Genomic DNA, 72,089 nt, shown 5'->3' with positions numbered 1-72,089 from the left:
TTAGATTTAAACACCTTTTTAAAACCATTTTGTTGTATAAGTCATACCGATTTAAAAAATCATATTTTATCAACATGCTTCTGATCATCCTGTAGCATTTAATATGTATAGATGTCTTGTGATGAGAAAATATATAGCGATTTCAACACATAGGTCTACTATATTTCGAAAACGAAATTATTGTAATTATTTCTTTTATTATTCATTTGTGTATACAAAACTGTACTTAAGACACACTATATAAGAGGTACATTATCATATTTTAACGACAATATGGAATCTTTTGGATGTCTTTTATAATACAAATTGTTTTCGAATACGAGGGATAATTTGCAATTTTATTCAATGGCTCCACAATGCTATCAGACTAATAGGGTGCAAAATTATAAGACATAATTTGCATAGATAAAAAGACAATACATAAGCTGATTAATTATTTTAGCCCAAGGAAAAATATGTAACCATGATCAGCAATATTTATTAACCAGTTAGCTTAGAACTAAAGCAGTTCCTGATATCCCTTAAACTGAATACGCAAATAAACTCAGAGGTTTTGAAACCCTACTTCATAAAAGCTGAGAAAGGAGTTAACTTTTTCTATATTGTGCATGGTGGCTGGTAAAATTCCAGGTGAATTTCAGTCATTATTGTAATCATTCTCGGGCAAATCGTGAAAGATAACCTTCATTTGGACGACGGAGGCAATGGTATATAATACAATTGTCATTGATATGCAAGTAATTGTTACTAATCGCGTTATGTGGACCGGGGGCCCGTGTGGGACTCGTGTCTTTTGTGAGTCCATGACCCTGACTCCACCTAGTCTTTGCTTTCGAACTTTATTCTCAAATTGATATCATTATGGTGAGGTACAAGATAACGCAACAGAAAAGATATGATGTTAGAAGTATTTTGTGGCAGTGGAATGATTTTTTTGAATGGTTCTGCTTTTAAGAAAATCTTCGTAAATAATTCAAATAAACTTAATCAATGTACAAAGAGGGTTGTACGATTTAGTTAAGACGATAAAAGTGTTTGACTTGGAAACTAGAAGGTTATTTCAGCGCACGTCGGGTAAAGTATCATAGCCCGATAAATGTCACTTTTTTGGCGCCTCCTGGTTCTGCCGTCTGTCTGAATCTCTCTCTCACTCTCTCCCTTCTCCTCTCTTTTCACCCCTCTTTCTCGCTTTCTCTCTCTCTCTCTCTCTCTCTCTCTCTCGCTCTCACACACACAAACACACACACACACACACACACACACACACACATACCTTCTCTCCTTATCCCTCTCCCTTTCCCTCCAGTTTTGTCCCCTCCTCTTACTCTCTCTTCACTTCTTTCTATCACAATCTTCCATTGCTTTCACTCTAGCTCTTACCTTGCTTGGCAGATTTTACAAATGCTTCTGAAACCAATTTTTGTGGTCAGGTAAATTTGTGCATGTTACGCTTTACTTCTATTATTGAATTCTAAATGAATGTGGTAGATAATTATGAGCGTTATACATGAAGCCATAATTATTGTGAATATTCAGCATTAATTTGCGTTCTAAAGAAATACATCACCGACAAAAAAAGAAATATTGCACACGTATTAAATGGGATATTTTTCAGCCAATACTGGTTCAGTCATGTGCTGTTAATGATCATGAAAATACCAGCAAGGTGACAGTGATAGAGAAGAAAAGAAATGCGGGAAAACGGATAGGTGATGAAGTTGGGAAAATAATCAGACAATTAATAATCAAAGGACCGATAATAAAACCATGAATAATAAATAAATATTATCAAAATATATACAATATTTATTTAGGAATGTGATCTTGTACAGTACAATATTCCCCTTCAAATTATAGTAAATGATAGTAAATAATTTCTTTATATCCCCTTAATTAAGACATGGCCATTTATAAGACAAAATGAATTCTGCGTTATTCCGCCTAACACATCATTCAACATCTTTTCTCTCCCCTTGAAGATAATTCCCACTGCATTCAAACCTATGCTATACACACAGCTTAGCGCAGTGTGTATAAAAGACGCGCACAAATTGACTGCAAACCAGTGTGTAAGCATGCAGCCGCGGCGCCTCCGCTGGAAATGTTGTACCAATGGAAACGGCGCAGCATGATCACGTGGTTTAGGCTGGCGGCGCTCGCGTGCGCCATAAATGACTTGTTGGACAAGCAAATTATCTACCTAATCCGCCCTGTTCACTGACGTCCTAACCTAGGACGAACGGGCGCCACTTACCAAAGCAAACAGATGGCCTGTACAACGCGCATTGCCTTGTTGAAATGGCGACAAAGGACACGAATTGTGGAACAATATTTGGACAGAATGGCCTATCTATTATCTTTCTCCATAAACAGCAATGCCCAGCCTATTCATGTCGTCTCACTTGATGTCATTTTCTTTTACCTGGAAATAAGATGAAAGTATTATTCTATCGCTTATTTGGCCTCTTGTTATATATAGTCTTCCTAAAGAGTGTCAACATTTAAAACTATGAACAATTATGTTAAACATTTGGATGCCAACGTGATTTAAAAGAAAATCAAGGATATTACTAATTTACAACATTGGCTATTGAAAGACAGATGACAAATTTTCTTTTGCAAAATGATAAGCTTTGAAAACTGATCGGTTTTCTTAATGATGTAGCCAGCATGTTTATATTCAAAATCTTAATTTGGAATAGGCCTATATAATGTTTTGATTTTGTTAAAAATAAACTCCAAATAGAAATTATTTCTATTCACTTAGGCCTATTCAAAGTTATGTTGAAGAAACACAATCTTAAAGTGAGTGCCATTTTCTGTACAATTGACATTCACATATCTTATAATAATTAGTCACTGCGAATTAATGACCGCATACTCATTCGCATTTATACATTCTATTTATATTGATGTTTCGTATGATCTTTTTTTAAATATTAAAAACAGCGTGTTATCCTTTTATAAATTCAGGTTGTAAGTGCATTTACGGGATTGCGACCTACGAACTCTTTCCCATCGGGCACAAATACAGAACAAACTCGCGTGGATGAAATGTCAAGTAGCACTCGAAAAGTGTGAAGAACCACTTACAAATCAATTAGATACAAAATATTCCATCTAAACGTACACAAGAGATCAACGTTCCAGCGGAGGTATTTTTTCCACGCTTAGCATTTTATCCCTTCTTTGCTTTTGAGGAGCGTTCTGCACCCCTAATTGTTGGAAAGGGAATAGGGACCTTTCCGAACGGGCGATGCGCGCTACGGGGGCGTAACCGCACGTACAATCTGGGTACTGTCAAAATACCATCTCTCCCTCCTTTGTTTATTCCATTCCAAAGTCATGAGGCAAGAATCAAACGCTTTGATGACTTTTTGTGCTGCATGTTGAGAGGTTCTTACTTTAATAACCCCCTTGCTGACTTGAGTTTTACCCCCAGGCTAAGGGGTTGTTGTAGTCGGATGTGTGAAGGGTGGATGGAACGCGCCGGAGAGCACTTAAACTCCGAGTCCTTCTGTGCATTATTATTTTTCTTTTGAAAGCTGAATGTATATAAAAGGGGACATTCTTATTTTGTAGTGTTAGTGGGTATTTCCCTTTTGAAAGAGGAAATATTTTCTTCCCCGTTGGGCGTAAATATCCAAAGCGGCATCCTGATTGAAGAAAAACTGTACCCTACAACTTACTTATGCTTCTGCGACCCTCCTCCCTACAAGATTACAAATCCAAGGTTCTCAGTACTTCAACTTTCCGATAAAATAATGTTCTGTGAAGATGCAGAGAGTAGGCGCATGCTTAACTTTATTGCGTTTGGTTGGAAGTAGTATATATCATAACAATATATTAAATGTTTAATTAAGAAAATAGCTTTACTATTCCAGCTTGGTATTTAAATATATCTGATTTTATAATGATTTGTATTGTTTTTTTTTATTTATAAAAGGAGAAGGGGGTTAGTGTTCAATTCGTTCCATCCCTCGACCTGGGCACGGTTCAGTACAGGCGTCGTGTTACAGTAGATCATTATGTTGACTCTCAATTGAAGGATTGAGGGTTCGAATCCCAATCAGGCACTAACGTCCTGTGGCAAGACATTAATCCACATTTGTCACTCTCCACCCAGGTGTTAGATGGGTACCCGGTAAGATGCGAAAGTCATTGTAGTTTGCTCAGCATTGTGACCGTCTTCGTCCTCTATCCTCATACCCATGTTATTTAGCTTCTTCGATCATCTCGACATCGATGAGATTTGCTGCCAACAATCATAGGGTTTTGATGGGAGCTTCTTCATCTTCTGCAGACACTGTCTCACGAGTCTCAATCCCCAACTAGTTTGTGATCTGGAACGAGATCAAAAGAAGTGAAAAAGAAAGTCGAGAAACATTAAAAGTCACATGACTTAAAAAGAAACCACACTGTTCAGAATCTGAAGAATTTTTCTTTTCTTAGATAAAGCAATAATGTTAACGCTAGACCTACTGTCATTAAGTGGATCTCACTGATGTTGATTATAGCAAACTCAGATAATCATCTTACAGCTCTTCTTCATTTTTCTTCACACATCTTTCTATCCATTTCTCACTTTGTTACCCTTTATTTTTAGTCTCTGTATATACCTTCATATTCTAGCTCTGTCTTCATTTCTATCTTTCATTGTTGGCATGTTCTCTTGGTTTCTGTATCCATGCAGAACATTTCCATGAACAAGTTATAACAATTTTAATATGATGATTTATGACATTGATCATATGGACATTTTATATGATTATCACAATGATAAGTACTTATAGAAATTTGAGACACAAAGAATCTACACCAATGATAATTATGTTCATTCCTATTTCTGTTCGTATTGTGACGCCAAGCACGACGTCATAATCCAACATATTTTTCCATCTCGCTATGCATGGCTACTCACACTGGCGGACAACTACCACAAAACACAAATAACACATACGCACACACACACAACAAACCAACCCACACACTCCCTCCAACGGCAACAACACAAATGTAATCCCACTTGCATCTCGAACAAAATAAATATGACGCCGACAAAAATATCAACATGGATGAACTCTGCGAACTTGACGAGGGAGGGAGGAGGAGGAGGAGTAGGTCTGGAGGAAAATGGGAGAATGGAGAAAAGTCGGCCAGATGGTAGGATTTGAGCGCATAATCCATCACGCGGTGGCCGGCGACTCTTCCCGCTTTACTCTTTCGTCTGTTCGGCATGTAACCCCGTTATAGATTAGCACCATTTCTGGCCCCCTTACAACAAACAAGAAAGAGTTATTAGGATTGTGTACAGTCGTCCTAATGTGTAATCAGTTTTCATTAAGCCGGTCGGGAAGCGAAAGACCGCATATTTAGAAGGCCGACATGCAATTAGCGAGTGTCAGCCTTAAAGTGAAATGTCAAATTGTCAAATTTACCTTGGCGATTACAGCTGATCATATTTAAAATTATTCAAAATTCATTGATATACATAATTATTATCTTTCAATATATTGCTTTGGGATGCACAGAACGTTAAATGGGTCATGCCTTCCTCTTCTCTACGTTTGGAATTGAGTCTGATCCATATATTTTTGTTGCATAAGTTTTATAGAAATATTATGTAGGCCTACCAATAAAATTTGTTTACTATAATGTACCATATTAAATCCTTCCAGATTCCATATGCTTAAGGTGTATAGGTGTTATCTCTAAACAGAAATGAATCAATTATAGTACGTAAAAATTTAGGGTGGCTTTAAAATGCAAAGAAAATGATATTGTGGACAAAGTAAAGAAAATGCTACTTTTCTAGAAAGTGGGATGTTTAAGAGAAGAAGATGTTTGTGAGGAGGAGGATGAGGTGAGAGAAAAGAGATGAGAGGGGTTTTGAGTAGAAAGAAAGGAGTAGAAAATACACATAGAGGGACAGAGAGATTAAAAAACACGAAAGTTGCAGAATGGGGGTTGTTTCAAACCCCCCCCCCCCCATGAGATGCACCTTTTTTGGCTTCGGATTTAACAGGGAAAACTGACCCTGTCCTAATTTCTTATCTATTTTGATAAAATATTCTATTCTATTTGTTCTCTAGGAAATGTAATATATTATGTTGAACTATTAAATACGACAGGTTTGAGTTTATGATATAAAACATTTTTTGTGTGTCTCCATTACATTAAATATAACTATGTGCTTCGAAGGATTAATGGCCTAGTTTGATCTCCTGTTGATGTGAAGACACTGTGAAGACAATATTTCTGCAAAGCAAACATGCGATGATTATACAGCTTTTTTCTGAATTTCTAACGACCTCTTTGACAGCTTTGCACCGATCATATCATCAGGTTTATCTTCAGTTAGCATAACTTCATGATTGTTTTAATGAAGGCGTTGAAGCGTCGGGCACTTAAAAGCATCGCATATTTTCTCCGTTCCTGCCTACATTACAAGATGTATCGTCCCATTTGTAATTCTCCACAGATTCTCCATAAGACAGTTAGTCACCCTAATTTCGTCATATTATTCCAGACTTTCAGCGGTTATCTTGGTTTGCTGGAGGATGCTTCGGGAAAGGGTGGAGGGATGCTTTTAAGAAGAAATATAGCGACATATGGTGAACGTTCGCTGGCACAGCCCCGATAACAGCAGGCCCGCGTGCGCACGCGTGTATAACACTGCGCGCTTTTTCATATTTCCCCTTCCCCTCTTGCATAGCTCCGTACACTTCCTACGAAGGATGACAATGCAGACGAACAGGCGATCTCGACCCGATGACAAAACAATACGAGATAGCGCGGAGCGATCGCGGCGTTACATAGCACTCTCATGCCGACTCGTCGGCGGAATACGATTAAAAGCATAAAATGTGATCTATATGTAAAAATATTACTGACAGAATGAGAGAGTCTTTTAGAATTTGACCCCGCCGCTGAAGGACAGATATTAATGGGTGTCAGTTGCAGGCGGTGAAAAGAAAAGGGAAATTTGTGTTCGTAATGACGGGGATTTCGAATACCAAACTAGGCGGTACAATAATATATACCCAAATATTATTAGTACAATTTCGGTATAGCGTAGTCTTGTATTTGGAATCTTCACGACTTCCCTATTTTCACAATTTGGCAAAGTTATTTTTGAAATAATGCTATTATTACAGATACACCTTCGAACTTAATCATTTTGTTATTAGTGTGATGTAACTTTATCACTTAATCAATGACCACAATTTCTGCTACATCAGATTGGATTTATATCGCTTATTGTGAACAAAATGTAGTATAGGCCTAGTACAACCTAGTTTAAATCAAACTCGCAAAAAGTGAAGTCTTAATAAGTCTTGTTCAACTTAATGAATAACAACTAATCATGGGAAACATAACATAATGTAATACGCCACGTCTGTCAAAATTTGACACTCCTTGTATAGTATTGTGGGAAAATGGTACAATATGAAGTGTATTTTTGTCACTACTGAATCGACACTACTCGTAAACCAGTTCCTATATAGCACTATAATTTCATTCATCTCATATTTCATAAGGGCAGTCGCCCTTTGGTCCCCCTGACAACCAAACATACATCACATAGCATCGGAATTATCTAAATGAGATGTTAACATAGAAATCGTATTATTGTTCATCATAATTATTATAAGCTTCACCGTCAAAGCAAATAATTTACTTGATTGAATAATGAAGTTGAAAGCAAGAAAGGTAAAAGAAAAACATGTTTACTTTCATCTTTAAGTCCTCAATTATCGTATTTTATATTATCAAATATACTGGACAAGACTGTAACCCCCTCCCCCAACGAAATGAGGAATGACGGCACAAGTCGAAAGTTTAACCACACATACGAATGGCTTACCCATTGCTTAACTAATAGACTGACCTAATTTCATCCTCACTACAGACTCTGAGTATACAAATATACCTATTTGATGAACACACACGGCTTCATTACAATGTCCTTAATTTCGAACAGGGAATCGAAATAACACCACAACCGATGTTAAAAAGGGAAGCGCTTCTTTCGCTCCAGAAATGAAATAAAAGTGTTCGTGATTGTGTTAACTTTCGCACCCCGCTTCAGTTTATTACTACACGCAACAGGCACGAAGCAACGAGCGCTGCAGCCATTCCGCTCTATGTGTGCATACCGCCTCGCAAGCATAGCGACTCATCAACGCTCTGTTCGACGCCAAAATCACGGCCGAAGCGAGCGGCTGGAATGTGTGCGTCCACAAAAATCCGCCATCGCATGGTAAGGTGGACTGGGTGGTAATGATGGTGGTGGTGATGGTGATGAAGATGACGATGCCAATATTGTTCGGTGGTGTACTATTGGGAGAGATTATGAAAGAGACTACATGTGAATCAATGCCGGTCCTATTTCCTGGTTTCAAGCGCCTGGACAAGTGCTTGCTTGAAAGGAAACGTGTAATGGTATCTGTGAATATCTTAAACATTGAGGGCAAAAGAAACCCGAAAAAGGTATATCGGTTATTAGAGCACGCGTAACTCTTGCGTTGCTTCACCCTAAACATAAAAGATGAGAGAGTTTTAGCTAGGGTACGAAACACGACGGAGGCACGTTTCTATGTATGGTGGTTTTAAACCTTTTTTTAGAAGGAAATCTTTGTTCGATATTGCAATTTGATTTGAGAGGAAACGACTGAATTGCGAGATGGACTCACACACGAAGGCATGTTTAACGGACATGACCGTGTTGAACAAATGATATTTCCTGTTATTGATTTTGCCTTATGAGTCGGGCTAGGGAGTAATCATATCTCCGATTTTGACGAGGAGGGAAAAATAAAAATCGACATCACTTTTTTAAATACCACACCAAATTGGAATCGAATGCGATATCAGGAGTCAGGGGCGGTTTATAATGAAACGGAAATGATTGAACAAAGAAGGCAGAATACACAAGATCTCACGAAATAAAGAGAAAATATAATCTGCAGATATTAGAATGGTGTAAAAATCAAACAAGAATCATAAGTATGGTTGTTTATAAAGTAAACATATAACTTGCACACTTGGACGAAGCTAATCAAACGCGTGTAATGTTGAAGTTGTTATATTGATTTGTATATCATTACTTGAAAAAGAACTGCAGTTTAAAATCATTCATCAAACTTTCAACATTATAAAAAGATTGGCATACATAATTCAAAGTCATTAATAGCTCCATGACATAATATTATTTCAAATATAGTCAGAATAACATAACATGCAAAAGACATTGCGTAATGGTTTGATTTGAGGTCAGGGCTATTGTCCCTCTCCCTCCCATCTTTTCTTTCTTTTCTTCTCTCTCTCTCTCTCTCTCTCTCTCTCTCTTTCTCTCTCTATCTCTCACTCACTCTCTCACCCCTTCTCTATCTCTTTTTGTTCGTTTCCCTCTCCCTCTTTCTTCTTTTTTAGGTAAGTCTTTTTTCCTGTAACCTTTTTTTAACTTACAGATACCATTGTCTCACCTTGTTCCACTCACGCTATTGTGTCATTATTCTTCTGCTACATTCACTCCGTCATGCCATGTATCTTTCCCCCTCTTCCACCTTGTTACATCCTCTACATTTCGTAACCTACTTTTCCGCGCCGGAGAGCGACATCGCTGGGAATACAATATTCAATATTCGACTCAGTGAAAAATTAAAGCTGAATTTCCCCCCAACAAAGTGCATCTCCAGACGCGAAACTCAATTTTTACTTTCGATGACCAGTGAAACATGTACTCTGTTTTGTCGACTTTCATACGTCCAATATATTGATTTCATCCTGCCCCTTTCCAAGACCCGAATTGTATTTAATTTTACCTTTTTGTGCACCCTTCGTAATTTCTGTGAGTGCTGGTATTGTCCCCGTTTAACACGTCTATTGATACAAACAATTGCCTTCATAACCCACTTCTTTTTTCGCGCCAAAATTAGTTAAAAATGTCAAGTCCAAAACAAGGACAATAAACGGTATTGGTTAACATCTTTCGACTCGGCAGTAATTATTTACAATCGTCACGTGACCAAGCTCGAAAATGTGACGACAACAATGGCTATAACGGGGATGAAACGTAGTTGAATGAACTAGAATGGAAAAAAGGGAATCGGAAAGTTCAGGAACCTTTTGAGATGGACGAAAGACTCCACCGTATTCCTGGTATTAGGTATCATATCACATGGACAATCTCTCTTTGTGACACCCACCGTACAAAGGTGTTCCCTTATTTGAGATGCTCGAATCGCATCTCGAATCTTAGATACTATCTTGTACCGTGTACTTTAACGAAAAAGGAACTCGATAAAACGTATGATTATGTAAAGTAAGAAAACTAAACTTCTATAAAGCACCAATGAACTTTCTTAAAAAGACTACTATTGTAAAGGTGGTACTTTTATCATTAATCTATTCATTTTCATATCTTTTGGATGTATAAAGTAAAGCGCATAATGCAACTTAATGCACATCCTACAAAAATAATACGCCTTTTCTGTTACAAATCAGCATTTTCTTGGCCTTCTTTCAATAGGCCTTATGAATCTGTAATTTGAATGCTATGAAGAAAAGGGGAAAAACATGAGGGAAATTGAAAAAGGAGGAACAGGCAAGAATAGAAGAAGAAGAAGGAGAAAAGGAAGAAAAAGAAGAAGAAGCAAAGAAGATAAAGAAGAAGCAGAAGAAGAAGAAGAAGAAGAAGAAGAAGAAGAAGAAGGAGGAGGAGAAGGATAACAAGAAGAAAAAGGAGAGGAAGAAGAAAAGGAGGAAGAGGAGGGAGAGGAAGAAAATTTAAATTAGAAGGGAAAAAGGGAAGGAACAAAAAAAAAGCCGGAAGGGAAAAAGTAGAAGAAAACAAAGGAACGGGAGGAAAATATGTGTAGTGATGGTGATGGTTATGACACTGCATAACAAACACTTGGTCATATCATAGGCTTTACGATCTATGTGTCACATCCTTCGTGAATGACCTGACAAATTGCTAACAATTAACGTTAATACTATCAGAATGCCAGCAACTTCTTCTATACGACCTCTCTATTCATCGGATGTGAACCGCAGACACTTCGTTTCCATGGAAACATCATATTCACAATTCATACTGAATCACCACCATTGACCATTACCTTTTCCATCGTTTAATCCGCCGCTAAAACTCGTCGTTAGGATCGGCCAAGCGAAAGAGTTTCTAGCATTAAGTATATGCTGGATGGAGATGAAATTCAAGAGAGGAAACAAATGTGTAAAGATTAGTTTGCGAGGGTGCATTAATTCCATGAAAAGAAAAGAGAGATTATTCTATTTGTATAATTTTGACGCTCCGACTTGAGTTTTTGACCGCCACCGCCGAAGTGATCTGTTTGTGTTGTAGTTTTAAATATTCTAACAGCGTAATGAAAACGTAGAAGGAGGAATATGGAAAGCTATAGGGATTGGATAAAGAGATAAGAAAAGAGAGAGAGAGAGAGAGAGAGAGAGAGAGAGAGAGAGAGAGAGAGAGAGAGGGGGGGAGGGGGAGTGGGAGGGAGAGAGGGAGAAATAAAGGTTACAGTTTATTGCTATAAACTTCTCTTCCTTATTTTGTCATTTAGCATTAATGTAAAACGTATTGAACAATATTTCATTGGATTTCGCGCTATATAAAAAACAATTGTATGTATGGTAGTACTTGTTCAAAGATGAAAGCTGTATCAAGGGATATATGGGGGCAGAATGGAGAGAGAAAGAGAGAGAGAGAGAGAGAGAGAGAGAGAGAGATGTAGAGTGAGAGGGGGAGGAAGAGAGTGAGAAGAAGAAGATAAAAGTGGTTATAGAAAAATGATAGATGAACATATATATAGAGTTGAGAGAATGAGAGAGAGGAAATGAGCTTGTATATGAAAGAGAGTGTGGGTGTGCGTGTGCGTGTATGAGAGTAAGAGAAATATATGTGTGTGTGTGTGTGTGTTTGATGGAGAGAGAGAGGGAGAGAGTAATAAAGATATACAAATAGAGGGAGATGCATGGGATAACCAGTTAAAAATTGAAACCCGCACAATCCTCTCACATACAATTTCTTTTTCGTTCATTTATTTGTTATTTCTTACCCCATCCTTCTCTCTCTCTCTCTCTCTCTCCGCAAATAATTATCCACTCCTATTCTTAACATTTTGACGAATGTAAAAAAAGGATAAAGCTTAGCAAATTTCCATTCGTTTTCCATTTACGAAATATTTTAGCCCAAAGGGCCCCCCGATAGCTTCTCAATCGGTGGTCGAATATTCCTCTGTTTGTGTCCCTCTCCTCACAGAGGGGTACATCAATCTACGAAATGAATTTCGCATCATGACTACCAAGTCAACAAGTAATCAAACGAGATTGTGATAATGAAAATTAGTGTATAGCTCGGAGAAATTTAGAGAGAGAGAGAGAATAGAGAGAGAAGTTCACGACTATAGTTTGAAGTTCTAAGAATACCACAAAACCCGGTGGTGTAAATACAAAAGAGTTTTACATTTTTAACACACAAATCCTCACGCATAGGCTTTGCTCGTATATGCATGCACGAGGAGCACAATGGCAGTTATAAGAGTTGGAACCAGAGGAAACGTTTTTTAATGTTACACTTATTTTGTTTGAAAAAGAAAGCTATGAATAGCGTTAATAAACTTCGTAGCGGATTGGAGCTGGAAGGCTTGATTTCCCCCCATCTCCCTCAAACTTGCTCTTTCCAGTTTTAATCCAATAAACATTGCATTAGAGTAATTACCCGTCTTGGGGAGAAATGGCGTACTATTGTTCGAGCCTTAGCAATTACTTGATATGCCACACGTATACAGGAGTCATGTCGTCTTCTCATCCCTCTCCCTCTCTCCTTCATCTCTCTTTCTGTCATCTTTATCCATCTTGATTTCTTTCTATATTTCTTCAGTTATATATCTCTTTATTAGACTATCTTTCTTTCACAGGATATATCTGACTTTTCTGTCTCTGTCTTTCTAGCCTTTTCTTTCCTGTCTCTCTCTGTACCTGAATGTCTTTCTCTAAACATCCCACTTTCACTTCTTTCACTCCATCTCGCATCTCACTCGTCTCCTCTCTCGAGCTCTCTCTGTCTCTATCTTTCTCTCTCTCTCTCTTCCCCCTCTCTCCTGTCATTTGAGTTATTTCTTTCTCTCTTTCTCTCCCTTTCTTTGTATATCCTATAAGTGTCAAATCGTTCTTGCCCTTCTTTTGGTGGTTTCAAATTAGTCCTTCATATGCTCTTTCCCCCATTCTCCTTTCTCCTAATCTTCTTTCTCTCCTTATACACTCCACCTTTCCTTCATTCTTTCATTTTTTATTCCTCAAGTTTTTAGCTTTTATCTGATATTGGTGTTTCTATTATCATCGAGCCAAACTGTTCTAAAATCTCCCCAACGTTACCCGGCTAAATCGCTCTGCTTCTCGCTCCAACCTTTCGTTTTGCGTTTAATCGGTAACAAAGTGTTTATAAAGATGACAGTAATGGAGAATGAAAGTGTTATGCCGCGCGCAAATTCGCGCTAATCTCTCTTTTGCCTCGCCGTGTACTGCTGCGAGGCACTGGAGAACTTCAGTTAGCTCTCCTCTCCATTTCTGATTTGATTCTAGGGACCCCCTAGCACGAAGCGCCTACTTAACTCTCAATTACTTAATATGTATCGAATTGGATACACACGTTTGCGGGCAAAATAGACAGAAAATAAGGAGATTTTCCATCGTTTTTCAGCAATATTCGTACTGCTTTCATCGAAACCTAAAACGAACATAAATATTGTATATCACACGGCCGCTTCAGAACGCTTTCCCATAAAATGGCACAATAACGGCAACGAATTATATCCCTCTTAACAGCTAAATATTTTTATAGTTATCATATACGACGGTAAAGAAGGCATGCTGTGTTAGAAGGCCATTAGATGAAGTACCACTCACCTCTGCAATTATTCATATTCCTATCCTAATCCAAGCCGATGTATTTATTTTAATATGATATTCGAAGTGAACACTTTTATTGATGTCCATTGTAAAAAGAATTTTACTTTAAGTAAATGAAAAATGAAAAGTTCACAGATTCAAACCAATTTCAACAGAATGACCAAGATACAAACATTATGTCACATGACTGGGCTTTCATGTAAAATATATGACAACTCGGTTATCAACAAAAAAAAAGACAAGATATTCGAAAGCGTTTTTCAAAGAATGCAATATAGACTTCAAAATTAATTTTCAAGGCCCTTATTAAGTTGCGTACCAAATTCCTACCAGTATGGGGTGAAAGTAACGCCCCCTCCCCCAAATTAAAACATTGTTACTTGCAGGTGGTGGTGGCATGCAAACATGCACATTTTACCCCTGTCAATGGAAGACCACCCCCTCCCTGTTTATTTTTTATTTTTTGAAACGATGCTGGTTTAAGTATTTAGTTGCACTTGTTAGCACATCATAATTATGAATAAATCAATATTCACAGAGATACTGCTTTAAGATTTTCGCCTTCTCTAAGTCTGTTAACAGGCAGAACATTGTTGAGGATGTGAGTTAACCCCCTTCTGGCTCTCAGTAAACGTTCTTATAGCATGTCATTTCGATGTAATTTTGAACCATCACAAAGTATTAAAAGCCAAATGTACGAGATATTGCTAGAATAAACTTGAAAATAATCAGTCGAATTTGTTTGTGCTGCAGTTCGTTGATCTTTACTAGTACAAATCTAAAGCATACATTTGCAAGTAAATCGAAAACATATTGCATACCAAATTTTAATTAGATTGTGTAATCATGATTTAGGGAATTCATTTTCAAGCTTCCAACGAATTAAAGATTTGGTCTTTGATGCATTTATCGTATATTTTGTGGACTAAGTATATGAATATGACCGTTGTAATGCTTAATTAGCTTGTGTAAGTGTGTTATTTGAATCTGAAATAGATATAGAATAAAGATATAGAAATCTAACCTTGATAGAGGAAAGAAGTAGACTAGTGAAAGTTTGAATGAAATCGGACAACAACAAAAAAGTAATGAGTTTTTGAAAGTTGGCTAAAGCGGTAATGTCTCTGCAATGTGTAGTGGCGGACAGCTTTCCCATTCGTTCCGACACACAAAATGACTAAAAATTAAAAACTAGCTTATTATTGGCCCGATTTATTTCAAACTTCCGCCATTCTGTTTCTCTTATTTTTCTACTTCCATACCACTGAAGTTATTACAATTAGTGCTGGATTGCTCTTTAAATCTGAAATTGAGATAAACAAAACTTAAATAAATAGATGTAATGTAATAATAGGTCTATATACCCTTAACTCTATATAATGTATCTTTTGTATTAGCTGCTTCGGTAAACCTTTGTTGTAGGCCTATGCCTTCAAATAAATTTTTCCTTAACCGTGAATATAATAATCTTAAAAGTCCCGTGATGGCGACCCCCATCACAAGACATTAATATGCAAAATCAAAATAAAGCAATGATATTATGTTAATTTCATTTCAATTTTTATTTCATTTAATAATTCAGTTCTGAATTCACAATAAAGATCAGTAGGACTAGATTAACAAATATTTGAAGAAATATAAGCATGTTTCAAACTAACCGACCAGGGCTCGAAGATAAGCGAAGCTTGGTGCCTTGTTAACCCTGACAATTAGATAGAATCCAAACAGAATGTTCCTGTTGATAAGATACTATTAGACTATACAAAGAAAGGAATTGAAGGTGTTTTGAATTATAAAAATTGAACCTATATATAGCTTGAATCATAGGTCGATATTTTGCCGACTCTAGCGTGAAATTGTGATAAAAGAAGAAAATCTCTATAAAACCAAAAACCAAAACCAAAACCGAAATAACTATCGAAATTTGGGGGAATCAAAGCTATGATAATTCAGACATTCATAGTTTTACCTTCTTTAAAGTGGGCTCAATGCAATAAATGCTCATTGGGGAAAACTTGATAAAATGGGATAAAAGCTTGCCACATGCCTTTCACCACATAAATATATTAACATTTAGATGCCCAAACCGCATGAATGTCTCACCTGACCCCCCCCCCCTCCTCCCCCTCCACATCCCAAATGATTCATGAAAAATGTCACTCTGAATTCTGAAATAAAATCCTGCTCAATTTTCGCTTATTCACATTCGCCACCTTTTCATACTACAAAATTGAATGCTGTTACGCTGTATACCGCGTTCGACTGTCTCCCTGCCTTGCCTACTCGATCGCACACACTCTAGCTCGACTCGACGACTCTCGATCACAAACCCAGCTGCTTAGCATAGGCCTTCTACACCATGCATCGCGGCCCGAGCCTCCCGCGGGACGAAAACCCGATCCTCGTTCGACGCGACTCAGCGCATTCCCTCTGCGCTCTCAGAACGCCGTGATGTTATTATTATTGCTCAACTCTGCATCTTTTCGTCAAGAATGCTCACATATTTTACCAGCTTTTTTTCCTTTTCTGTGCCATTGGAACTGGGGTGCCATTAAATGCTTCAGATGAGGGCAATGAGTCGCTTAAACACAGTGCACTCGCATTAAAAGGGGCACGCATAATTTTCTTTTAAAACAGTAAAACATAGTAAATAAAAATTATTTAGTTTTTCCATTTTTAACAACAAAATGTTCTACTTATAGGACGAGATATTAGAAAGGAATTTATGACTTCATAAATTCGTTATTTAAACCCAAAGTAATAGAAAAGAGGATCGAGAGGGAAATAGATTGGGAAAAAAAACAAGCAAATAAATATAAATGTGAAGGAGAAAAGTTCATGAAATAAATGAGATTGAGAAGAGAGTTTACTACCATAAATCAAATATGAAGATGAAAAGGTTTAACAGCATAAATTATTAGCTTTACAAGTAATTTCATTATGAAATACATGTACATAATTGAAAGTATAACACTGTTTGTAATAAATGATAACAATTTCCTGTAACTTTTTATTAATTATGTGATACGAATTTGGAGCAAAAGATATTAAAAAACAGCATAGTCCGAAGTTGAATTTTCACGACTAAATGTCGGACACTCCAAGAGTTCGTCAGGAGTGTGAAAGTATTTTCTTCACTTTCATCATCACTTTTCACTGGCATCCAGGAAGTGATACACTAAAATTCGATTTTCAGGTATTAAATTCGTCTTAATATTCGCCTTCAATTTCTTCTGCAATTTTTAGTAGCATTCTTTGATTGTTTGAGAAATAAGATACCAATACTATAGCAATCAAGTGATTAGTTTTTTTGTTTATAGCTTTCTTCATCTGTTGCACACTTCCGCAGTTGTTGTATACCATTGTTGCAGTTTACCATACTTTATGGACAAGACTGTTATATTCTGTGAAATTTGTAACAGATAAACTCCGTTAAAATCACAGAATGTAGGCCTAATTGTGATGTACTTACAAAATAACGGATTGTTTTTCTGCTAAAATATATAATTTTGTACATTAAAAAGTTCTTCAAATTGGTGTCATATAACAATTCATTATCAAATATTTTTCATTTAGTATTACGGCGAATGTAGTCGACATCCATATCATTGGAAAAAAGTGAGGTTCACATCTTCGGGTTTCGCGCCTCCTTCGTTGTAATACAAGTTCTTTAATTATATTTATGTTCCTACGTATAAATTGTATTGTTTAAACAGACAGTCAGATATGTTGTCAAATTGAATGGAAAAAAATAAATGTTCATTTGAATTGAATTGAATATACAAATTGTAACTTTGCAAACTTTTGTTTCCAGAGTTTAAGGAATAAAAAGTTATGCATAATGTCAAACTAAATCACGAATATCAGTAAGTCTATTCAATCCAATATACGTGATCATTCCAATGGTCATCAAAACCATACTCAATCTGAAAAAAGAAGTAAAAAGGGGGTGTGAAATATCGATTCAATCGTACACCATTATTTCATTTAATCAAGAATTCGCGCAATTTCAATTTTACTGAAACTAGAAGGTTCCAAAAACAGTAAACAAAATTAATCTGATAATGTTTCATTATAATCTTTACACGAGAACCTGAAGAAAAAAAAGTTCACTGGGACATCGCCCTGTCGTTCCACGAGCAATGAATATTTGTGTGTATTTTTTTTTTCGAACACATCGTCGCCCCCCCCCCCCCCAAAAAAAAAAATATATATCTCAATACGCCACTGACATGGCAATGCGCCTATAATTTTATGATCAAGTTTTCCCCCAAATTCATTTCATTTCATTTCATTTATTTCATTCTCCATAAAAACATCAAAACATACAAACATGGTATACAGATGAAAGATCGATTACAAGAAAAATACAAAAGGAAGGGGCAAACAAAATTTTATGTGAATGTGGGGTTAACAAAAAGGGCAATTAGCCTTATGACCGTTAACCCCTTAAAAAGTATACATTGTATTGTTGAGAAAAGGAAAAGGAAAGCCGAGAGACTCTAAACACCAATACAAAAGAAGAAAACAAAAAAAGGAAGAAGGGAAGTGGAGGGGGAATACATTAAATTGACCTCACATGACTGCATGACTGGTCATCAAGTGACATGATTTGACCTATCTTTGATGACGTAACAATGTCATGGCAAGGTCAACATTAATTATTACTCAGGTGTTTTTCATTCTTCACCATCTTCCAGTCCGCGCAAGCTTCTTAACAACTCGGATGAAACTCAATTGAGATTTCTGTCTCGTCATGATTTCTTCCCCTCCAAAATAGGGTCAATTTTATCACTCCAATTAGCGGATCCTCCTCTCGCATTCTGTCAGGTTTCTTATTAATTTATCTCACCTTCGTGTTTGAGAAGACGAGGCTAAATACATGTGGAGTCATTGACACAGGTGAACATTACAAGGCGGGAAAAAGGATGATCGGCAGAGAGGGCGAGAGAGAGAGAGATAGATAGAGAGGGAAAGACAGACAGAGAGAGAGAGAGAGAGAGGGGGAGGGGAGAGTTTGAACATTGAGCATTTTCCCATACAATTTCCATTTGACTGAAATGTGTATTTGTGCATTTCAGAAACGACATTTAATGATACATACAAAGACAAAGATAGGAAGGAAGGAAAGAGAGAGGGAGAAAAGGAGAGACAGAGTGAGAGATAGAGAAAGAAAGAGAGAGAGAGAGAGAGAGAGAGAGAGGGGGGGGGGGGGGAGAAAGGTAATAAAAATGGCGGAAGGATGATGACACACAGATCTGTGTGAAAACCTTGCATGGGTTGGCTGGGGCGCGAACCCGCAGAAAGTACACCGCGATGGTTATCACGAGAGCTTTCAGACGTAAGCAGCAATATGCGGTCTAGCTTCATATTGGTTCAGTTTTTGGCGATTCCACGGAGCAAATTTTGTATGAAATGGTTGAACCCATGCATATGAATCATTTTTTTGTGCACCCCAAGAAAAACAAAAGCAACGAAACACGGATTGAAAAACATCTTCATCACATCTGCACAAAAAGCAGATCGACAACCACTTAGATATTCCAATGAAATTTAGAAGCATGTATATTTTTGCAAGGTAAAACATGAAATATTCGAATTTCTTCTGATTAATTTATTGTTAAATTATTTTCCTTTTCATGTTCGAATCTTCCTCCAGTTTATTGTGCTATTAGATTTTAGACTCTTTCTCTTTCACTTTAAAAAAACACAAACATTTCTTAGATATCTGCCGTAGCAACCCTTGTTTTTCCAAGATTTTCATTCAGCCATGCAGCACTTAAATTGTTGTGAAACTAATAAATTGTAAATATTTGTTTTAAGATGTAAATAAAATCGAAAAGTTTACTACACAAGGCGTGGGAAAGTAAGTATTTATATTCGCATCACGATAATCATAGATATAGTAACAAGATCATATAAAATATAAAAATGATAGGTATCATCCGATCTTGTATCAAAATATAAAATTATTTGAAATTCATTCATGTATTAACTTTTTTCTCGCTCATCGTCAGATATACTTTATTTGGAATAAAGTGTCAGCACCACAATGACAAATACGATTTTTGAAAAATTATTATTGAATGTAGACAAATTGGATGGGAGATTGAGACAATTAAGTAAAGAATTGTTACGTTGTTACCATATCAGCTATTCATATTATTGTCAATAATTATTAGTGACATCTCATATTACTGATGTATATAAATCTCGATATGCAGCTTCATCTGTCTCCTAAACAAGACGATTATCACCGCTGAAACTTAACCTAAACCGTAGATCGGTTAATTTTCTTTAAACAAACTCAGTGTTAAATCTCCCAAGCTATCTAGAAAAGAATACAAAGATGTATCGATGTCAGTGGTTTGAAACAAATCCCCCAACAGACTACCGCCCTCTCTCTATCGACTCGTATTTCTCCGCGCCTAATCTCCTTGGTCCAACTGTAGGAGATATTCTAATCCTGTCAATTTCCACCTTCTTCTCTCTTTTCTGGCCCGAGATGAGCAAACTTCCACCGAATAGCAACAAATAAGAGTGTATAAAAGAGACAATAAACACAGAAAAACAAAAAAAAAGGTAAACGGAGACATGATCCTCAAGGATAAAAAGACGTATTTTTAATTGGGGTCGCCACTCGCATCTCGTACAACTGGGCAGGTTTTTTGGTGAGTTGAAGCTTTTTCAAACTTTCTAGTTCACCCAACGACCACATCAAGTTACTCTCGGTCGTCCACCGAAGAAAGTTCTTTATAAGTTCTATACCTCATCTTTTTACCTCTCTTTTTGTGTGTGTGATCATGAGCAAGTTTCTTGCCAAAATGCTGCCTCATATAAGGCCTCCATGACGTAAACATGCCATTTAAATCATGGTTTTGTTAAACAAGTTAAAAAGTTTACGTCACGATTTATTCAACTCTACATTATCAAATGGAGGGGGGGGTGGTTAAATGTAATTAGTTGCCTTGTAAGCGTTTGGATTTGAGTTGACAACAAGAATCATATGCATGGAATATTAAAGGACTCTGCTCGAACAAACAATAAGACAGGTAAACAGCGAAACTATTACTCTGAAAGTTTGTGCTCTTACTCCCTCCAAATTAGTTCAGATTACTTTTTCTTTTACCATACCTTACTTGCCCATAAACATAGTAAGAAGCATTCTTATCAAAATAGGTTTTTATCTAGTTATCTTAATTTTTATAAAACCATACTTCCTCACACCCCACATGACGTACAAATGTATCATTTAATGCTCTTTTGGTTAAAAGTGTAAAGCCTAATATTTTATTGACAAGTGATTCCTTAAACTGAAAAAAGGTTCCTTTGTTTTTGTCTGTGCTTGGATATAAAGGAGATTGAAGGTATTGAAAACAAAAGTATTTAAAAAAAAAAAAAAACTTTAGTTTTGATAATTCAGTAAAAAAATTCACCACAGCAAGTTTCGTTTGAGAAACTAATCAGTTTGCAATAAAAGTGTATTTGAGTATAAAATGAAATTAGACAAAAATATTTTTCGCTGCCAATGAACTTCTCTCTTTTTACGGTTCGAACAGAATGAAAAAATAAGCATCAATCCTCACTTTTTTCGTGAGATAGACGAGCGAAAGAAAGTCTACCACACTTAAATAAAGTTACCGGGTGAAAATTGGCAGTATCCTATTCTAATCACAGTAACACACACGATATCTATATATCGTATAGTCAAGATTATGAAGCTAATATTGTAAGCGCGGCACAATACGATTGCAAGAATTTTCAGGTATTTCAAAGGGAAAGCGATATGATAATTTGTCGGACTCAATCACTCAATTTATCGGCGTTTTTCTCCATTTACGCGTCGTAATAACAATAATTGGACATTGATCGGAGGGAATTCGACCATTATAGTTTTTGTTTTCCGCTGAAATGGCAACAACCGAGTACGACGCGATTCGAACCATTTAGCAGCCATTTAGGAAGGTAATAACGGGTTTACAAATGCAAACAAAGGGAAGAGAGAAAATCATAAAAGAAAATGATGTTGAAATATTAATTCTCAAGAGAGAGTTTTGAAATGGAAGTCGAGCTTTCTTTGCGTTGGAAGAAAACGCGCGGTGTAATGTTTCGCCGGCGATGTCGGCTGGGTTGATTAACTCATGAATATTCATGTCAGGAAGTATGATGAATTCCGATACAAGTATGAGTTTTATCGATTTTTGTCGAGGTATATCACTATTTGAGGTGTATGGAAAGAAGAGTGTCGTAGTTCCGCTTCGAGTGTCGGATAACGGGTTGAAACAATTGGAGGACGACAAAATGTAGGCTATAATATGGCGTTCTTCAATAATCGTTTGCTGTAAAAAGTTCACAAGATACGTATATCAAGGGTGTGTTTTTAAATGGTATCCCTGTACATATCTACATTAAGGGGATGTTAGGAGGCAGAATATTTCTACATTAGCAATCAACAATATTCCTATATATTTAGTTTTTTCCTTTTCATTTCAACCATTCGCTGGCTGCTTACATACATTCTAGGTACATTCTAGATCTGCCCCTCTCTCTTCGTCTCTCTGCATGTCTATCCATTCTTTATCTCATGTCTTTCAAACCTTTCCTTTCATATGTCTCTCTCCATCTTTACACCTCGTTTTATTATTTACTCAGCGCCTCTCTCACTTCGGGGTTAAAACCCTCCAACTTTATTTCCCGTCTTTATTTTTCCTATTCCATCTCCTCGAATCCTTGGCTTTTTCATCGCTCGGCCTAAATATGAAATTGGCATAATTAGATAAAAGCACACCTAGCCGAGTAGAGCCCGTGAAATACTAAACTCTAAACATTCTCGCTCTCACCATCACTCAAAAGGTGCACATCTTCACTTTCACCAACATCATCATCATCTTCTCCTCTCCCTCCCTGTTCCCTCAACTTGTTGGCCAAACGGAGGGGAGATGGGACGGAGCTACATGTATAGAGGGAGTGAAAAGGCGAAGTTGAAATTGAGGAGAGATAGATATAGCGAGAAAGAACGGAATGGGATATAACAATGTCCGAATAAGTCTCACGTTGCGAAACTAAATAAGGAGAGGCGAGGGGTCCTTTTTATTCATTCAATCTTCAATTTTTTGACGAAGAAAGACGATGGAAATGCATACGAACTGCTCAAAATTTCATTCACATTTTATTTCCCTCGTCCTTTTCCCTTTTTACCTGTCTAAGTAAGACACGAAGACGGAATGCTATTTTGAAATTATTTTAAAAGAAAAAAATATTTCAGAATATATTGGATTCTGGAAATTACGAAATGATTACAGAGCATACAAGTTATAATCTATAGTGATATCTTACACGTTAAGATATAACTCAATCGTCGTTTTATTTTTGGTGGATAGTTTATTAATCGATAATGATGACAAAAGACTGTTAGTAGTAGTTTTCTACACGTCCATAATTATGATAAAATATGAATATTCAAGTTTACACGAGCTGAACAATTAGAAAGAGAGTTTGTCGAAATTCAATCATGAATTTAGTTTAATCGTACGCATTACGGTAAATTCAAATCAGAATACACGTTGAAGATATTGCATAAATGCATTTCTAAGAGAACAGCTAACTTTGTATGCCAGGCTACTTGTTAAAATAATAGGAATGTTTATTAAATATATCACAGTCAATCGTCAACATATCTTCCAATCATGATTACGATGTATAAACAGATACTAGAATCATTATGCAATTAAAGAGGAAAGAATATAGCGAATTGATAATGTAAATAAATATAAATATAATACCAATGTAGAATTCACAAACACTATATTTGAGAAAAGAGAGATAAGTTTTGTGTTAAAATTATAATGTTAACACGCAGCTGTTATAAACTAGTATATTTTCTATTACTTCAACTGCTAGCATTTTTATAATGATTGTTATTAATAGTATTTCCATTAGTATTATTAGGCCTAATATACGAATGGAAGGTACGTAGTAAATGACAATTTCAAATGCTAAAAGCAAGCATTCTCTGTCAACTGTATAATTTATGAACAATCCTGTATATTGTGAATTGCCCCGTATATTTCGTACGATTGCACTTCTGACAGGTTTTGCAATATACAACCCGTTTCCAGCCATGCAGCGAACGGCTCGCTTATAGAGTTAGGCAGGATTGGGGCAGGCTAAGAAGCTATCATTCCGCTCAAAACCCCGCACGCCTAATGCACCGCATCGCAACAACAGAATCCTATCTTACAGCGACCTTTTAGTACTTTCTTGGGCAAATATGGCCTAGATATTTCTTCAATACTAAATTGGGGCAGAAAAGGAGGTTTTTGTGTGTCCAAGAGGCTGCAATAGGACAAAATATACAGAGAAAGGAGTGAAAGAAGAAAGAAAATGAGAGGGAAAGGGTGCTGACGGTCTGATTATAGCTTTGCAAATGTTTAACGGGCTCACTAAAAAGTTTGTCTTTATTTTGATTTATTTTTTGAACGGCGTTCAGTTAGGCGGGCTGAAATTTAAGTAAATATTGCAACTGATGCCGCAGAAGCTGGTATAGCCAAATGGGTAACGAGTTCTCTCTTTTTGATTTCTAGTTTTTGATTTTTTCAATTCAAATAATTAAAGACAATTTCATTCTTTTGTGTTTAAGATGTTTGATTGAAGCAAACAATACACATCAATGCATTGCATACCTCGTTGGGTTATAGATTTGAGTTTACAACTGTATAACATAGCGATGTTTATAGCCATATCAATATCACAGCGAGGGGGTTAAATTTTAAGTTAATATATATATTACATTCCTTTGAAAACTAGAACAATAACATGTCATAATTAAAACATTCTTAAACTGTAAACACAAACATCATTGTGTTATAAGATGGAAAGAGTTGCCTTGTGTAGCTCCAACAGGCAAATCAATATTGAGTGAAGTTACGGAGTTGCCTGGAAGCTTTGACTGCAAGAAAATGTGTAATGGTTGATGAACGAGCAAGTGCTTTGAGATTTGGGAAAGCACGGAGGGTATGTAACTTGCTAATTCGTGTTGAAAAATATATTCCATAGAGAAAGGGGAAGGGACATAGAGGATAGAAAGAGAATATGGGGTAGAGAGAGGGAGAGCGAGAAGAGGGAGGAGAAGAAGAAAATAAGTGAGCACGGATTACGCGCGCCCGATTGGTCCCATTGACATTCCGCGCATGCTATTTGCTATTATGCCAAATAAGGCAGAATTGGGCGGAGCTTGATATGCTGATGAGGCTTCGTGTGGGGGCAGTGAGGGGCCGATGTGCACGTTGTGTATGTCGGGAAGAAGGGAGGGATGCGCCGGGTATGCATCCCCCTAGGGAGTGGAGTCCAGAGGGACGATCGCCAGCTCAGCAGCGGGCACTTGACGGGAACAAAAGGGAACCCCGGGAGATCGGGGGAAAGCAGAAGTCAGAGTAGTTGGGTTTAGGTAACACTCACCCGTACAGTAGTCAGCCTTGCACGTGAGCTCTTGGTTAGCTAGCGAGCCAGACACCGCTGTATATCTCCCTCATCATCTGATCAGCCAAAACATATACCTTTGACAATGACAGAAACACACTGACAGTGGCGATTTCAATACCTGTACCCAAAATACCCATCACAACTGACGTTCATTTATATAGTCCTTCCTTGCTCCCCAGTCAGCTTTCAAAACCATCTCCTGGTTGTCGATGGTTCTGTACAGCTTCTATTATCGCCAGTAGATAGTGATTGGACGCAACGAGGAGCACGCTGATAAGGCACTGCTACTGAATTCAGATTACCCAACAGAACTTTGCGGAGAGAATATATCAATTGTCGACACTCTAAACCACCGCGACTTTTAACCCAGCCGCACATTTCAGAGGCAAATCTTCTCTCAATCTACATTTTCCCTCTCTTATTTTACTCCATCGCATAAACCAATCTGCACGATGAAGCAACAGACCGCTCGTCCCATGAGCCAGTAATCAGACAGCCGACAAGTGGCCGTGGAGTCTCCCTGAGCAGCCCGCTCGAGACCGCATGCGAGCTTGTAAGCATCCCGTACGGACCCACTTCAAGCCCAGCCAGCTTCAGCGAACGTACCAGGGCGCATCCAACTCTCCAAACGCTCACCTCTCACCACGCCCGCGGTTCACCGAGCCAAAAGGCCGCCGTACCCCTGTGTCTCCCAGCAGACCCAATTGCTGATACAGCAAACGACACATTAGGGACCTAACACCAGCGCTTCTCGCTTCATCATCTTCTCTTCAACCAAAACCACTCGGCATTAATTGTTCAGAATAATAATCACCATCTCCCACAGCCATCATCTCTTTCTGATAAACAAGCGATTATCTGCCTCTCTTGCCCAATTCCCCCCACAATTTTAAAGGAACATTATACGCTTTGATCTGAGCTTGTTTGTCATCGTGGTTACATCGTGATACTGTTTCAGATACCCTGTTTTGATAAACACATGTTCGGGATCCAGGATTCATTGACGAGGGGTTCTACCAACCTCAAAGAGGAACCAATAATCACGGCGGAGGTCGGATCGGCTGCCGTTAGAGTCGGCTGGATGCAGCCAACCATGGTGGATCAAAGTGCCAGGTAATCAGTATTTTTCTTCTTAAAATCCTACATACTTTACTTCAAAATTACCACAGTTGTAGTGTTTACAACCCTTACTGAGACATCATGAAAACCACTGGTTATACTTGTTCCTGGGTCATCTTGATCATGTTGATCTAATTGCAACAATGAAAGCCGAACTATAAGAGTAACATTATTTACTAATTTGTAACATATACTTCTCTAACTTATACCCTAGTGTTACTTTGAAGTTTACTTAACTTTAGCTATGACGTGACTATTGTTGCAATTATATCGTTGGCCTTCTATCTAAATTGTATAAACAGAATACAACAAATATTCCAACAAATATAGCCTTTATTGTAAACGCTATACTCTGAAATTGTGTTCAATATTCAGGGCCCCCTTATTAATTTACTTGCAATAATCTAATAGAAACCACTATCATTTATGTAAAAAAACGATTAAAAACTGACCTATTTCATAATGCCAATTTTATAGGACCACGTTACTTCCAAGATGATAGTGCTGTAAGTTGTAACTAAAGTAACTAATACCTTTCACATCCATCTAAAGCATCTACTAATACTACTACTACTTCTACTTCTACCAGTCTACTTCGTACATTGATCACTATTTCAACTGATTTCTAAAAACCATTAGACCACTGTGCACGATGTTTGCTTCGAATGCAAGACCACTATTTTGATGGAACCTCTAATAACTTTCTCTTTTGTTTGTTTTGGAAGTATTTATTGGACTCTTTTTTTTACAGTTATTTTGTCTTTATGAGCCAAAAATGTAATAGAACAGTATTCTTACACATGTTTTTTATGAGAGCTGAAAATATCATAGCCCTGATAATGATATTATCTTGGAAAGAGGAGAATGAATTAAACAATAGGTCGCTATTTATGTCTGACTAAATAATGAACAAAATTAATAGGGAGCACAAAGAAAAACATTCTGAGTGAATTTTTTCGTGCAGGTAAATGACTTGTAAAAGAATGCTTATAGCAAACGTATGCAACGGTGCACGATTTTTTTTTCTCAATATATGATAAACCATAATATTCCCAAATGAATTGTATCAGTTAGTAGGATCATTCAATGAATATTCAGAACACCTATCAATTGCAATCCATATGAAATAATATTACTGGCTTGGAAAATGCTGGGATAAAAATATAACTCATCAAAATGCAATACTTTGAAAGTAAAATTAAACTTCGTTTTTTTTTTCTTTTTCCTATCACCAATCGTCACAATCATAATGAAAGACGATAAGTAGCAATGTGAAAAATAAAAGAATTCAAGACATTAGAGAGAATCGTAACACAGTACATACATAGGGGCCTTGTACTCAAGTTGTAGAACTAATAGAAACCATGAATGGCGAAAAATGGAATTTATAATGAATAGGGCTACTGCTAATGTGTCCTGACACAAGGAAGGAAAGAGGGTGAGGGAATATGCATTTTCGTTTATTTGATTTTTATCCAGTCAAGGCTAAACCTCTTAGAATTCGAGGGCAAGGCGATAGCACCCCATTTATTTTATTTATCCATCTCCCTCCATATTATACTATTTGGTGAAATTTCTTAGGCTGAAAACGCTTATATTTCCGGATGGACTGTACATGGTCTGTCAAAGAGTTGAGACAAACACATTCGTAACATTAAAAACCCACCTGTTTGGCGCGGAGAGATTTATAGCTCAACTGCCTAACGAGTTCGAAACAAAGAGCGAAGAGGGACAGGGGAGCTACTTCGACCAGGGGATCGCGGAAAACAAACCAAAACGACAAACAAACAACTTTTTATATTCATATCGAAAGTAACCCAGTTCCGAAAGAAATGAAAAATGAAAACACAAGGTGGATTGGCTATACCAGTGAATATGTGAGAAGCGTATCGTTAATATTGCGTGGTCAGTTGCTCGGGGGGGGGGGGCGGTGGCGGTGAGTAATGCGGCGGATTTACATTCGGAATTCTTTAAAATTAGCAAACACTAATTGCTGTCCAGTGTCCCATCGGTGTCTAATGTTTTAGCAGAGTAGCGATGCAAGTCATCACCGTGTATATTCTCTCTGCTCACTATTGTATTGCCTACGTATAGGACGATGCGATAGTCAATAATAATGTACAGTGTGTAAGTTGTACTAGATTCCTATGTGCTAGTACTTCTGTAGCATCGTTCGCTTTGGGCTGTCGAGATGGTATAGCCGAGAGCCCCCGTGATAGATGAGAATAGAGAAAGCCACGTCAAGAGTTCCATATTAATCAAAGCATCGATACCCAGTTGACAGCCACACATAGGCTAGATTTCTTCCATTTTGAATAGCGCTGGAGTACACCCAATATCATTCTCGTGACGGTATACATGACTATATGCAGACGGTGTTGGATATTATAGAGAAAAAAAGTTTTACGCGGGGAAAAGGAAGAGTTCAAAACGCGCAGACGGTCAGGAAAAAGTGGAAAGTGATCGGACGCAATCGGATGCTGATCTTATGTGGCAAGAGATTGATTGATAGTGGCCAAACCTTTTCTCAACTCTCACAGTAGAAAAAACAGGTGATATTGGGGAGTATCCATCCTTATTTTCCTCTGTTTGAATAGTGTCAACAGATATTACAAACAAACAAGAAAACAAAAATGCTACATGACTTGTGTGATGGTAGGTCTTTCTGAAAAGGGACAGTGATCTGGACATTATTTTTCAGTGCCATCGGCTCTTGCATTGTGGAGGTTTCCCGCCGCGAGTTGATTTCTATCAACATCCGGTATTGATCCTTGATAGTATATACTGTTTCCTATATAATATCCAGATTGGTAAGTGTTATCGCCAATTCGCTAGAAAGCTGTTAATAAATAAATCGAACTACATGTACTTTATTCGCAGAAAGCGGGCTACATTTAAATAAGTCATATTAGATTTTACGATTTTTGAATAAAGTGGCATTTTAAATATTTGATATATTTTGTTAAAACGAAGCGATAAGAGTAAGACGAATCAGGACAGGGAAAAGCCATACTCATTTCTGTCGCAATTGCACTATACCCTATTGCTGAGATTATCACCAATATCAGTTAAATTCGATGTAAAAAGACGATAAAATGATGACATATTACTTCTAAGCCTGACTGCTGTAGGCAAGGCCATGACTGAAATAAGATATCATATGATTGCATATTTCTCGTTTAATGAAAATATTAGCATTTAAACTGTTATGAAATTGTTCACATTTCACATCAAGTAAAATTGCCTGTAGTAACTTGTTTAAATCCCTTTCTTCTCAAATGTGCCAGATTTATAGAAGCGTACTTTGCAAAATATTTACATAATTTGTAACATTTACAGAAGCCATGGCTTCCGTAATGCTCTTTCTGATTATGAATATGATATTTTGAAGAGCTGTCATGTAGTTTTTGAAGAATTTGCATGTTTATGAAATTCTTAAAACTCATAAAGAGATGGGATGTATAATACTGTAATTATCCTTATCAAAACGAAACGCAATTAAAGCTCACCAACACAATTATATACATGTTCTTGTAAGTTACATAAATTATCTCTTCAATATTGTTTTAGAAAATTGTTATGCTTTGAATGCTGTGTCACAGTTTCCCCTCGTTTAAAACTTAAGACTCCTTATATACATGCACTAAACTATGTCGATTTATAGAGCACATTTAGTGGTTTTAGTACAAACCAGTTATCAGAATGCCTTATAAATATGTCCATAACCCAGATTTCTTTTTACACTGTTTACTTTTTCACATCACTCTTCAAACTGCCGATATTTGCGCTTTTGGCAGAGAGCAAATGGCCTGACAATTGAACTAGAATTTACTCAGTATTTTGCTCTAACGATTCGAACCCCTTTGTTGTGTTTCTGTTAATCGAAGTCTGCCCCTCGTCTTTATAGAACAGTACACAACGTCTAGTCAGTTCTTCACTTTCGTATTTCTCCTTGACTCCCTTTGTATAAAGGCCTGGTGTGTGGAAATACGTTAGTCTAAACTTCAATAGTGCAAGTGTGATAAACTAAGACCAGTTAAATAACGCCAAGTAATATACCTCATAAATGATGAACTTTTATACTACAGATAACATAAGAAGAACATACGAACATTTTGTTTTCAAACATGGCTCACCAGGCTTGATCACATAGGTAGTGTAGTCGTACCATAGTCAAAGGTAATAGTACTCGCCTCCTATTACGGGGACCGAGCCCCATTGCTCTTAGCTCGTCACCGGTCCACCGTCGGGCTAGAACTCGAAGCCGTTGAATAACAACAATGGCTGCAGTTTAAAAATAGTCACAAGAATAAGTTTTGTGATTCTTTGTGATACGAGTCTTTACTTTTCACGTTATTTATTTGATAAGATGTCTAATTAAAAGGAGGAAAATCATTCATTTTAATAAAATTAGTATACTGGCCTGCACATGGGTTGTTTTGGGGTCTATAATCATTCATGCATTTCTACAATAGTAATCACTGAACGTAGAAGCCAAATTACCAATCAACCGTATCTAATTACCAACCATTGGGGTTTAGAATACACCTATTTCATGTAGTTAGGGTTAATTATTATTAGATATCATAATATTTATCTACAAGTATAATGAGATTTAAATTTCTTACAATAGGATATATACTTATACTTATTCTTATACATATATAATATTCTTATGTATAGTTATATAACTCAGATTTTAGTAAGCTAATATGAAATAATAATTAAGTTGATTTATTCTAACGCAGTTATACGCAGTAGTTGACCAGCAGTGCTTTCAACCCTTGTTAACTTGTTGTAAATGTTGATAATAAAGTGAACTAAAAATATTTTTATGATTTCATTTATTCTTCATTATTCCAATTGAACTCGTAAAATTAGAAGTAATTACAGTATGTTACAACGTAGTTTTGGTGTTAGAATGAAAGAAAAAAAGCACCGGTTATAGTCAATAAATGTATTTATTTCATTTCCTCTCAATTTCATTTTCCCAGAAATTAACGTGAATAGGAAGGGTATATCAGATAGGAGCTAATGGTTACAGTATCTCTTATCATTTTTGGATATTCATGACTGATATATCATGACTAGACTATGTGGTCAGAGTGAGACATATTACCTTAAATGAAAATGTGAAGTATCTCCTCCAAAATAAACTCGGAAATCTTTATCGTGTCTAACTCTCCCATCTCAACGATAAGAGTTGGTAACACTATACCAACGAACAGGTAAGGTATCTTAGAAGACCTGAAGCAAATTATTTTTCTTCTCTTGCTTGAGCCTGATAAGAAGGAAGGCATTCCACCAATAATCAGAAGTGATCGAAATATTAACCATATAATAATATGTTTTTATCGTTTGAAGTTAAGTGATTTGGATAAATTTGGCGCTTTTACAAATACAAGTAAACTTTAATGAATATTCATGATAAGCCGACGAGGGAGATGTAAGGAAACAGTTTCCCGGCTCGCCTAGTTCTTTTGGGGATGCTTGTTGTTATGAAGTAGGCCTATCAGTAAATTTTCTTATGTGGCCTATCTCTTTAATAGTCCAATTATTGCAAACAGCTAACCATTAAAAATATTCTGTTAAAGTTTCAGGAATAATTTGATTGATCTCTTTTGTTACAGAAAATAATCATAAGGAAAACGATAGTATTCGATTAATTTCTATAATGTTCACGATGATCATGAACAATTATATTTTTAATTTTTATATTAATTTTGATACTAATAATGTGTTTGTTTTAAACCCTTTAGCCTTCTTGTTTAGCATTTGTAAGTTTTATTTATTTAGATCGACTCGACTCGAAATTATGCAATTCCATCGAAACTTATATCAAAACAAATGCATTGATAACTTTGCCAAATACTTATTCGTATCGTTAAACCAATACGTTACCGTGTTCATAATTATATTCTTCGTTATTCTGTGTCAATTCCAACAAAATTTATTATGGAATGATACAGCTTTGTATTATCTATTTGTGTTTATTATTTTGTTATTGTATATTGTTCATGTGCTTTACGTAATGCCAACAATTGAATTTCCAAATGGACCAATACAATTAATCTAAATCTGAATCTGAATTGAAGTGACAGTGTTCAGTTGATTATTGTTATTCATTGTTACCCTATGTTTTTCAATGACGTGTTTTGTATGGGAAAATAAATGTTTTTCTTGAATTATATTTTAGTGAAATTGATAGAATGAAAGGATGCATTCGTAAGCAAATTATGCACCATTTTTTTGTTAATTTCTATTCTATCCTTTTCTTTTTTAGTTCGTGTGGGATGGCCCGAGCACACTTCGAGAAACAACCCCCGAGTAATTTACGAAAGAGTAACTTCTTCCATTTCGTGATCGCGCTCTACGACCGAGCAGGTCAACCCATCGAAGTCGAGAGGACATCCTTCGTTGATTTCATCGAAAAAGAAAGGGTAAGCTGACTTTTTTTATTTTTAAAAATTATATGTCATATTTTTTATATTGAACATTGTTTAATCAATGTATCTTTTGACACCATATTTACTTTGAATATGGTATCCTAATTTTAGTCCTGAGACTCTTCAAAAGCAGCTGAAATTCAGACCTTTATTGAAACATCTATTGTATTATGCTTTTAAAATCAAGATTATCTCGAAGCTTTCATCTAACTCTAATATGATACAGTAACTTACAATTTAACATTAATTTACGAGACATTAAATAAATGGTTAATAAACATATTGTGCAAATGAACACAAAGAAGAAACACATCCATCTTTTTTATATGCAATAATCAAATGATATTGAAACAAAATTAATGCAAATACCGTATAGACATGGATTTGTCTTAGGATAAAATGATCTCTCTATTAATTAAACAATAGAATACAGTTGATTTATTCATTGTTTCGTAATATATTTACAAAATAAAAACAATAGTACACCATAGGATAGCTATTTAAACTTCGGGTTAAATATTGAATAATAGCATCGTTACAAATAAGCGAAATACATTCACAAATTATAATATTCGAGAGTATGACCGGCTGCTAAAAAGGGTAACAAAGGCCAACATTATCAACCGAGTCTTCACACCCTAATATAGATCCTCTGTTTATTGATCAGTGGGTAAAGTGAGTTAGATATATGTCTATTGATCGCAAACTGTAGTATAGCAATCAATGTGCGGTTTTTATTAGTTTAAGATAGATACATTCTTTGATGTCATGCGTAACCCATAGGGCCTTGGGTCGACATAAACAGTAACAGGGCTAAAGGAATCGTTAGTTCAGAAGGGCATGGAAAGAGGGAATAAATATAATGTTGTGATTATGAATATACTTATAAACGAATCACAAAGCATCATAACATTTAAAGAATGAGTGAATTTTAGTATGCAGTATTGGTCATTTATATATTCTATTTATTTAATCAACGTTAATTGAAAAATGTTTCAATTTCCGAGCCAAAATGCCCTTTTACTTCTCCTACGAGAGCATCATAAACGAATCATATTGAACTTATATTGAAAGATGATTTATTGAATTATAAACAAGCACTGGGCTCAAGTCAACATTTGTTTTACAATTGAACATAGTGCATGTAAATGCCCATTGAGATAAACACTACACTAATTTTCAAAAAAAAGATCTCGTACATCACAAATAAACAAACAAACTAATAAATAACGGGGTAACAGACCGCAATCAACAACCATGCAGTAAAGTAGGAAACTCTACCCCTGTCCAGAAGTTAGGTTTTCGGAATGAAAAAGAGGTCCTATTCAGAGCTTTCTTGTATTCGTGTTCATGAAGCATTCATGTGTATCGCTGTTAAGTTGAAATTAAGCTATAAATCACCTAGCTCGTTTACGTGCTAATGGGTGATAGCATGGAGTTAATGTTTCATCATTGGTACCTGTCTAGGGGTATACGTACTCTTCCTTCCCCTCCTCCAATTGTTCAAACTTCAAAGCAACCTTGGACATATTTAATGCCTCATTATAGGCACCAAATTAATTTCTGGATCACTTTTGGTTTCTATTAAAAAAAAAAGCGCCACAAGTGAAAATGGCGACTGACTGGAGATTGCCAATTTGAGTTCAAAAGTTGAGTTATATTGATGAGTCTGGTTGAAGGCTTTTGTGTGCATCTTGCTTCCGTCCTGGTATTATATACACAACAGCCCTAAGTATAATGACATACGTTATCCTCTCCTTTTATATTGTCTATTCAACCCGGCTTGAAGTTACAATTTAAACAAGTATAGAAAAAGAGAGAAAGTGTTATTGTATTCTTGTTTGCTACATGTATTGTCGACATTGCCTTTATAGGTTGACCCGTTATCTAGCATAATGATTTCAGAATCTAGGTTTACATAAATAAAGCATTGATATAAGATCCACTTGGTTCTAATTAATAATAATAAAAAAAAAACCTACAGAATAATAGATTGTGACCTTTTTGAGAGCATCATACGTTGCCGATATGACATGCTAAACAGAATTATGAAATTGAGGCGATCTGTTTAACGGATGTGTTAATATGATTATATCCATGGCTTCGAAATTGTTTAAAATTGTAAAAGTTGCACAACGTTATACTTGATGGAGAGATTTAGACGAATCTCATGTGGCTTCGAAATCTTCAGATCAAGAAAACTGATCATGATTGGTATGACCTAGCTATTGATTCTAATTTAGGAATCGTCTTGTCACTATACGTGTGTTAAAAAAAAAAAATCATTACTATGGTTATAGGAACAAACCAAATAAGTATAATCATAACTGTATGTCTCAAACAACCCAGTCATCACTGGACTTTCGATGGCTATGTATTTATTGATTTTAAACAACTCTCAACCTTTAATGTAAGTATCCCAAATTGTTCACATCTCATGTGATAAAATAAGAATGTATAATAATTTACAATGACCTGTGTTTTAGGCGTTTTCACTTTCACAATGAATCAATTTCCAAATTCAATATTTATCTTGCTGTGTTAGTCATCGTAACCTTCGTCGTGAGTTATTGTAATGATATTTACCAGTGCTTAACTTTCTTTTGTCGACGCGCCAAATATTATCTTCTCACCGCTGCTCCCCGCACTCTTTATTTGCCATCTCATCAACCCTTTAAATCCATTTGAGTGATGAGCAGCGAATTACACATGATAATCGCCATTTTCTGACAGGATACTTAATGAGTGGCGGGCTAACGGGAATATGACAGAATTAATTTATTTCAGACTTAACGCTTGTTCAATCGGGTGAGTAGGTCCTATGCAAACGACGATCGTGTATGATATGCATGCAGTGGCGAGAATGCCGAGAAGGAACTTGTGAATATTATAAGTAAACAATATTAATCTTCCATTTTTATCACAGTTGGCTCATTTTCGTCACATAAGTTATAAAACCAACATGCCATGGAAAAAGCATATCATACCATTTGTTTTAAAATCATTTAACACATTGTTTCTCGTGAATTAATATTCTTTCATGTTAACAATATATATATATTGAAATAGTATGTAGGGCTAATCACAATGTTGACAGTCTAGTAATGTTAACGTCAGTATATCGGAACAAATATAGTGTATAATAATTATGATCTCACCTTTTTCACATTTATTTCATTTCTGTCATATTTCAGTAATTAATTTGTATCAGGCTTATACTTTAAAAAAATGTATAAAGGCAAACATACAAGTAGCATCGAAATCATATATTAATTGTCTTTCCATAACTATGGCGTCAATTTATAATTCAGAAGAAAATTATGATGTTTTTTTATGATTCCAAATGGCAAGTTATATTGTTTAAAAATCAATGAATTCGTATGCATGAACACTTCACCAAATGCAAATAGTAATAGTTGATAATTTGTAATATACTTAAACACATTAGAATTAAGTTGTTTATGAAATGACAAGATTTGTTATCGAGAAAAGCAATAGTGTCGTGAAGTATTTAATTTCAAGAGATGTTTTTGTCTTCTTGCGAATGGCAGCGTTTGAGCGGAGGAGGAGGAGGAGGGGGGCTGGGGGGGGGGGGGGGGGTAGATCAGTTTCTGTATTTGATCCGAGTTGAGCAGCACACTGCTTCCCCCTTTGACCTCCCACGTCGCCAGACGGGGGCTCGAAGAATGCTTCTGATTTGAATTTGAATGCAAATGAAAATAAGAAAATAGCCATCTTTTACGAACGGAACAGAAGGTTGAGAGTGAATGAAGTAAGGTTTTAGTATTGAAAATATGTATGTTATCTAACCTGAAACAGAAAAGAAAAAAAAATCAGATCGTCAGTGAGTAGAGCGATATAATATAGTTGATGGTTAATTTATTTGGGGTAACTGGAACATGTATCCTTCTCCCTTTGTATTTAATTTTGTTACAAAGAAAAAGGAAATAAAAGTAATTGTTAATTCATTTGACTTGAAATTAAAGTTTAGTTTATTGCCTGAATCAGCCCAAAATAATTATTCCAGTCTTGAAATCATCTCGAATGCCACAAATCATATTTTTGTAAAGGTTTATTGTAAATTGACTAATACTTCGTACCTAAATCAGCTGTATATCGAGATTTGAAAAAGGAAATTTCACTCGTAAAATATTGTAGTGTATTCTCTATCAAACTTATGCTTTTTCTTAGGGGCTGACTATAAGTAAGTGGTAAATAGAAAGAGAGAGAGAGAGAGTGAGTGGTAGAAGCATTATAGCTGTGTAATGTAGGCGTGTGGGGAGGGTGTGCGTATGTGAAGTGTGTGTGCGCGTGATGTGTGTGTATGAGGGGGGGGGGGGGTGAAAATAGCGTTTCCTATCTGGTTTAGAATCGGCATCTAACCCCGATGGCTAATTGAATGAAAAACTGGAACTCCCCCTGTGGGTTTGTGATTGAAATCAACTCTAATCACATATCATTTACATGATTATGCCGGTAATATGCGCAGAGTTCTACGAGATAAATCAGTACTCGGAATATTATACGAAAGCAGCGATGATATTTTACGGGTGTGTGGAGGAGAGGTGTGGAAAGTGGAAACGTAGGCGCATGAATGCGATTTGTGATTATAATATACCTTTAATAAACACGATGAATGAAAACCTAATGTTGTCAATCTATATTATCATAAAGCCCCTTTCTGTGTTTCTGTGTCCATGTTAGTAAAGGAATGTACAATTAATCAACTGTTAATTATTGTCGAATGTTAAACTTAAGTGTAAACAAAAAAAGGATCGTTCTTTATCAATATAATTATTTTGAGTTATCGCTAGTTTCACTGCAAGTTTCAAATTTATTAACTCTGTTCATTTTTTATTAAAATAATTATCTTGTTGAATATAGACGATGATATATTATAGGGGTACATTTTATAGTGTGACATAGTTTTTAATGATATCTAGTTAAATTTGTTCATGATAGTGGTATAGGTGCCTACTTAAATAAGTTAAAATTGATATTGAGTGAACTGTAATTTGCATATTCATTCATATTCTCTGGAAGTGTTTATCTTTATTTATTGATCTTCATCGATTTTAGTTTGGCTAAATCGTACCGATCAAGCAAAGTGACGCTACTAATCATTAATTCTAATTTCTATAACATCGCTTTAGGGAAACACTTTTTGTTGTTAAGTTACAATGTATATATTTTATTTAGGTGATAAATTTAGAATACTGCATTATTGAGCAGCAATAATGTAGTTCAGACTTCAGAGAGAGAAAAAAACACATGAATATGATAAAATTTAATGGCACATTTCAAAAGGAACAAAATACTACACAATTCAAGTTGTATGAAAGCAAAATAGAATAATGTATACAATTAATGTTAAAATAAAGTAATGGAATTTGAATAAACACTGTAGCATAGACTGTCAAACAATTCTGTTTGTTTTCATAAAAACGCCATTTCTCTCATATGGAAAGTAGCTGTCAAAGATGGCGTTGTGTTAGGAGCTTATCTCAGGCACGGGGAGATTGATATTATGCAGTAAGAATTAAACAATGGCGATACAAATCTAGTCTTGAAGCTAGTTGAATAATGATCGGCAAACCGAGGAATTAGCCAACGATATTCAAGTATTCAAGTATTCTCTCTCAAGTGTTATCCTCTTTTTATATCACACCAGTAAGAGCCACTGGTTTCTTGAGAGAGAGAGAGAGAGAGAGAGAGAGAGAGAGAGAGAGAGAGGTGGGTGTTGGAGAGTAGATTCCATTAAGGTTCGGAGCGAGCGCCTCCTCCTTTTATTCCAAGAAAGAGCCTGTTTTAGACATTCAATTGTTTTGATATATTTTACCATGCAAGATGTAAACAATTACGTCTTCATCGTGTGGTATTATTGATTTTTATGGCTTGTGATATTTAATGTATAGTAGAAAATGTATGCGGCCTATAAAGTAGAGATATGAAGTCAGAAAACATGAGATATGTCTTTCCATTTCTGTATGTAAGATATAGGTCAGGCGAACCAATCAACATGGCGTCATCAAGTCTAAAGACACCAATAGTGAAAATAGATTTTATTGGTATAACATTTCTAAGGTGTATCTTGTTACTTTCGTTACTTTTTGTGTTATCATTAATGGAACATGAATAAATGAATATAATTATTTCCAAGTAGGCACATGAAATATTTGAAAACACACTAAATCAATGAATGCCTGTAATAAATTATTTGAAACATTTTCTTAATGAAATTAAGATATAAAAAAAATCACACAATACTAAATACCCAGTATAGTTGCCTACAATATCTGTTTGAAAAGTGATCAAACTCATCAAAGTAAATTAATTTGATCAATATTAAGTTTTGGCTAAAATATTGAGTATCAAATCATTTATCACTAAAATAGACAAGAAGACTGATGACTATCGACAAGCGTCGTCACAACTTCCATTTCCGTCCATAACACCATGTCATACGTCTTTTACACACGGCTGTCCACACGACAGGCAGATGCTTTTTCATTTTGGCGCTTTTTCCCATCCCTGCAGCTATAATCGTCTGTCTGCATTTCTTATCTTAAAATGAAGAAGAGAGGGCGGAGGGGATGCATTTGAATAGTATTGGCGGCAAAAGTAGACAGATAGTGGAATGTATGATAGACAGGGGGAGAGAGGGAGGGAGAGGGAGAGGGGAGGGGAAGAGAGGGGGAGATATTTTTCAGGAAGGAACGCCCGAAGCGATTGCTGTGATGTAATGTAGCCGGTGTACATGCCCGTAGGCAGTGCAACGCAGACATGTCTTACTCTATAAACTTCACCGCCGAAGCGTCGGGGCGTTCGATCTTCCGCGCTCCGCTGGCGTGCGGGCATGCGGCGAGCGGCGGAATTAACCACGCATTCTCGAACAATATTTTCTCTGGTATATAGGGAGCGTGTAATTTGGGCCGGAAGGCTTCTAGGTTACAACACAGCTGAAGGTACACAAGCCTTTAAAATATCGATAAAATTTTCCCGCCCACTTTCTCTTGGCAGTCTCACTCACATTTTCTCGTCTCGGATGGAAATAATTTGCAATGTGAGCCCTGTAAGAGATGACAGGAAGAAAAAGAAAAAAAAAACGAAAAAAAAAAACGAAGGATGGGGAAAGAGAAAAAGAAAAAAAGAAGAAAGAAAAGGTAGACGAAGTTAATAAAATCAAGAAAAATGGAGAAGAGAGAAGTGTATAATATCTTGGAATGACACAAAAGAAAAAGCCAATCGAACAAAATTAATGATGATGGATTGAAATGGACTTTTTACTCGGTGTGTTTGATACAGCACTGATTAAATTGAATGTTTGCTTCTCAAACCATTGACATATAGTTTTTAAATATAATTATATTTATATAATTAACGTTTCGTTTGTTCAAGTTTATAATTGCTTTACTTCACGTTTTTATTTTTTCAAAGTGTATACCAATTAAATACTATTGATTTAGATTTTAACTATTTTGTATGCTTATTATTAGCATTGAGTCTCATGTTTTTTAATTTCTTCAATATTTTTTATTCGGAAACGTATCATTATTCAGTATTGTATGTACTATGGATTATAGCATTATTAACGTAACAAAAATGACCGATTTGTTAATTTCTTTGTTTACATATTTGTTTCATCTACAGGAGCCAGACGCAACGAAGACAAACAATGGCATTCACTACCGTATACAAATGTTATTTCACAATGGTAAGTCACTTGATTGATTCCATCAAATCCACATATGAATATCGTATATTAAAGGAGGGGTTCATTCTCACGACCCTCAAGCCAGGGATTTGGGGTTTGAATCCCATGACTACGCTAACGTCCTTTGTGAAGACATTAATCTACATTTGCCACTCTCCACCCAGGCGTAAATGGGTACCTGGCAATTGCTGGGGCAATAATAATTGCAGGGCCCTTAGGACGAACAGCAATCATGCTGATGAGGCTTCTTAGCGTATAAAACAAAATTATTATCAACCCGGTATAAACAAAATACAATGCATTTAAAAGCGTACATCTCAACATTGGATAATCAAATGATATGTCTTAAACTACAATGCAATTTAAAGAAAACGCCATTCATTTTTAACCTTTTGTTGGAAAAGAAGAAAAGAAGTAAAAAACAAAGAGTGTCTAATCACTTATGGTCAACTCTAGCAGCAGGTAATCACAAGCAAACACGTAAATGGCTATATGGAAAATTACTTGCAGTGCATTACAAAGCACTATGCATGAATTAACCTACGTCGTTTGAACTTGAAAGTGCGTTCTGTCACTTATTATATACGATTATAACAACGCTGATTTCTGAACGCTACACCACACACCCCATCTCCCTCTCTCTCTCCATCTCTCTCTCTTTCCCGTCTAAAGAGAGATTCACTCACCTCCTTTGGCCCGATTAAGGTTTAAGACTCCCGATTAAACCCTTCGTTTGGCGCACTCAAGAGCAAAATGCGCGCGATAAAGAAAAATAGATCGAGCAGCGACTCAAAAATAAGACTTCGCTGAAGAAGAAGATGAAGGAGAAAGAGGATGAAAAAAGGGAAAAAAGAGAGGTTGGTTAGGACGATTTTAAGGTCGTTCTGGCAATCCAATAAACCTCGGGCAGCTTGCAACGGCTTATGATTCAATTTGGAAGAGAAAAGATCTACCAAGGAGCGAGCTTCCAAAATGAGATTAGAGTACATCGTACGCCGTAGATGGGTATTCAATACCAGTGGACGTGCGTACATTGCCGCTCTCCAGCTACACGCCGAAGAAACGAAGAAAGCCAATGCCCCTGCTTTTGAAACGACAATTTTATTCTTCTGCAGGCTGCTACCCTGTGATATTATTCCCCTCACATTTTCTCTATTTTTTGTACTTTAGAATAGAGTTTTGGAATGATTTGGGCAGAGATTTTATTGTTTTTTGCCTTCTGGCGTGCTGATATGAGAATCATGGCAAGGTTTAAGCGTATAATCAGAATGTTTAAATTAACTTTGTTGAATACTTCGAGTAAAAAACGATTATGTATTTTCAACATATTGAAATCTAATGAAAGTACAGGATGCATACCATGGGTTTGGATTTGTTATCATCTCAATTAGATAAAGACGTACATTTATTTTCATATGCCAAAATATACCTTTAGCAGGGAATTATTTTCCCCTCTTAGAATCTTGCTTATCACTTTTAGACGAATGTTGCAAAGAATACTCAACAAATCCTACCAAAAAACAACATCTGTTTTCTTAATTTTGTTATGCATACCTCTACATAAACGAATCAAGTGCTTCTTAAATGCTTACTGTGTGAATGCCTGAACACTGAACGTGTCGTGCATTTGGTGACATGCATGTTCAGTCGGGCCCCAAACCACAGCCCGTTAATTCATGAGATTACCAGTAGTCCAGACAGTAGTGGTAAGCTAATTCATTAGAGAGTAAAGATAGAACGTTAATCAATACTTAATGAAATGAGGACCTTGCCAGGGCTCAAAAGACCAACACAAATTTATCGAGCTAGCCACCAGTTACGGTGTGCTTGGTTTGTTATTTTCGCGTGACGCCGTTTTGTAGCTGTAGCTGTAGGTTTTAGGTTCAAATACTATTTGTCAAGACAATAGTTTATACCATTTTGAAAGAGGTTATAGATAGAATGTTAATCCATGAGAGCTTCGCCAAGGTTCAAAGACGAACGCATTTAGTTAAGGTCTAACCGAGCCACCAGTTCAGTGCATAGTGGCGTGTATCATTTCGGTGCGCGTGGCGTCTTCTTGTAGCTGTATAAGTTCTATGTTCCATTAATACTTTTCAGATAGCCTAATATTAATGCTATTTCTTTAGAGATTAAAGATAAATCGTTAATCAAAGAAACGAGGACCTTATGTTATAAAGATTCTAAGTGAAAGTATATCACACTGCAGACCAGTTACGTGTATGGTGGTGTTTGTTATGACGGTACCGGTGGCGCCATATTGTGATATAAAGAAGTTTTTCAATTTTACTCTGCAATTAAAATGTCATATTAAGTGATTTTTAATTAGTAAACCTGCTCTCTAAGGTGAATTTCATCGTATACATGTATTCAATTTTATCTCTGATATCTGATATGTCTGCTTTTCTTATACTGAAGTACGAAAATAGTAACAAAAATATGTTTTATAAGAAGACACAACAATAAACAGCATGAGATTGAGAACGGTTTAAGTCTGAACATTCCCTTTCTCTGTATCATAGAATACTTATAAAGAAATCTGTTATTTCATCTCAACATATTGTTATTACAAAGAATTCAGGCAATGTAATAAGTTTACAGATTTCAGACGCGTGGGTTTTATTTATCTGGTGTAGATAAAGACACACTCTTCTCCTATTTAATACAAAAATGTTTGGCGTGATAACAGTTAATCAAGACAAACTTTTTGATTACTTTAAAAGTTAAGGGGTTGAAGTTTGGTATATCATCTGGCACTTATACATACATTTAAAAGAAAAAAAGATTTCAAGTCTTTGTGCACACCGCTCTTTGAAGACACCGGCTCGTTGCCGACCATTGAAAACACGGATCTTTACACGCTTTAACGTAGTTCAAACGCCTTTTTCAGTTGACATAACCGCTCGCAGTGCAAAGCACTCAGCGTACTCAATTCGACAGAAAGTAAACGAGTTATTCATAATTTTGCTCTCTTTCCCCAGCTTCTATTGGTTTAGCCGAGAAAACTCGGAGACATTGTTGATTGTTGAAGACCTATACTCATGAGCAAGAAAGAGAGGGGGAGAATTGAGAAATCAGTTTTCGATAATTGTAAAGAAATCGGAGTACAGACGAATATACTCATTTGTAAGCTGCATAGTCCCATTCATATGATTTCGAGTTGTCCGAGCTTACACATGCCCCAATTTCAACACAGATGCCTGAATGAACACAAGAAATAGTGTTTTCTGATATATATTGTCGTCCTGGTGTATGATTGGTCGGTGTAGGTATATGATAGGACAAGCTTTCCATCAATTTCAAGTGCAAACTTTCGCAGCTTCGCAGCAAAATGATATTTGACACCAAGGAGATCGCACATGAGCATGGTGAAACTGAATTAAACCCAGAGTGATTATGAACTTTCTTAACCGAGTTCAGATATAAAAACAGCATTGCATCATTTAGGATTCCATTTTATTAAATGAAAATTGGCTCGTTATTGTTTTTTGTTTGATGAACGACATTAATAAGAGTGAACGTACGATTCATGGACAGTCTTTTGGTTGTTTCTTTTTGCGAAATGGGGGAAAAGACAATAAGAGTTGGTTTATAGTCCAATAGTACACGTTACTATCTTTCCACACACACACACACACCAAAAATGTGATACATTTTATTCAAAAAAATAATAATTGAGTCATGGTCATAAAAAGGAAAGAGAGAGAGAGAGAGAGAGAGAGTAAAATATAATTATTTGGGAATAAAAATAGTCTCTTTTAGTAAGCTTTGAATAATACAAACTTCATAGATCACACCATGCCCTGGACATGACAAAATAGAAAAGAAGAATAGCGGTTTGAGCGGAATAATACAAACTTCATAGAATCACACCGTGCCCTGGACATAACAAACTAGAAAAGAAGAAGAGCGGTTTGAATAATCGCTGTCTAAACTTGGCAAGCGAGACGGTTTGTGATGACCTAATAAGATTATCAATCGCTTTGTCAAATCAATAGAACAAACAGTGGTAGGAACAAGAGGCTTGGTACAGGCAATCTACCTTTAAACAGGATTAGAAGGTGATAGGAGAGGAAGAAGGAAAATCGAAGAGGAATAGGGCTTCTCTATGTCACGCGTCAAAAAGCCTTCATGCCGAACTTCCTATACCAGCACGCATGCACGGTGGTTTGAACGGCGAAAATCGATGCTAAAAATTGCCGAAGGTGCAGACGACGATAGCGTGGAAGATCACGATTACGATTATGAACGTGGTATCGAAATTTTAGATAGAATGTGTCCGTCAATAATATTTAAGATGATAATTACCATCACACATTTATCATTGTAAGGAACGTTTAATATTCATAACACAACAGAACAGATTTACATCAACAACAATTTATGAAGATGACAAAGTGAAAAAAATGAATTTAGAATCTTTTTACTGATTTAAAAATAAAGGAAGAAATTAAAACTAAATGAAAAATGTGTGAATAGAAATTTGTTTAAGAATGCCGTTTTGAATTGATTTTAGAAAACAGTTTATTATATAAACCTACCCAAAATATAGTGTGCTAGCTTTCCCACTTTTCTTTCTTTATATTTAAATGAAGTGAGTTATGTCATATAATATTTTAAGCCAATTCAAAACACAATGCTATCACTGGAGGTCGGTGAAATTCACCATCACTTCGAATCAAAGTGTACGCGAAGAAACATTTATAATTTAAAAAGGAAATCCACCACCTCGTCTCACCCGCTAGCTGTCTTAGCTCTTATTTTCCTTTTTCGTTGTTCGGCAGCAGCGCATAACCCCTTTGCGGAACTTCATTACAAGGTCCCCTAGGTACGGTTGCAAATAATTCAACTCACTGCGCTTCGACTGTCTTCTATGGGCCAGCTTCTGTTGGCTTTATGCACGCTTCATATCTTCTGCTTAAAAAGAGTAAGAAAGATAAAGAAGTTAAGGGATAAAGACACGTACGTACACATTCACACCATCCCGCCCACACTTGTAAGACCTTTGAAGTCATTTACCCCGTGGCTTTCTGATGCACAACAAAATAGGTTCATGACAAGTAGATTTATTTTGATGAAGACGTTTAAGGATCAACATAAAGAGGGCATTTTGAACTGACGTGTTTATGTCTGAATGTAAATAAATGAGAAAAGAATGTACATGTACATGTATATAGAAGACAATGCTTTGAATCTGCCGGCAGTTTTAAGATTTAAGATTATTACTCGTGAATGTGGTAGTAATGGGCCTTATCACCAGTGCTGCTTTAAAACACAACATAATTATGGTATAACAATAAAGCTTGACAACATGTTATCATAATCACGATTTCCCCCATATAAATCCCAAAGGCTCAGGAACTATTGAGTGTGCAAATGAAACCACTTTTACTTTAGGCACCATCCTGCATAATTATAAAAATAATACTATTGGTTAGTTCATTATTACTATTATATATCTTAATCTATCTAATATTAATATCGTAATGGTATATTTATATATCTAAGTATTTTTTATCGTAACACACTTTTGTCGTCACATTCCCTGTTTATCATTCAAAATTTGTCTCTATTTTTTCCAATCGTTTACCTACAGGAGTGCGAACGGAGCAGGATCTCTATGTGCGACTCATCGACTCTATGACGAAACAGGTAAGCATTCTATATTAATATCAATAAATAATCACAACAGCAAATGAGTTATTTTGGCATTTATAAAATCACTATCATTTACAAGCTTATACTTGTTTTGCCTGTGTATCATATTTACATCGAGCATTAGTGATCTTTTAATGAATATTTAGAAATAAAAAAATAGCTCGCGTCGACGATTTTCTTCTCAAAATCTACATCTTTTATCCAAAGTGATGTCGTCATTCCATTTCACGCCTAACTTTTCCTTTCCCATCTCCTCTGCCGACTACCCATTCTTCGTGCATTGAAAGTGGGGATCATTCACACGCCTCATCTCATTGTTAACTTCTATCCATCGATTAGATGGCACAAAGAGGAGGAAATTGGATTGAAGTCACTTAAAATGCCAGCGAAAGTGATCCTCCCTCACCACCTGTTTCATATTCCAAAGTTAATACCAACATCTTGTTGGAGTGGATGGCAGTTATGTGTCTGATCTGATGTATTGGTCAAACATGTCTCTGTATTGTGTTTTATTATCGTGGGGACATCGGGGAGAAGCTATATTGGAGGCTGGATTAGGATAATAGCAATTTGTCTCTTCTTTGTCTTAAAATGTCTGTTTTTTTTCTTCTTCAAACGGTCTTCATTAGTAGTTTATTGGCAATGATTGAAGGGATGCCTTGTAATAAATAATTATAGCGAACGAGAACATGTACATTTTCCTAATAACAATATTTTATTTTAATCTTGAAGCGCCTTGAAACGAACACCTTGCGAGTGGATATGAGCGCCAAAATAGAAGAAAACAAATCCGATATTTTCTAATTTGTAGATTGTCTTAAACACAGTTTTAAAGCAATAACGCGTCTTCAAATAAATAATCAAGAATAAATTGGCTATTTTCTTTATGTGAAAGGGGTCATTGATTAACGGGACCGTGTACTCATTTGTGTAACGGGAGGTTCAACGGCTCTGTCAGCTAAGTCACCGACTTAATTAGAAATGTAGCCGCCACGAAACATTACGATCCATTTATGCCGCGTGTTCATAGCGTTGGGGGGGGGGGGGGGGTGTAAAGGGCATATCAAATTCGATCAATTTTTAAGGTTCTGCTTTTCTGGTTTTAAAACAAACAGGTTGTAAAATGCTCTAACTTTAAGGAAAATTGTGGTCGGGCTAACTTGTTTGTTTGTTGTCGAGTTAAACGGATAAGCAACAGGTATAATTGATTTAATTTCGGCGGTGTGAAAATATCTTTGTTTGAGGATGTTAGTGATCTAGGGTATTGTTGGAATGGTGATACCATACATTTGGTGATGTGAATCGTCTTTTTGATTCTCTGACGTATTATACGCCTAATTCAACACGGTGAACGTGACATGCTGTGCACACCAGTCAGAATGAGACACGATTCACAATTAATACAAACAAAAAGAAAAGTGAATACGCTAAGCGAAACCTATGATTATTTTATGATTTGCAAAGTAATAATTTCCCTTTAAAATATTGACTATAGATGATATGAATATCATTGTATACATTGTTGACCAGCGTCGCGGCGCCCATGACACAACCGCTGTTTGTCTGTGCCTCATTCGATACAAGTATAGACAGATAAACAGCGAAGCCAAACTGACGAGAAAAAAGCATGAATATATGAATATGACATCGAAATCGCTTTCCACCAATTTCATTTTTATTCTGTCTATTTGTCAACTATCAGTTTATTTCGCATGCAATGGGAAGCTTTGTCTTTAGTCGTCACACTTTCTGACACGGTTTCTGTCTGTTCATTTCAATATACAGCTGGCTTATATCTTTACATGACGTTGTTCAGCATAAATACAATTGATTCATGTCACGACATGATTCCACAGAAACCTGAGTTAATTTCTCGGGATTCTGCAAACCATGGTTTAGAATTCGTTATTTCAAGAGTTTTCCGGACACCGCTAGAAGCTGTTATGCATCGAAACGTAGTATCCAATGCATTTGATATAGTTATTCATCCAGTAATTGGATTTTCAGGCTTTGATATACACGAAAACAAAATGCCAGAATTATGAACAAAAATAGAGGTAAAAATTGAATTTATACCCCCCAAAATCATATTGAATTGGAAGATTCCCACTTGAAGTTGATGCTGTATCTTTTACTCTTCCTGTTCATATGATATGGATCCTCCGAGTTTAACAGACCGGTATGAACAAAATTAATAAATGAAGAAGAACAGTGAAAGAGGACAACATTATAAAAAAGGAAAGACATTTAAAATAAAGAAAATCCGGAAGAACAAGCGAAAGTGTAGTTTACCTCTTTTGTATTTTTGTAGCTAAGAATGGGGTAAAGACGAGAATAGATCATTTCTTTTATCATGGTGATGGGCAACAAGAGAACTCGAGCTGTCCTTTCGCCGAGAAATCTTATCTGGGAAGAATTGGCGCGAAGAGCATCTCTGAGAGGTGCAGATCTGATAACACCCTCATTGAACCAATTGGAGGTGTTAAAATCGGCGATTATCGCCAGCTAGCCCGTCATCGAAACCGGTTTGGATTCAAAAGAGAAGGATATCGATGACGGGTAACGTGACCCGTGGCTTGAATATTCATGACATCGACGATGCGACGCACGATGGGTTAGGAAGATGCAAATGACGATGACGATGATGATGCTGGTGATGATGATGAAGAGAGGTGATGGTAATGGTGGTGGTGATGATGCGGATGGGAACGAACACCGGGCCATTACGAAACCGCGATAGATGGCAGCTGAAATAAAGGTGAAGGTTGTGGTAGTTGTAGTGGGGAAGGGGGGGGGGGGGTTGAAAGGGGAAGAGAAGTTGGGGTGGGGAGGGTGGGGGCAGTGGTATAGCAATGACTAGCAAACGATGGGATGATAGTTGTATTATGGGTAGAGGCTGCGGCGGTAGTATGAGCGAGGGGAGGGGCGGGTTGTAAGCGGAACAACATGCATGACTATAACGTACGCTATGGATTAAGAACAGATACCAATTCAGTTTACAAGACTACCATGCTGATATACATCCTCATAGCGTATATCACATGACGTATATATATATTGAGTTCAAAATACATATCATGCCCGTTTTATCCCACCTCACGATGTCTACCCCTTCCTCCTCGCTTCCCCATCCTGACCCAGTGGTTGCTCTCCTGCTCTTACCATCATCCCTCCAACATCCAAAGTAACTCAAGAAGATGTATGCGGATGGCATCTTTACCTTGTGGGGATGCGGTGTAACCATTGGTAACTGTATCATCTTAGTAGGATCAACCTGTTTGGAGACGCTGGGATGACCGAGTCAATAGAAGCTTTGTTTAGTCTGGATCTCAGACACGACTGTTTATTTTTCTCTCTGCTTTGGCCATTGCTGTTAATCAAGTCAAACGCAAACACCTTGTTGTTATGATTAAAAGGTGTCTTAAAAATGGTGTCACTTTAAATTTTACGACATAAAAAGTAGTGGCAAGAATATTGGCTAGTTGTGCAGAGAGCAGGGAGAGGAGAAAACGAACAGATCAAGGAGATATCACAACGAGCTCTTCTTGGACAGATGAACGATATATGGTGGATTGAGAAGAAGGAATACAAGGAAGGACAAAAATTCAATAGTTTGCCGTGGACGACTCTTTCTAAACATTCGAATACGGTGATTTATTAATTTAACATGATCGAAGGGCAACTATTTATGTTTAGAAATATATTTATTGATATAAAAGTAACGCTTTCGTTGTTCGGAATAACGAAAGCGAAAATTATTATTCCCGATTTTTCTCTCAATTGTACTGTTTATGCGTATCAATGGATTTGTGAGGATATTCGTGTTATCCTTTGACGATTTTATTCAGAATCTCCTATTTAAACCCCTACCCAGGGATTTTGGGACCTTACCTTCTATCTACTGCACCTATCCAGCTTGTTATTTATGGAGAGCAAGTCATTCGGGATCTCACGTTTAAGGGTAACACCATGCCTCTGAGAAATTCATTGCCATCGATCCAAGGCTTGAATATCATACAAACGATCCACTTCAATTTGCGCCGAGCCTTCCTCCTTCTAACTGTCCGTCATTTTGAAAATTTCTATCCCCATAAAATCATATCGATCTAGACAATACCTTGAATATATTATAAGACTTGGATTGGGTGAGGAGAAGAAAGAGGCGCAGTTAATAGTTGTACCAGTTTGTATAAAAAACTTAAATGTGAACATCTTTTATTCATGAAAAAGTATTGACGTCATGCAAACCGACCAGTTAAAGGTACTGTTTTTTCTTCTTTATATTTGAGAGTAACGTGAAGTGATGACGCTGAAATTCGTGTTAAAACAGACAAGAAAAACGCCAGATGATAAACTTTTTCGAAATTAATTTTCTTAATAATTACGGAATTATTTCTACTACCACTTTCCGAACGGACATAAAGAATTGAAAGAGGCTAAAACCCCCATTTGCTTCAAACCTCAAATTAAAAAAAATATATATGATCTAGACATGTGCAAAATTCAACCACTTGAGAAAGCTTCCAAAAAGTGATAAAGCATATTTAACAAAATATTAGCAAATGAAGTATTGTCTGAATAAAGCGAGCAATGAGATGCTATACGTTGTTGCCATGACCGTCTAAGCATTTGGTTTGTGCGAAATAATTTTAGAATATGTATCAGCCTCTTATATCCCAACGGAGAGCGAGAGAGTTAAGTTGTCTTGTAAAGGGCATACATCATGAATTGGATGCCTCTCATTTCATGAGCGCAGTAACAGCATCATCACTATCATCAGCAGCAGCAGCAGCGGTAGAGAGAGTTTGTGAGGCTGAGAGCGGGGGAGCGCATCGGCATGGTTAACGAGTGATGAATGGCTTGGCGGTGACGGGCCCGTGCACGCACTGGCGCGCACGACTCACACCTGTTAGCGAGTCCCATCATTTTTTGGCGCCGTTATTTTTCAAGCAGCAGACGACATGTACTCGTTCAGTTTTATTGCTTCATAGCTGACACCGACATAAACCATCGGGGTTATTGATTTCATGGATACATATTTCATCTGTTTTGAGATATGATAATATCCTCCTTATTCAACTGAATACGAAATGCTCATGAAATTGAATGGAGTTGAGCTTATTTTAATTTGGAGACACATTAACATAAGTTAATGATATGCAAAGAAGAACAATTAAAGAATGGTACACCACTTAATGTGGGCGTTTGAACCAGGAATAATACTAATTTTAAGGATAAGAATTATATAATGAAATGCGAATTGAAAATGCACTGTCGTTGTACAAGTGATGTGCTTGTAGGACCGTTCTAAAGCTGACCTATTATTACTCACTTTATATTTTCCACTATGGACTCGTAGTTGGAGACCAAAATCCTGAAAATATATTAAACAGAGAATTATGTTATCGTGAACATGTACCCACGACGTCTTCTGTCTCAAATATAGGAATGTACTATACATACTGGTGAAGGCATCGGTTGTAACAAAAATGCAAACATGACGTTCTGGCAAAAAAAATTATTTTCTGAAAAACTCTCTCCTCTTTTCTCAATCTCTACGTCTCTGTCTCTTTCTCTATCTTTCTACACGGGTCCAATTTCAATCCTCTATTGCTCTACCTTTCTTGCTCACTGTCGCTTTCTCCTTCTGTCTCCTCCAATCTCTTCCTCGACCGCTCGGAAGTAACAATGGCGAAAAACCAAGCCAAACCATTGGATACATGTCATTATCATTATTCTCTCTTTTTTTCTTTCGCTCTCCTGCTTTCTCTCGATCCTACGTACGTGATTCATTAGGGACCGCTCGTTCATGGTGTATGTATTCTTCGAGAGATAGCAAGAGCCAAGTCCACTGGGCCCAATTGTAAGCGCGATATTTAGGCGCGAAAATGAGGTTTCCCGTCATCTCTAACAAGTCCGCCGAGAATTTAGACCTTTATTCGGTGATGTGAGCGCGCGCGGATGCGAAGAGGAGTATCTTTACCAATTCTCGCAAATATGTACATACGATATACTCACATGGACTCATCTTTATCTATCTTTTTTATGCATCTCGTTCTGTATTTGAGTTGGATAGCTAGGTAAGGTTGCGTCATGGCAATATGGTTACCAATTAGGCTTGCATCCGAGTACCCGATTCAAGGCTATATGCCTGATACAAGATCATTAGGAATACTCGGCGGACCTGTTCTTGATCGTCTCGCGGGGGTACGTTAGCGCGCACGTGAAAACATAATTGCACCTGTTAGCCAGCGATGATGTGGTTTTAAATGGGATGCTTTTGTTAACCTGCGTAAATATTGTGTTTTCCGCGTCTTTAGTGTTTTTGTTATTGTGATACATCAAATGGGCGATGATGGTTTATGATAATAGTGATCGTGACGAAATTGAGCTGATAAGTAGTTGTAATGTTTTTTAGGATATCTATTATTTAGGGAAATAGTATTAGGGAAATAGATTATGAAAGGTTACGTATTGCTTTGAATTGACATAAATGCGTTTTCCTAAAAGGTTATGACACAAACATGTTAGTTTAGTTTTCCTTTTAAAATTTTATGAATAAAAAGAAAGGGGAAGGAGAGGAAAAAGTATATCGGTATTTTAAAAATATTAACAATTTGAAATGATTTTGTTACTGTTGCAGCAGTTTTTTTAAATTCATATTAATGTGAGCTAATAAAATGAGCAATGATTGTATATAAAAAGATAATCTTGATATTGCATGAATTGTAATAACATATTTCTATGTGTAAAATATTTCTATTGGTTCACTGTATTAGTCGAGATGAATTTACATTTTATATACAAAATAATCGATACTATAGAAGAAAAATGAATCTCCGCGTCAATGTATGAAACGAAGAAAACACGAAGAGAAGGAAAGAAATCTTACGTAATATTTGTTGTTTTGCAATTATTAAAAAAAAAAAAAAATCATTTCAGCGTTAAAAAGTAGCTTTATTCACATTGATAGCTTTTTCCCCCTGCAATAAACCCATGCATCTATCTTATGTGTCTATTTCACTATGAAACATCAACCTGCGAACAAGTCTTTCAGTAATGCCCCTCAGCTCCTCGAGGGATGAACGTAAACACCGTCGTGGTTTTTTCAAGCTCTCGGGGCAACAAAAAAAACTAGTCGACATCGTATTTTGATATCGGTTAGGAAGTCGTGTACACACTCGACGACCAGCCTTCATGGTGATTATTGATGTATCGCGGTTAGAGCTGTTTTAACTGAACTGATTATAGTCGACTATAGACGATGTATGTCGACATCGAGCCTGCTTTTCCAACGGTAACCTTTTACTCGTTGTTTTCTTCTTCCTCTTTTTTCGGTGAAAATGTCAGCGGGCATCGCTTTGAATTCGTATCGCATGTGCAGGCAATAGGTGGGGAAGGAAGGGAAGGAAAAAAAACATCCATCACGACATCACTTTAGTTTGAAATCCTTGGCAAATCTTTCGAGATGTTGCAAATGTTCAATCTAGTCTGTAATTGGCAGTGAACTTAGAGAAGTGAGATGATGCCGAGTGAAGGAAGTATAGGGCAATGAGTGGGAGGATCAAAGTACAAAGTAAGGAGTATTAAGCTTTAAAAATAAAATTAAATAAAAATAAGAAATAAACAACGCCCCCAAATAAGCTGTCTTTATTATAATTACTTGACCTTTCTTCTCAAATTGTAATGTAGTAAATCACATTTTCTTCAGAAAACATTATGTTTGCCTACTCATTGTAACAAATTAATAACAAATTAAAAAAAATTATTTAATGAAGATGAATCTGAATTTGTTTTTATTTTTTTGAAACCATTAATTAAAAAAAAACCCAGAAGATTTGATTTGGTAACCTTTTAAAAATTGTCAATAAAACATGGCAGTCTGATGACACCTGACATTTATGATTTTCTACACACTGAAAGGTGAAATTCTACTGAAAGAAAAACACTTCACTCTTTATTGCACATACTTAAAAAAACATTTTTTTTTTTGTACAAAGAAGTGTATTAGAGTGGTGATCAAAACAACATCAAAAGAATACACACATTTTGCAATATACATGTATACAGGTATATGATATAAATATATATATATAGGCCTATTTAAATTATTATATATATTTTATTTATTCTATATTTTATATATCTTCATTTAGTTTCATGTTTGTATTCTGCTGCCTCATACAAAAGAATCTTAGCACATACACACATAAAAACAAATGCTTAGAAACGGCGCCTTTTCCGCGGCGCCGCGTTTCACACTACAACCCAGGTTACTCCTGTACAAGACTGCAACAAGCAAGAAAGAAAGCAAGCAAGCATTCCACGTCTTGTATATAGCCCCGGGTCTGATGACTCGGCTAATTAGATTGCATCGTTATCACTGAGTTGATAATTAGATTCATCGGAGATGGGGGGTTATCCTCTGCCTATATCCAACACCGCGAAGACACGACCGGAGCCCGGTTCGACCAAGCCGGTCAGCTAGGCTCGCCAGCTCTCCCGCTCGTTTGAGCGACAGACAAGGCGTGAATTGCGCTAATTGTGACAGTACAAGCTCGTAGTATTACCACGAAGGGTATCCGTTTGCATTCCAGGTTGGAGCGTAGTCGGGGATTCTTTTTTAAGGGAGGGGGCGGGGGGGGGGGGGGAGAATAGTGTCCAATTTCAATGCAGTTTCTGATTTATGTTTTTAGCATGGACATAATAAGGTAATAATGTTTTGGTATCTGTACATCATTCTGATCCAGCTTTAGTGCTGCTAAACAAAACGTTGGCCCGTTGTCTTATTGTGTATGTTCGACGTGGGAGGGGGGGGGGGGGGGGAGGGGGTATCTTTGCTCCCTAGCTCCCTGCCGCTAATATTAATAATTGTCAATCCACATAGACGATCTCGGACACGCTAGTTCAGGTTACAAATTATAACGCGGCTGTCTCTTCCGTCATATTTCTATATACCACCATCTTGACTTCAAGACACACAGCATACGACACAAATTATAATGGTATGTGGTTATTTCGGCGCCGCCTTCTCATTACCACATCCTCGATAAAGCAATATTAAAACTTTCTTTTTCATCGCCCATAATAACAAAATCAGGAAACTCCATTCGTTCACGATAGGATTAAGGTATAGGCCTACATGGTTTAACATATTACAACGCTGGATAAATTATGTACAAACTGCATCAGTACATGCATGGGTACAAATCATTGCACTGCAATTTGTTTCTTTTTTTAGGAACTAGGCGCTTCGTGATGAGTATTTGTTGTCATGAACTATAAATGTCAATAGATTATTTTAAAAAAGATAATAAAAAAAATAATACCCCCAAAAAGGTGAACAAAATAGGAAAGAAAGGGAAACGAAATTAAAGAGCCCCATTTGTGTAATGACTCTTAAATATAAGACAAATCCATTCCATTAGTATTCAACGTTTAAAATCATGATCCCTTTTTTAACCTCTTTACATAGAGCCGTGTATTTCTCATCTTCGCGCATATAGATAGAGAACAAGTGTAATGATGATTATCATTGGATGAAAGTTGATTGGACTGAGCATGCGCATTAAGCCTCGCGTTTCACAGATCCTGCTTTTTACATTGCTAATTTGCTATCGACTAATTTCAACACCCGGGGTTGATGTATTAATGATAATCTTTGCCGTTTTCAATCAATTTCATTAGACGTTTTCCTTTTGTTACTATTATTATTTGTTGTTGTTGTTGCAGAATGCAACAAATAGTTTCAATAATATGTTGGTAATGGTTGGGGTTGAGACCGGATGGGAAATCTTCCCGTGAGGTCAGGATGTCAGCTGATGTAGTGTCAAAGTTCATCGATTGCAATAATTTCGCTCTAGCGGTAGGCTAGGCGCTAGCTCAGTTCGCATTAGTATACATCTTTATAGTCTAGATCTGTCAAAGAAAACAGTGAAAATGATGGTGAATTCGAACAACGAATACCGATATTTCGCGGCTGCTGTGTCAGAACAAGAGCAGTAAGTTTGATATTTAATTTTGATCTCAAAAACTTATTTTTCTCCATTTTTTTAACGCCCGATTACATTGGAGAAAATGTTTCCCATCGGAAACTGATAAAGATTTGACGGGGGCGTGGTGGGCGCCGGCGGACGAAAAGGACCACCCTGTTTAAAATGCCGCGTGTGTATTATTGAGAAGTGAGAAACCGTGAATTTGCCAACAAAATAAACTGTAAATGTAGCAGTTGTGACGGGTTGTCCGTTGCAAAACAAGGTTGTCACTATTGTATGAGAGACTTTAAGAAGTGTTTTTTAGTTTTGTTGTTAAGATTGTACTACTAGCTCCACTAGATTCTAGTAGATCTAGATCTAGAATTAAAGACATTTTGTCAGACTCTGATAGGCCTACTCTAACGGTAAGATCCCTAAGAGTTACAGGATTAACTTGGAATACATATTTAGAATTAGATGAAGTAGGGACTAGGCCAGGGCAGATCTTTTTGTGACAGATTGTAAAGAGATTTTTACTGTAGTTAATTTTCCTGTAGTCTGAGGCTTACGCTGGGAAGAAATTCAGTTATGAGAAATGGGGAACGATTCTTATGACTGAGAACAGTGAAGGGAGCCCTGCGATCAATAGAATTAAAGACATTTTGTCAGACCCTGATAGGCCTATGGAAAGGCGTACATTTGTAAACCTTGTTGTGTTGAAGTGTGATGCCAAAGCCCTTTGCCTGTGATGTATTGCAGTCATTATGTCTCATCTGTATGGATAAACTAAGAGGTATATTTGCATTACAATTATTGCCAAGGGAGTTCTTTCCTTCACAGGGCCCTAGTGAGTGGCGGAGTGTCTTCAAAAATTTACAGGCAATTATATCACTTGCTTCTGGGGAGACTGGATGGATAGCTCTTCTCTTGTAGCAAGCCGGGCGAGTAAGAGGGGAAATAGATGAATGTATTGAACTAGAAGGTAGTCACTGGTATTGTGATGGAGAGGGGAAGAAGGATGGAAAGAAGGATCGAAAGAAGAATACATTGATAGAAAGAGTAGAGGTTGATGTATACATTATGTTTAGAATGTAAGATATTGAGCCCATGGTTTTCATTCATGCTACATTTGAAGAAAAACTACAGTGTGAGAAAAAAATGTTTTAAAATGGGCAATAGAGTAAAGAGTATAAGACATGCAGTTGGAAACAGGAAAATAAATACTGGGTACATGTTTATTGTTTTCTGCTTGAGGAAGGAAAAAAAAGAAGAAAGATACAAGATTAGTTAGCTCTGCATATATTAGAGAACAAACTAAAGATGGAATTAGAAAATTGGGGGAAAAAAGTGCAAACAGACAATTTTAGTTTTGATTACCACTCAGCTGCCAGAATTCAGTTTTGCTTTATAATGATTGAAAATTTTAAAAATGTAATGCCTCCAAGATAATTGCATCTGAAGTTTAACTAAGTTACTATTATTACAAAGCTCAATATTTGTCAGGATATGTTGTTAGCATTATGTAGTATTACAATTCCTAGATTACCTCCTTCAAAGTCAATAGAATCCAGTTAAAGATTAATTCATTAAAACTAAGAGTTGCACTTGAAAAAATGTGCTTTGACCTGCTTTTTTTTCTTCTCTAAAAACTAGTCACCTAGATCATGTAAGGAAAACAGATGATACCTCACATTGGGGGCATGCTCATACGCAATGGCAGCCGTGGCATGATGAGCAATTTCCACACAAGAGCTGTAATTAGCATAATTTTTTAAAGCCTTTGTGGGTAGAGTGTGTCATGTTTGATCAAGATTTCATTTTCCTCCTTTTTTCTGAATTCTGTCAGGCAGTACTTGATACAAGCACCCATTGGTAGTCTTTGTATCCAGGCTTAGTAGAATTGAAATTCCAGAACACCTATTTGAAAATTGTATACTGGATAGCACTAGCACGTGCCTTTTCTGCGAGGTTTATGGTATGCAATCCTTCTATTTAATACTACTCTGTCTATAAACACATTGATTAATGAATGAATTAATTTTGAAATGACGAATTGACATGTATTATTGATGGGTTTTGTGTGGCGACCTTAAAAACTGAAGAAGACAATTCACTTTAGGATAATGTGAATTTTAGGTTGCAAACTAGACTTCAAAATAATTACTGCTATCTATTGCATTCATGTTGTTTTCCAATGGATAATGTACACGGGTTACTAACTTCCTATCCCTACAGAAGATAGCTTTGTATTAATTCAAAAACACATTACTTTACCACATCTATGTATATGTAGATCAAGATATCAGTTGTAATGTGTCAGGTGAAGGTCATTCTAGGAATATCAAGATGATACAAATGTGCATATTGCTCAAGAGTTCACAATCTGATAAGGAGAAGAAGACAAAAATTAAATGAGCCTTGCAGCAAGTCTACATTTTCTGAGTCACAGATACAGGGCAACAGGGAATGACCATTTTATGCAGAGTTGTGTGTTCATTGGACCGTGCAAGTCAATGTCCCAAGCCTTTCAAGCTCATAATTTATTTTTTCTTCTGTCATTTTCCTTCTTGATCTCAGAGAAAGGAAAGAGACGTGTTTGGAACAGAAATAAAATTGGAGAAAATTATTTGTGTACAAAAAGAATATAAAAATAGATATGCTAATAAATGCATTGAAAATTAAATTGGTAAATATCATTTACATTGGATTATTTACATGCTTGCATTTTAATTTGCATTTTAAAGATCGTTTCAGAAGGCACTTAAAATCTAGAAAAGAAGAACCAAATTGAAAGAAAAGATGATTCAAAGTGAAATAATAATAAAGACATATCTATCAAATTAAGTGCAAGACACTAATTCAAGTCCATGTGATGTAACATTTAAGTTTCATTGATTGATTTTTAAAGTAATTTTTACAGCTTCTGTTTAACAATTTCATGCTAGTTAAAATATGATTGGTATTACTATTACTTCATTAAAATGATTTAAAGAAATTTCTGTTACCCTCCCCCCCCCCCCCAACAACCGCCTTTATTTTGAAGAGGTACGGTGTGAAATGATGACTGTTAATAATCTCTAGTCTTGATTTGAGCAAATAAATTAAGCTTATGAAATATAGATGATGTCAAAAACGTCCACGCTTGGTAAACTATCCTTGACTGGAGGTAGTTCTGTCTACCGAAGCGAGTGATGCAGAGAAAAGAAGAAAGAATAGCCTGGTAGTTCTGGCATTGCTAATTACCCTACAGGGGCTGCTAAAATACCTGCCAAATTTGTAATTGGCGCTCTTTATCTCTCCTAGCCTCCACGCGCTAGCATCTTCCAATATTATTATACTGCAAGACAACAGTAATTAGGTGTTGACTTGCCACCGAGGGGGATATTGGTAAGATTTGGAGAGAGATGACTGACACAAAAATGAATGAGTGGGCACCAAAGGGACCTATTATCCAGTAAAACTTCTTGACACTTATATTCATGTTTATATATTTTACAGCGTTTAGTTTTGGGATTATCAGGGGACTTGAGTCTAGCTGTGCATTGAATTATTTTGTCATTACAGAATATTTAGTCATGAGATAAAACATTAATGTTAATTGCTGCTAATTTAATAGCGAGCTGAAAGAAGTAAAAATTCAAAATAATTGATTGAATTCAAAGGATTAGAGATTCAGTAGTTGAATGCTTTTAGGGTATCAAATGGCACCTTGGATACCACTCAATTTTTAGAGGAAATTGATAGCAAATATGTTTGATCATAGATTTTCATCTCTTTCAATTTGCATGCAAGGAATTTGCTATTAGATTGATGTATCAATGTCCATTTATATAGTGGATAATAGATTTCAGAATTGCCCTTTCTTGAGAAAAATGTGGAAAATTTCTCATATTTTGAGAGAGCTGTCTTTGGCAGCTTGTTAGAAAGTATCTGTTGCAAGCCTGGTGCTGATGTTCACAAGATGTGATTCTAAGATGGTATCTTGCTATACTTGGGGATAAGGGAAGAGGGAAAATGGGTGACAAAGAAAAATACAGGTGAGTAAGGGTTCAGAGGAAAAGGAGACTGAAAATGGAGATGGAGGAGAGCAAGGAAGAGAGAGAGAGAGAGAGAGAGAGAGAGAGAGAGAGAGAGAGAGAGAGCAAGAGAGAGAGATGGGAGTTGGGGGTGGGGGGGGGGGGTGGGGAGAGAAAACAGGTAGGGAGTGAATGGATAAGTCATATTCATGTGAGTGGGCCATTAACACCAAATAAACTTCAACATATGTTAATAGTTAAAACAAAACATCAATGGAAAGAGAGAAAGAGAAGAAGAAACTTGAAGTTCAGAGAGAGAGAACATCAGGACAGGATGTACATGTAATGCGATGATTCACCTTGACCTAGGTATCAAAGGTAAACCAAAGCCTGTCTGCAGAATTTTGAAAAAAGGGAAAGAAAAAGGAATACCCCTAAGAAGGAAGATGAGCACAGAATAGTGGTTAAAGGCCTATGTTCCCTGTGGAATTCCTGGCTACCCTGGACAGTTTTAGAGCTAAAGATATACATGCACACTTAGCCTGCATCAAGTAGTTCAAATTGCAAATGTACCCCTGAAGTGAAAGTAGTGTCAGTATTGTGAAAATCAACTTCAAATACTTTAATGTGTGTGTGTATTGTGCATACAGTGTATTTCCTTTATAATGTAAAGAATGCTTACGGTATTAATGGATTCAAGATATACTCTATACATCTTCTTATAGAAATGTAATTAAAAGCTGAAATTTGTACTCCTCTTCTATTTACTGTTGAGATTTGATAACAATCTTAGCTACAGCAACACATTCTTCGATCTACCATAGCCATAACCATGTTAATCCTCAAGCACATTTCTTGGTTTGTATGATAAATCTTAAAATGGATGATTACCATTTAATTTCATTACTGAGAATTTATAAGTTATCTAATTTAATTTCTAAATATATTACCTCTCTGTAATTGACATTCCCCCTGCACGACCCCTACTCTACTCTATGCAAATCATACATGTAGGTGGTTGTGTATCCCTTTCCCCTCCCCTTCTGACTCCTGTTCCGTTTCAATATCATAGAGTGGTGATGGTGGTCATGTGAGAATACCCCTCCATCCCCTCCAACACCCTCTTCCTCTCCTACATGTAGCTGTCTTCTCATTCTGGTGTCCCTCTTCATAATAAGTTATTAGCCAGTATCACATTCAGAGCCACTTGATTGCTGTTGACTGATTACAACTCGTGTTAATTAGAAGCGGGCTGTCTTAATAACTCACCTTTCTCTGAACCGAAGGAGAGAGAAGGTCTTCCTCTTCTCCTTCTCTTCCTCCTGTTCTCCGTCCCCTCATCATCTCATCATTGTCTTGTCATCATCCATTCCTTTCCAATGTGCTAGAGCTACTGGAGTACAGGCTGTAAACAAAACAACATTAATGTCACCTTCCATATCTTTATGGTTACACTTACATTTGAAAAAGTGGTATTAAAGTGAGCGGCATGATTGTTGCTGGATTGAGATTTCATTCCGCATTACCAAAATTATGAAATTTATCCTAGTATAATTAATTCTTATCTCTTTATTGTAATTTTAGTCTTTAAGATGTAATGGAAGAGAAGGTTCATCGTTTAGTCCTTTCCATACTGTGTGGTACATCTACCTATAGAGAAGACTGATGTACAGATATGTTGTATTGGATGGGTTAATTGAGAAAGAAGATGGATTGACCTGCTGATCTTTGACCTCTTGTGAACTTCTAGGTCAGCAGAGCCCTTAGATAATGATCTATTTCTTACAAATGTCTGGGTCAAACTCACAAATAAACATCATCCACTAGGCAAACATCGTTCACCAAATCCACCTAATGATAAATGCATTAATATTATAAGTCATCTACAACCTGTATATCATGCAAGCAGGTAATGATCGCGACCAGACACACGTGCTCGACTCCCCTATAGAAAGATGCAGGGATCCAAGCGAAGAAGAAAAATTGGGATACGAGAAGAAGTTGCATTAGCGTGCATTATTTATGAATGGAAGGCTACATCTAGATGGGTCTTATTAATCTTAAGACAGCCCTGTCAAGGGGGGCCATGGGACATTAGTGAAGCGTTAACATTTACGATTACCAATGATGCACTCCACACACCGGTATGGATGCAGTGGAGAGAGGCTAGTGAGTGAGGAAGCAATTGGAGGGTGTGTTTCCATTATGGGGGTTTAATCTGGTCCTAGAGTGATAGGTTTAAGATTAGTATGTCCTTTTGGGGATAGAGCCCGAGGATGATGGCTTAATGAATCTAGATTTGTTGTCTTATCAATTGGATGATGCATTTAAATCAATGCTAAATGCAAAAATAAGCATTTAGGACAAGTGTTTAATATAGACCAATGAAATTATAACTGAATTTAGGATCAATGGGTATGGGGCTTACAATTCTAATTTCATTTATTATAAATATATGTTAGCCTCTGCTGTCTTGATTTAGAAGTGTTATCTTTATGGATGATGCATCGATGAGAATGAAGTAAAAAAAAAAATTATCTTGTATTGAGAGTTAGAGGGGCGTTACCAACATGAGTTAATGCCTTTTTGGCTCTCAGTAGACGACGTACATGTATGTTGGTTTTAGAAATTGCTTAATATATGATAAATCTTCAGTTTCTTGGCCTTTGGCATTTGAGAATGCATGTTGCATGATAGGCCTAGTGTGTACTACTTCTACTGCTGCTACTACTACTACTACTACTACTACTGCTACTACTTCTACTACTTCTACTACTACTACGACTACGGCTACAGCTACTAATACTGCTACTACTAGTATTTCTACTACTACTACTACTACTACTACTACTACTACTACTACTACTACTACTACTACTTATACATGTACTTGAACATCAAGCACTGTTGTTGCCCATGGAGACAGGGTTTAGAATGAGGAGGAGGCAGAGGTGGTGTTGGTGAGACAAGGGGAAGATGAGTCGATGTCACGGATGGTTACATGCCTGGCTTGTAACATGGTATGATCATCAGCAACACACCACACAAGCAGCAAGCAAGCATGCCAAGCCAGACCTGCCCCTTTCTAATCAGCGCTCTTCAGGCATGAAATCAAATTTGGCAAATGAGCCGATGATGTGTATTTACATTTTGACCCATCTTCCCCGCTCTCATAGGCATTCCGACTATGACCCACCATCCATTAACCTAGCATCAAATGCAACTTTGAAGCACCACATTATAATGTTGGTATTACCATGGATATAATGGTATTGCGTACTGACCAGTAAAGAATTATAATACAGTATACATTCTCATGATTCTCATGTAGGGCATTGACAGTTACCAAAGGCCACTGTATGCACTGACCTGTTATTCAACCTCTATTATCTTGTCTCAGTGAGACGTACATGTATCTTATTCTTATATCTATCAGAGATTATATGTAGGTCTGCTACTGTAACAATGTGTTCTTGTGTATACAACACATTGCTAAGTAAAGGCATCCACTAGAGACTTTTTTTTTAAATGGTTTGATGTATTTTCATGGGATTAATTAAATAATATTAACAACATCAACGACAAGTAAATGTGACTGCTTTGAAATATTCAATAAAGAATATACCATCAGATGAGAAGTATTCTATTAAACAATTCAAATGTTCATTAAAAATGCTTATTGAAACCCCTTTTTAAACAAAGTTTGTCTATTTTCTTTTTTTCTCTTTTTACAGGCCATCATATATGAAGGACAGGACAAGAATCCAGAGATGTGTCGTGTGCTACTCACTCACGAAATCATGTGCAGGTGAGCACCATTCAATACTAAACTAGGATAAACTCCTGATGAAATCCATTGGAGATGCATATTGATGTCAAAAGATGAAAGTAGTCTCCACCTGTTCACTTCAATCTTTATTGATTCTCCAAATTAAAAACAAAACAAACAAAGAACAATATATATATACAAAGCATTTCATACAGTAAAATACAAGATATATTTTATGAATTCTTTCAAAACCAGATGAACAACAGGGACCATCATTGAAACTCTTTTGAGGCAGGTTAAAGGTTGAAGGTCAAGACCAATCTTAGTATTAAAGACCTTGCACTACATTTAATTATCTTGTAAAGGAATTCAATTGTCTGGTTTTGTCTTAAATGGGAAAAGTTAGAAATTAGAAAGCAGTGTAAGAGACAACAAACAGAGGATAGTTAGAAATTATCTTTCTTCTATGATTATAGCTTGAGAAATTTAACTCTGACTTTAATATTGATTTGTGTATGCCATTGTTTGAGAGCTGAAAACAAAATCCTTAGTTCTTGAAAGCCTGAGTTATTGAACAGAAGGCTCTCAAACACATGGCCATGCCATAACAGAGCAGTTTTGGCCAGAAATGACATGTCGTGTGTGATCCGATATGGTAGCCCCACATATTTTTTTGATTAGCCTATCTTTTTAGAGGTTAAACAGGCTAGCTCCTTCGATTAAATGCATAGTATCAATATCTAACTTGAGATAGTAAGCATGTGATGGGGTAATATGAACCACATCGCAGGAAAATCATGATGCAAGCCAGCAACAATTAAGATGATGGCGGCGAAGGAGGAAAAGTTTGGTCTTGCAACTCCTTGGCCGGAGACATTTTTTCATTTGAAGAAGAGAGGGAGAAGATAAGATATTTTGAATTCCGAGGAACAGTGCAGGAAGTAGAAACCAAATCTGTGACTTGGAATTTTGAGACAGTTTCATTTTCATCTAACATGCTTTTTCCTATAAAATCTGGTTAATAAATCAAGAACATTTGTGGATTAGGAAGAATGGAAGGAGAGAGTGGGGAGATGGGGGGGGGGGGGGGGGGGGGGGGTTCAGAAGGTAGAAACAGAGGTCTTCGAACTTGGATGAGTCGAGCGAACATGTTTGTATCAGGTCAACAGCAAATAATTCATCATGTTCGGGAGAGGCACACCACTTTGCCGAAAACACTTGACCCCAAAGAAGACTAGCTTGACCCCCAGGAGAAGCGCGGGTCCTCTGTGATCAATCAGTAAACGTGGGTGAAGAATTGGCCATGGGGAGGGCAGGTGTGGTGTAAGGGGGGGTGGGGGGGTGTGGGAGAGATGGGGTTTTTAAAGATCAAAGTGGTTTGTAGTAAATAGCTCACAGTACAGGAGTGTTATTTTTTTAAATAAATACATGTAGGAATCAAACTTTCTGAAAGAAAGGTTGGAAGCATCGAGTTAGGGTGAGGAGAAAAGTAAAAAGAAAAGAAAAGAAAAGGGGAAATGAGAAGAGATTCTTAAGGTGTTATGTTTGATGTATTGAGGGAGTGATATTTGTACTGTTTAGGAATAAGAGTTAGCTGGAGAATCACAAAAGCATGTACTTAAAATAACAGGGATTTATTTGAAAGTGACAGTAAAACAACATCAACCTTATTCCTGTCTGAAACAAATGTCTCTACTTTTCGAGACACAAAAGTGAGAAGGGGGGGGGGGGGGGGGGGAGGAAGAGCGATAGAAAAACCAAGTGGATTGAGTAGGAGGTGGAGCAACTTTATGATACACTTAAGGAGGAAGGAAGAAACTTATATTCTTCAATTGTATCTTTAAATGATTAGGATGGGTAGGGGTACAATATAGAGAGAGGGGAATCACAGTTTTTTGCTGAAACAAATGTCTCAACTTCTCAAGAAAAAAAAAGTGAGAGGGGGAGGAGGAAGAGCGATAGAAAAACTAAGTGGATTGAGTAGGAGGTAGAGCAACAGGCCATTCAGTCGCTCCTTTACGCCAACTCTCCAAACTGTTTGATGTAGGTGGAGTGGGCACTTGAGTCCCGTTTCCCCTAACTGTTGCTTCATGCGCACTAATGGAACAAACGCTAAAGATGGGCCATGTGTGTGCTTGTTTCAAGTGCTCTGTCTGTGATCATCCTGTTTCTCTTCTCGTCCATTTTGGGTGGCATCCTTGATGATTGTAATGTAACGGAGACATCAAGAGTGCATTGATGTAATTGCAGTAACCATAAATGATTTTTCTCAAAAAATTTCATTTGATATCTTTTACATTATGACAAATTGACAAGCATTCAAGGAACATTTTATTCCTATTGAAAAAGTTTCCTTTTCTTGTGAAATGCATACATAGCTTCACTGAGACAAAGTTGATCTTAGGGACATACTTTCAATATCTCTTTTTGAACTTGACTTAAACATAAAACAAAACTTTGATTTGCATAGATATATACATAACTCATTAATAAAGAAATTACATTAATGTGAATTTTAGAGCTAATTGTGAAACTTCTTTGAGAGCAGTTTAGTATGAAAAGTAAAACCGTCAAACCTTTCATTTTTCTCCTGTCACTGTACACTATTATTGTTGACATCTTATTTTTTGACTCTCTGGTATGAAACATATCCCTTTAGAAGGCTGTCTGTATTTTGACATTCCAATAAACACCCCATCAAATAAAAAATAAACACGATTATCCCCAAGTTGTATGTTCAGGCAGAGAAATGTTATCGTTCAAAAAGAAAAAGTTATTCTGGGAACGTTGTAATTTCAGAAACATTCAGTAATTTGCCAACAGCCAGGCCCGGAGCTTTCTCTACCTCCCCTCTCCTAAAAACTCACTTTCAATCAAAGTTACAGACATGTATCCAAGCTCAGTGATTGGCTTGTTGGCCGTACGCTCATCGTGATTGGAGACGGTGTTGAGTTCCAGTTAATTTTATAAATAATAGCTAGTAGCAATGACGCTTCTTCTAATTTCAAACGAAAGCCTCCTTTTACTCTCCCTGTCAAAGAAGAGCCAGAGTGAAAATTAGATGAAAGGATAACAGCAGAATTTTCCTCTCATCCCCCTACAAATATATGAAGAAAAAAAACGTCTTCACCCCAGATTTGCCCTCAAACCTGACCAAGCAGAGTTCGAGTTACTTGAACGCCAGAGAGAAATAGAAAAAAGGAGAGTGAATTGAGCGGCATAGCTGTATCTAATGACAACATATCTCTTTGTGTTGGGCCGTAATATGAAAGCAATATTTTCCTGGGGCACCCGACTACAGAGGGTTGCAATCCATGATGTCTTCCACCTGTCTCTCATGTTATCATCATTTATATATACCGGTATATATATTTGTTCCTTTATGGATCCAGATTTCATATTTTTCTTTCCCCGAAGCCATAAGCCACTAGCATACAGGCTTACAAGTTGTTTCTTGTGTTGATTAAGCAGGAGATATACTTACATACTCATAAGAAATAAACATATAGTGTGTGGTCTTAAATAACAAACAATTGTTTTCATTATTTGTTGATATTCTTTTAGTCTGAGCTCCATGAATACAAATAAATATTTATTTTGTAGATATTAATCTATCATTTTTTATTCTTATTGGTATGATTGAATAACATTATTTATCTTCTAGAAGTATATTATTGCCAGTGACAATTTCTCAAAATTGTAAAGAAATCCATTAAGAGAATCTATTCTTGCAGGTGGTTGAAAGGAACTCCCCATTTTAATGAACTGTATACTGTACATAGAAGTCCTGGCTTATTTCTTTCCACCCTTCAGCTCTCTTTTTGCACACACTGTAAATTACATATTTAATCTCTCTCTTCTCATATTCACTTTGTCTCTCTCTGTCTATATATATATATATATATATATATATATATATATATATATATATATCTCTCTCTCTCTCTATGCTACCTATCTATCTCTCTGCTCCTATATCACCCCTCTCTCTCTCTCTTTCTCTTCATCTCTCTCTTTCTCTCTCTCTCTCTTTCTCTGTCACTATTCTATCTATCCAGCTCTCTGTTTTATGTCATCCCTCCTCTCTCTCTCTCTCTGTTCCTTCAACCTGTTATGATACATAGCCACCTGCAGTTGTTTTCATTCACCAGTCACACATCGGACACCATACTGTGGGATTCACAAATAAAGTGTAAATCATGAACCCAAACTGTGTTGTTATGCCTCATCGATGGAGAGAGAAAAAAATGATCTAATAACTTGAAATAATGACATAAAGCGAGAAGAATCATTGAGTAACTGGGGATGAGATTTAAGCTCCTGGGAATGACTTGACACCTCTGAAGGTTCTAGCTAAGTGTGGGTTTCCTTCGATTAATGATTCTAATCGAGTCGTCAGACCTAAACCAATAGCTATCTCCCTTTCCCTCCGTCTCCATACTTTTCTCACCCACCTTCTCATGATGCGGGTATGGAGAATCTGTGCATAATAAACCATCTGCTTGTATTCAAGTTTGTTGTTATTTATAAGGGGTGCCAGTTCTTCTTTTATGACTTGAAAATGAGAGGAGAAAGCAAAGGTCATGATGTTGAGGTCATGTATGTCAAGGCTACATTGCAGTATTTTTCTTGGGGCTTTTTCTCACTTATGAACAAGTTTAAAAAATATGAAATGTGAATAATGATTTTTGCTTATGATTCTGTTCCCCTAGGAATACGGAGTATTATGCAGAATATCATAAATTTATATAGTTAAGGTGTCTGTCAGAGAAAATGAAATCATTATCTAAAATGATAAATAGGATTTGAAATATGAGAGAGCTTTGTTATACAGGGGTATTGTATATTTTTTGTCTCTGTTAAATGATATTTCAAATATGTTTATTTATTTATTTATTTTAAAACATTTTTTTTTTTTTGGGGGGGGGGGAGGGGGAATCTTTTAAGATGTGATAGCTAGATTATTAGTAGCAAACAAACTTAAATTATACATTTGCAAATGATCTAAATTTACCATAAAAATAATTTAATGTTCAAGTTTATGCAACATCATGCTAATAGTAATAGTTTGCACATTCAAGTAACCATGTTTGCTGTATCTACATTGATTGGTGCATGGTAGTCAATTTTACGATAAGTGATCACCCTTTTCTACCTTTTCTTTCTTTCTTTCAGCCGCTGCTGTGACAAGAAAAGCTGTGGCAATAGAAACGAGACTCCATCTGATCCGGTAATCATCGACAGGTATGTCGCAATAAACCCCTCTTACCCGAGTGATGTGCGAGAAAAGAGAAGTCGGATTTTGTTGATTGGTGTTGGATGATTTTCAGAGTAATGTTGGTCCAGAAATAAGCGTGATAGTATTGTTTGGAAAGCTAGAATTAAGCAGGATCATGTTTATCACGCCAACGAGACCAACAACGGGCAATTTTTTTCTTCTTATTTCCAAATGACCAACAATCAGTCGATTTGGAACCGGTTTGGGGTCGGTTTGGCGGTGTGTGAATGAGGTTTCTTAAATTTGAAAATGAGTGTGAAGAGTGGCCTAATGAAAGATGTTGTTAAAATTGCATTTGTTTTCACCTTTAATTAACATTTTTATGGTGGATATGGAGTAAATTGCAAGAGGTATTGTAAAATTAGTGCACCGATGACTGGAACTCAAGTAGGTAGATGTACTTATATCAAGTCATTTTTTAGTTGAGACTTGGTCATACATCATCAGATCCCCTGATATTGTTTATTTCCATCACCATGCTCTGGTGCAAAACCAAATAAAGTTTGCGGAGGAGAACCGAAGAAGAGCGAGGGAGCTTGTCATTAGTCTTTCGTATATTGTCCGTGGTAGAAGTAATGATGATGATATTCAGCTCAACTCCTGGCAATTTATATCCACTTGTGGGTTAATTGTGTCTTCTGTGCCATCCTCAATGCTACTTAACTTTCCCCTTTTCTCTTAGACCCTTATTCAATGACCATTTGTGCCAAAAATGAGGATAATTATTTGGCTTACTTTATGTAGTTCAAGCTAAAGTTATGACCTTAAAGATGAAGTTGAGTTCTGGTCATGCGATTGCATTGTGAAAGAAACGATGTGGAACCGACCAGAAAAGGTTGATCATCTAGCATATAAGAATTTGTGTGTATTGCAAGGTTCTGGAATCATCAAAATGATAAGAAATTTGGCCAAGTCTTGGTAAAGTTACAAACACTTGCACAGAAAGATGTATGTGGGACTACACGAACACGTGGCGTAAAAAGCCGGCCCCCCGATTTTTACGATGTTACATGCATATTTAGAATATGAAGGCATTTGAAGAGCCGTGCTTTTCAGGGAACATGTCTTATCTGATGTTCTTCCACACTTGCATAATAAGAATGAGTAATGCTCACAAATTATTTTTCACCTCTTCCTAGAACTCAACCTTCTCTTTAAGCAAGTGCATCCAGATTATTTCAAATTAATCTATTTGTATTAATTTAGAAGAGCTTTAAAGGCATACCAATTATTGGTCCCACTGTTTGTGTCAAAACCATTTCAACGGCTCTATATGTAATAATGTCTACTGAGAACTGGAGGGATGTTGTCTCGTATACTTCAACACAGGCTTTCAACAGTCGGTATGATAGTGCAAATTTCTGAAGATGAAAGTAGATAGAGATGTCAATAATTCAACATTCGGAACACAGTGGTCAATGCAATTTAGACAGAGACAGCTAGAGGTGGCAGTTAGGGTTTGTTCTGTACAATAATGACCTCATATCAGTTCAGTTTAGTCATTGTTGTGGGCCGGTGTCATCCTGCGCCCGTCTATTTCTGGTGTATATTGGCATGTCTATCCAGGCAGGGCAGGGGAAGGGGGAAGTGGTCCATTGTAGCTTTGCAGTTAATCCTTAATCACCTTGATTCATAGCCCTCCAAGGATTCTGTCTTTCCACAGGTACCCACCTGATTGGAGGGGAGGGGGACGGGGAGGGGGACGGGGAGGGGGAAAGGAATTCATTGATTACCCTTCTTTCCTATCCACCCCTCTCCCTGCCCTATCTCTCACCTTGTCTTGCTATCTCCCCCTCCCCCCTCCCCCTCTCTCACTCTCACACACACTCTGTGTGTGTCTGTCTCCTTGGCTCTCTATCCTCTTCAATTACTTTTGTGTCATGTTATCTCTTAATATATCTGCCTATTGTCTTACCACTTGGTTCATGCCAAAAGGGCATTACTGTGTTAAAGTATATAACTGCATGTCCTAGCCCCAAAGTGATATAAGGGTATCATGATTGACTTCGAGAGAGAAGTCATGAAACAATAGGCCCACAAATATCAAGTATCAAATATGAATTCAAATGAACTATACATGTAAAATTTTAACCACAGTGATTTCAGGTGCAAGAATAGTTTTGATGATACACTGTAATATCGAAAGTCCTTCTTTTCAAATCCTTAGCCGAATTTGAGATTTAAAAATAGAGAGGAAATCGAGACTGTAAGAAGAGATAACATAATTGTCAGATGACAAAAGAAACTCTAAATTTTTTGTGGAATCATGGTGAATCCATTGCGTCTATAGTTAGCATGGACTTGTTATTCCCTAGGGCCTTTAGCCATGAGTAGCATCATGATGCATTGTTTCTTCATCTGACCAGGCCGTGTAACCTTTACCAGGCGTGGTGATTCACCTGACTGTGAGTGCACCTTGATGAAAGACTAGCAGTGCTGCTCAACACTTTAAAGGGAATGATCAAAATAATGAGTCCTCTGCTATAATTAGGATCAGTCTTTACATTCCTACACTCCAATTCTATATGTCTAAAAAAAAAGTTTTCCTTAAATGTCATTTTCATTATAGTCAATACCATCCTGTAAAATATCAATATTTCTCCTTCTTTCTGTGTCCCCAAACTCTCTATTTTCATAAGATGATAAGCCTTTTTAAAAAATCTTACTAACAAAAATGCACATTTTGAATATCTTTC

The 72,089-nt window shown here is 36.6% G+C and overlaps 1 protein-coding gene across 2 annotated transcripts; it reads left to right on the top strand.

Annotated features, from left to right (window-relative positions):
• Positions 1-25,175: 25,175 nt before the first annotated feature.
• LOC577048 (transcription factor COE3) lies at positions 25,176-69,527 on the top strand. 2 transcript variants are annotated; one of them, XM_030986269.1, is made up of 6 exons: positions 25,176-26,532; positions 32,822-32,978; positions 40,635-40,698; positions 46,295-46,350; positions 64,081-64,154; positions 69,291-69,524. In XM_030986269.1, exons 1-6 carry the CDS (start codon positions 26,399-26,401, stop codon positions 69,436-69,438), a joined length of 633 nt encoding a protein of 210 aa, XP_030842129.1. In that variant the 5' UTR covers positions 25,176-26,398; the 3' UTR covers positions 69,439-69,524. The 2 variants fall into 2 exon arrangements, with proteins under 2 accessions (XP_030842129.1, XP_030842130.1); XM_030986270.1 differs by lacking the exon at positions 25,176-26,532 and adding an exon at positions 28,633-29,348 and having other exon boundaries at positions 69,291-69,527.
• The last annotated feature ends 2,562 nt before the right edge of the window (positions 69,528-72,089 follow it).

Source organism: Strongylocentrotus purpuratus, unplaced genomic scaffold (assembly GCF_000002235.5).
Source record: "Strongylocentrotus purpuratus isolate Spur 01 unplaced genomic scaffold, Spur_5.0 spur5_scaffold_15, whole genome shotgun sequence".
NCBI lineage: Eukaryota > Metazoa > Echinodermata > Echinoidea > Camarodonta > Strongylocentrotidae > Strongylocentrotus > Strongylocentrotus purpuratus.
This window is presented reverse-complemented; position numbering and strand designations above follow the sequence as displayed.

Excerpts from the sequence above, each read along its gene's own strand:
- LOC577048 (XM_030986269.1), top strand. The coding sequence starts at position 26,399 with ATGTTCGGGATCCAGGATTCATTGACGAGGGGTTCTACCAACCTCAAA. Across the intron at positions 26,533-32,821 it reads ATGGTGGATCAAAGTGCCAG|TTCGTGTGGGATGGCCCGAG; the intron begins GTAATCAGTATT and ends TTTCTTTTTTAG. Across the intron at positions 46,351-64,080 it reads TCGACTCTATGACGAAACAG|GCCATCATATATGAAGGACA; the intron begins GTAAGCATTCTA and ends CTCTTTTTACAG.